The following is a 60,948-nucleotide window of genomic DNA, read 5'->3' as shown; positions in this document are numbered from 1 at the left end:
GGAAGTGGGTTATTTTTAAAGCTGGGGCCCAGGTATGGAACCATATCTCGTGTTTATTCACATGTAAAAAAGAAGGTGAGAAAAGATACCGTGCTGCCTGCCGTCCCCGTGCCCCGTGTCAGGGGTGTTCGCCCTGTGCCCCCAAGCAGCTCAGAGCCGACCCCTATTAATGCAGCGGTATAAATGGGCTTATCCCGGGGAGGGGCGCCGTGCAGCCTCACCTGCAGCCTCCCCCAGCGCGGCCCCATCTCGGCTCAGCCTCAACGCCGAGTCAAAGGTGGGACAGCGTGACAGCGCTGAGCAGTAGCAGAGCTCTGCACCAGGCTCGTGTCAGAGCGGTGACGAATTCCCCCGTGATCCCATCCCATGGGGGGTGTGGGGGGGTCGGGTGTCCTCGCAGCTGGCAGCGGGGGGCTGCGGGGAGCACCGTCCCGCGGCGACGGAGAGCAGAAGCGCGTTGCAGATGCGCTTTGCAGATGCGCACGGCAGGATGCCAGCGCTGGCAGCGGCACAAAACTTGGTGCTGGAGCTGGGAAAGCCGCCCGCTCGGACAGACTCCTCCTTGTCTCTCGTAGCAACATCGGCTGCTCCCAGCACGGGGCAGCCCGGGCGGTGCGGTGCGGTGCCGGAGCGGCTCCGCGGGGCAGGGACGGGGCGGAGAGCGGCGGCTGAGCGCGGCACGGCAGCTTCTCCCTAAGGGGCTTCAGTCTGAAAGAGGAAGTTGTGTCGAAAACAGCCGCCTTCACCCCGCTGCGTGAGGCCGCACCGCTTGCACAGAGAACCCCCGTGACACCTCCGGGTCTCGCCGTGACACGCTGCGCCGGATGAGCCCGCGGGGCGCGCAGGTACGAGCCGGGATGGGCACCGCGGGCACGGAGGGTGGAACTGGGGGAGTCCTGGGGAGGAATGAACGCGGTTCGGTGTGGAGTTTTGACGGGGGTTAGCGAGGGGAGGGGGCACTGGAGGTGCTGCTGGGCACCCAGCGCCCCGTTGCTGCTGCAGGTGGGCTCGCTCCCAGCCTGCCCGCACAAACGATTGCGTGCTCCCCCATCAGCCTGCAGCCGCCCCTTGGGTCATGGAACCAATGACCCCCTTGGGTCATTTTCCGTCCGAAAAGGAAACTGAAAAGTGGAGCGCTGGGGGTTTGTGTTTCATCAAGAGCCGCCGGGTGCGCTGCTCGCGTGGGGCACAGGGCAGCCCTTCCTTCATCCGCACAGCACCGCCTCTCCCGGCGCCTCTCGGCCAAGTCTGAGCAAGGAAACAATCTCCTCTGGGCTTTCAGGGCTGATGGATCAGCTCTGTGCATTACAGTGCCTTTGGTGTGTGTGTGTATTTGATCGTTGCTTTGCACGGTGGGTGCGTGGCTTCCCTGGCTTTCTCCAGCACTTCCTCTGTGGATGATCCAAATCCAAGGATGCCATTCAGCCCTCACAGCTGAGCATCCTACACCTGCAGTGGGGCAAAATAGGGGTCACTGCTGTTGTGCAGCCCGTTGTGGCATAGGGAAGCAAACTGTGGCTTTCCTCGGCCTTATGGGAAGCCCTGATCATGTTGTTGCATCCATCTATCTATCTATCTATCTATCTATCTATCTATCTATCTATCTATCTATCTATCTATCTATCTATCTATCTACCTATATCTTTGTTTTCACCTTTTGCACATAAGAGCTGCAGGGAAGCACCCGGCCCATTGCCAGGCACCAGCCTACCCATCTCTCTGCTGGGGAAGCTCCAATTTCAACATTTCTTTTGGGGTGGTTTCCCACACAGAGTCCTGCATGTGCTCTCAGAGCCGTCCTGCTCCTCGTGTCTGATGCTGTCCCACTTTAATACAACACCCATGCCCCAGCTCTAGGGTGCCCTGAGCTCCCATTGCTCTATGGGATGTGGGGTGGGCGCAGCAGCAGCAGTATCAGTCATTGCTGTGTGGGCTCATGGTTGGGATGCAGCAGCAGCGCTCCTCCCCTGCAGCCCCATGTGCCCATAGCAAGAAGCTCAGATTTTTGCAAGAAATGCAGCTCCTCATCTCCAAGTCCTTATGAAGCAGCTGACACAGGAGCCCCTTGGTATGGCTGCATCCCCTATCCCAGACCTGAGGCCTCCTGGGATTTGCTTCCATGGGGACTTTCTTCCCCATTGCTTTCTTGCTTCTGTGAGCTTTGCCGGTGCCAATGGCTGTGCAGAAGGCAGCTGCTGAGTTGGCTGAGTCACGTTGTTCTATTCTGAGGTGTGACATGCCTTGAAGACAGCGCCGTCCGTCAGCCGCGGTTTGGGCAGGAGCTGCTGGGAGAGCTGTGCTGCGCTGGGTGCTGCTCATGGGGCCCCACTGCTGTTCTTCAGCCCATACCTGCACTGCTGGGGGGGTTTGCTGCACACTGTGAGATGAGAACATGCCCTGAGCTCCCACTTGAGCCCCACATTTCCTAGCGAGGGGTAAGAGATGCACAGCCAACACAAGGCTGCTTTCCCCATGCACAGCCCTGCTGTTTGCACTGCGCACTGTTTCCCCTGGGCACTCTATGTGAGCAATCCTGGCAGAGCTTTTTTTTTCCCCTCTGATTGTTTATCCAAAGTGCACTCCGGGAATGGAAGGAGAGGCTCTAAATTGAAATAGCCGATGTGTCCGGAAAAAAACTCTTTTCTTCCCTTAGAAAAAATGCAAACGTGACGTTGGTGAGGAAGTCTCCAATGAGCCATTGGTGTCCAGGAAGAGCTCCATTTCCACGGCAGCCTTAGGGATGGGATTGGGGCTGTTTGGTGCTGGCAGGCAGATGGATGTGGGCTCTGATGGAGTTTGGTGGCTGAGCCGGGTCCCTCCTGCCCTCCCCATGCTGTGGGTCTGCTGGCAGGGACGTGCCATGATGGAGCAGCCGGTGAGCTGCAGCAAAATGCTACTGGGAAGCAGAGCCTGAGCTGGGGATGCGTTTCATTGGCAGGGAAAGCCTTGGGGAGAGCAGCTGCTTTCCTGCGGGGCAGCCTGGAGCCACCAACCTGGCAGGAGCTGAGGCTGCAAATGGGGCCAGAAAGGACTGGAGATCATAGCTCTGCTGCTTGTCCTGGGGTTGTCTCCCCACGCTGGTAAGAATGAGGATGGGAGTGAGGCTCTCACACGTGCTTTTCAGGTGATTTTTATGTGAGTTTGGCGTAGTTTTCATCTTAACTGGGACACTTGTGCTCAGGGGCTGATCTAAGGGGAGATGGAGCCTGAGTTCTGCATGCATCCCTGTCTGTGGCTTGGGTTCTTGGTAGAGCCTGGAGCAGCTGCTGCCCTGCACAGGGGCTGCATTGGTCCCAGTGTGGCACCCAAGCTGTGCAGCAGGGCTGGAGGTGGGGATCTGGCCAAAGAGAGCAGCCTAGTGCTGGCAGCTCTGCATGGCTAAAGAGAAGTGTTTGATGTGCTGGTGGATCTGACTGTAGCATTGGCTTGTGACATTGGCTCTCAGCACAGCATTCAGGGATTTGGAGATGTTGAGGTCCGTCTGGGTAGTGCCAGCATGTGATACCGAACTGGTGGGTCTGGTTGGGGTCACAGCCCTCAGCTCCTGCAGGGACTAATGGGATATGGGACCCTGTGGTTGTAACCTTGCTTTGAGGGGTGATTTTGGGGGACATTCTTGAAATGTATTCTCAAACTTTCCCAAACTTGCTGTGTGTTTTTGCTGTTTCGAGTGCTGTGTTCATCCGGTGGGTCAGAATACACACCACTATTTGCCATCTCCTGAGAGCACTGCGCAGTGCTGCCCCGTTCCTGTGCAGTACATGGGTTTTTTCCTGGCAAGCATCTGTCACTGAGCTGATAAAGAGCCACAGGAAGCCTCAGACAGAGCCGTGTAACCAAATACAGGGCTGCAGGAGGCGTGGAGGGACTGCCTTTGGAGAGGAACTAAATATAACGCAGGGAGAGTAAAAGTGAGTGCAGCGTGGGCTGCACCTGCCCTGCTCTGTCACCTGTGTCCATGGGAGAGCCTGGGGGAGGGAATGCTGGTGCTCAGCAGGTCTGATGGAGCTGACTGAGCTTCTCTGGGCTCCCTCTGGCTCTGGGCTCTCCCCAATGGCTTTGGGTGCTTCTGATTCGCTCCTCCTTTGGGTGGCATCTCAGCTCCCATCAAGGTTTGTGTGTTCATGTGGGTGGGCATGTCTCCATCCTTCTGCCATAGCACTTCCAATCCCACCCCAGAGCTTAGAAGAGCCATAGATGGGAGCTAAGGGGGGAACTGATACCCCCAGGGCCCCTCAGCCTGTCAGTGAAGCCTTTTGGTGACCTACAGTCTGTCTGTGAAGCCCACATGCACGTAGGGTGGGATGCTGGTGCACTGCTCACACTGCTGCTGGCACCCTGCAGGTTTGGAAGAGGAAGATGAGGCTGCAAAGCCTCTTCAACCATCATCTTATCAGCTTGTTTCTGGGGCAAACCGTGCTTTCACTGCAAAGTTCCTCATTTCTCTCAATGCAGCCAGATGGCTCCTATCGCTACCCCAGCTCCTGGGAGAGGTGGCTTTGGAGTCGTGCAGGTTTCATCTCTAAAAAGCCTCGTAGCTCTTGGAAACTGGAAGGAGGGAGGGATGTGACTTTCCTTCTCACCCTTCCTGCTCGTTTTTTTCTCCCTTCAAATGAACTAAAATGCAGCTGATGCCACGGGTATTTTAAGAACTGCAGAGAGGAAGAGGGGCTCGGCAGCTCTGCAGAGAAGTGGGATGAGCGCGGAGAAGCCACTGGTCTTGCTGAGCTGGCAGACAGCAAAATAACCAGTTACGGGATGAGATGTGTCTCGTGGCTGCTGCAGAGAAGGGAAGAGATGCGTGGGGAGGAGGGGGCAGAGAGAGGAGTGGTGTGACTCGGGGAACCGAGCACTTCTGCAGGGCCGGCGTTTGCACCGCGCTGTCGCATTTCCCCTCGGCTCAGCCGTCTCCGTTCGGCCGTGGCTGCCTGGGGCCCGTCAGCCTTTCCTGTTCTGGGCCAGGCTCGTGGCCCCTGCTCTGCGAGCTCTTACACGTGCACACAGTGCAGAGCTCAGCACCGCTGCTGGCTGCCGGCTCCTGCCTCATCGCATCCTCATCCTCCTCACCATGAGCCCATCCTGCGCCCCACGGTGATGCCGGGAGCTGGGAGGACACAGCGGGAGGTGAGTGCAGCCAAGAGCAAGATACAGGGTAGGGTCTTCCTCCCCTGTGCAGTGGGAGGTGTGGGCAGGGGCGAGATGGGGTCAGTGCTACCAGCCTGCAGGGCAGGGTACCAGGAAAACCTATGGCTGAGTCTGCCAATGGGGCTCTCCATTTGTGGCTGCTGCATCTGGAGAAGGCAGAGGGATGTGGCATGGGTGTTTGGGGCAGATCCTGGAACAGCCTGGCACAACACTGGGGACCTCATTAAAGGGTGCCATGGTGCGGCATCACCCATTGCCCTGACACCAGCACTGGTGTCTCCGTGTCTGCAGTTGCTCACATCTTTTGCTAAAATGCATTTTCACCCAAATCAGCTGCTCTGAGTGTGGTATTGGTGCTTGAGATGGTTTCTGTGGCCCTGCAGGGACACTTGGCTTCTGGTGATGGCCGAGGTTTCCCTCCTACCCAGATGCCAAGTCCAGCATGGACTGGGAACCTCCTTCCCAGGGATGGCACAGATCAGACCAGCTTTGTTAATGCCACTCAGAAGCTGCCTGGGGGAGCCTGCATCTGCATGGGTGACGGACAGGGGAGGCGGCTGTGGCAGCCATAAGCCTCATCTAAAGGGTCTGTGGAGGTTGGTGTCTTCATTTTTCCCTATCAGTTGTCCGGAACCACTCACCTCAGCCCAGGTCCTGTTCTAAATCTGGAAAGTGAGCACTGCATGTTGGGTCCCCTCCCACACATGGGCAGGTGGGATGCGGATGTGGAAAGCCACGGCGCCGCTCACAGCCAACACACGTTTTGCTTCGGCAGGCAGCGAGGAGCACTGCATGCACCTGGCCCCTCATTGGGGCCTTTTTCCTGCAGGAAATAATGTGCTGAGAGCCACGGTGCCAACCTCTACCGTGCTGTGTGGTGCTCGTAGCAATGAGTGGGAGCACCACGGTGGGTGTTGCTGTGGCCAGGAGCTGCCCAGCAGGATGCTCTGCATTCAGTGATGGGTGAATACAGATTCAGGATCTCCACGGGGAGTGAATCCTAAATAGAACAAGGATCTGAGGAAGAGTGTGGGCTGATGGCCTGATGGTGCCTGGAGGGACCTGAAGGACTGAGGGTCCCATGGGTGGGCACAGGGGGACCTTCCTTCCTTCCTCCTTGCTTTATATTTCCTCTTTTGTCGGAGATAACAATGCTTGATGGCAAGAGATGCCTTAGGTGTTGTACTGAGGGACATGGTTTAGTGGGACAATGTTGGCAGCAGGTGGATGGTTGGTGTGGATGATCGTGGAGGTCCTTTTCAATGTTGGTGATTATGTGATTCTGTGATTCTATGCCATCCATAACACCTGGCTTTGGAGCTGCTCTGCTGGGGTTTGTTTCTGTGGGGTGCTGGACAGGGGCCTTATGGCCATTCCGCTTGTCTTTTCCATCTGTTCCTTGTCCTCTTGGACTTTGCATTTTGGACTCAGTTTGACTTGAACTTAAACATTTCTCCTTAACACCTGGGGAGGAGAAGGCTCCCAGTGATGCACTGCGTGGCAATGCTCATCCTCCTTGCTGTGGGCACCAAGTGCTCCTCTGTGTTCAGCTCTGAGCCGAGCCTTTCCCCAGCAAACACCAACCTGGTGCCCTGATGCTAAGTGCCAAGTGCCCTCTGCCCTGGGCTCCCTTTCCCTGCCCTTCCTTTGCTGGTACAGCTGACAGCACCCTGTGCTTTTTGCAGGTGAGACCCCGCACCCAAGGCCATGCCCGTGCACAGTGAGCAGCAGCCGTGCACTCAGCAGCCTTGCAGCCGTGCCCATGCTCTGCTGCAGCCCCGGCCCAGCCATGGAGAGCGCAGGTGGGTGGATCAGATAAGCATTCTGGCACAATCTCACATTTTATCGACAGGATATTGATGCTGAAATTTTTTATCTCGTGTATAAGCCACTCCTGCTGTTGCTGGTAGGTCTGTGAGCATTTATAGATCAAAGTGCCCCTTGTTTGTGTTGGAGCAGTGGTCTCATGCTTCGCTCCCCATGAAGAAATGGTGGCGTACCGCGGGTACAGGCACTTTGATTTAGGAAGAGAGCACACAGTGTTTATAACAGCCTCAGAAAAAGGCTTCCTGTCGTCATGACAAATATACACAAATAAAAAAGAATGGGAAGTTTCCTTCTGTCCCTTCCTATGGTTCCCAGCTCCCCTCTCCTGGTCATTGCACCTTGGGAAGCCCAAGGCCCTGCTCCAACACCCAGCCCAGTCTGCTTTATCCCTTTGAAGAGCCATGCAAGGAGGTGTGGAGGTTGTGGTCCTTGAGCACAGTGCTTCCATAGCATCACTCAGGCTGCCTCTCATTTCCTGTAGGCACAGCACTGCTCTGAGCCATCCCTGATGCTTGGGGAGATGGAGCTGGGGATGAAGAGGGTGTGAGGGTGTGGGCAAATTAGGGAGCAAAATTGGGAAGAAAGGGCAGGGTTGGGGTTAGGGTTAGGGTTAGGGAATCGGTGTTTCTCAGCTGATCCCTCACATGGATTTAGCAGCTGCATTGTGCCAGCACTGACATGCGAGTTCCCTCGTGAGCAGCAGTCCTCACCACAGGAACAAGTCATACCCCAAATCAGCTCTGAGGTTTTTCACATTTATTTTTGGCCACGGGAAGGATGCGGCTCACTGCTGACATGCACAGAGAGCAGGCTGCAGTCAGAGCTCTGTATCTGCCCTTCCCCAGGGTACTCAGGGCCCTGGGTGGGCAGCTGTGGGCCCTTGTCACTGGGATACTCCCATAGGGAGTGTAAGAAAGAAGGGGACAGACTCTTGAGGGAAATGGATTTGGACTTAGATTGGCTATAAAGAAAACATCCCTAGTGTTTGCACTAGAAGGGGTGAGGTGCTGGCACAGGTTGCCCAAAGAGGTGGTGGTTCCCCATCCCTGCAGACAGCCAAGGAGAAGGGATGGGCTCTGAGCACTGATGGAGCTGTGGGTGTCCCTGCTCAGAGCAGGGCTGGGACCAGGTGGCCTTCAGGGGTCCCTTCCAACTCCAACCATTCTGTGGTTCTATGGTGGATGTGGATGAGGCTGAACCCCCTGGGTGCCCAGGCTGCTCATGCCCTCCTTGTCCCCGCAGAGCTGGAGTCAGACATCCTGCGCCGTGTCCGCACGCTGCTGCGTGAGCTGGATGGCCACCATCCCGCCTGCCAGCGTGACCGAGGTGAGCAGATGTTTTGCAGTTAATTAGATCCAATTAGCATGCCCCATCCCTTGCTGAAGGTCACTGGGTGGAGAAGCCATGCTGAGCTGTGAGAGAGATCCCCGTGGGCAGTGGTTGCAGTGCCCAGATCTCCCCATCCATCAGTTCACTGCTCTGCAGGGCAGCCTCACCTCTCCACCTTCTCACCTCTCAGGGATGCTGCGATGGACCCTGCACAAAAAAATTGACCAGAATCCCAGTAACAGCCCCATCCTGGTCCGGATCCTGGTGAAAGAGCTGGAGAGGGTGAGTGCCTCACAGTGCCCTGCAGGTGGGGACCTCATCTCCATGGGGCTTCATCCATCCCAGGCAGGACAAGCCCTGGGGAAGGAGGCTGTAGTGACTGGAGCCTCGTAGTCAGGGGCAGGCGATGTTTGCAGCCCACAGACAGCAAAACAAAAAGAGCTTTTCCAACCACCCCCACGCTGCCCTGCAGTCACAGGTAGTGGGGAAGTTTCTCTCCCTGCCACTCATCTCCTCCGCGTGGTGTCACACCTTGCCCCATAGCCCATCCTGGGTGCATCGCATAGAAACCCGCGGGTGGATTTTGTGTTTCAGTGATGCATCTCTTCATTTTCTGAACTCAGGTGAACCTTCAGCACCCCCTTAGCACCTGCAGTGGTTGGGCACAATGTCACCTTTGAGAGCATACCTCGTTTCATCCAGTGCCCTCATTTGCAGACACCCCTCGGCTGTCACCTCCCTCTGCCCCCCTTTGGGGTTGAGGTTCCCCTGCAAGAGCTGTGTCAGCCCCCCTTCCTCCCACCCATTAGAGCTGTTATTCCTCTGCTGCTCTTATTCTCAGTCCTCCTGGGCTGTAATTCCCTTTGTCTCCCTGAAGCTCTCCCTGGAAATCAGTGTTATGCTTTTTCAGTCCCTTGACACTGCAGCAGCCCTGAGCACTCAGCACCAACCACCGATCATAACTCAGCAATTTCATGCTTGAGTTCCTCCAGAGATCTGCCCAGGGATTAGCTGGACTCAGCAATTCAACCTTACTCATTTTATCGATCATTTCTAAAGCTTTGCTGCCATCAGTTCCATTTAGCTGGGATCCAACAGCGGCGCATCATCCCTCAACAGAGGTGCTGGGGGGAGACCCTGAGTTACCAGCATCACCACGGCAAGGCCCTGCCAGCCCTGCTATGCCCACCAGGCAGGACCTGCCCCCACCCCCAAGGATCCCCTGCCCACCCCAGTGACCCATAGAGAGCTCCCAGAGCTCCCCCAGCCCCAGGAGTATCACCCTGCATCTACTCAGGGCTGTGCTGGGTGCCTCAGTGCTGACTGCACCTTTCGGTCCTGCAGGCAGAGCGAGGTGACTACAGGCATTACATCATCCCTCTGCTGCACACACTGATGTACGCCTTGATTAAGGTAACCTCTCTGGGGCAAGATCCTGGGAAATCAAAAAGCAGGGGAGGGACCACCTATTTCTGTACTGGAATGGCTCATCCACAGATGGACTCATCCACACATTTCCCCGTGTGATGTCCACAATAATGGCACGTTTGGGGTCTGTCATGGAGAGAGCCCATTTGGGATCTCTGCCTGCAGCATCTCGTTTGCTGCCCCTCTCTCACCCCAGGCTCCCTGCATCTCCGACGAGCTCTGCAGCAGAGTGTATGATTTCTGCAAGAAGCTGCTCACCCTGCCCAAGCCTTTCTGCACCATTGGTTTGGACTATGCTGCCAGGCTAAAGATGGAAAGGACAGCACCAGGTACGATGCTCCCCTGCTCTGCCCCTGAGTTTGGGGGGTTTATATACAGAGCTGGCCTTTGCCTAAAGTTGTGGCACCTCCAGACTTTGAATGGTGCTCTTCACATCCCCCATACCCAGCACCATCCCCATGGCCACGGCCAGCAGACAGCCTTTCCTCCTGCTCCAAGCTCTCCTCTGAGCTCATAATCCTCTAAACAAAGGAAGGGAAATACAGGAAATTATCCATGAATAGGAGTTTTCTTTTTCTGTAGCATGGCCTATCTTTGTCCGTGGTTATATTTAACCCAGGGCTGACTACTGGCTCTTACCTCCCCTCTCCCATCAGTGCTGACCCACTTGGAGCCCTTCCCATGAGCCAGGCCAGGTCGTTTTGCCTTGTGCTCCAACCCTTGTGCACTGATTTTCTCCCTTCTGTTAGGAATGCTCTACCAAAGGATGGTGATTTCTGAACAAAGTCTTAGAAGCGAACCCTACCCCTACCAGGAAAAGTGAGTAGTGCCTCTTCAAATGTATCATCACTCTTATTTCTTCCATACCCTTTGAATTTTCTGTCCCTTTCCTGCTCCCTCAGTTGATGCACAGACAACTTGGAGCTAAACTCGTTGGCAGGGTGTGGGCTGAGGGGGGGATGCAATTTGTTGACTGCATTTTGATGTCCCCATCTACCATACCCATGCAGGATTTTCATCTTTGCTGACCCGGAGCTGCTCTCCGAAGCCATCTGCAAAGCTCTGCTCACTGACACAGAGGCAGCTCGAGTCTCCCAGAGCCCGAGGGCATGTATGTGCCATGTGATTACCCACGCCATGCAGGCAGCCCTGGGTGAGGGCTGTGACCTCAGCGCCTTGAGGATGCGGCTCCAGGTAACCAGCAGCACTTGTACGGCCCCAGTATGGTTTCCTAATAGTCCCACTGGACACTGGGGCTGCAATATGGGCTCATCCATGAGCCTGTTCACACAGAATCCATTTGCCCCCTTCCAATGCTCGGAAGCATCTCTTACACGTGGGGGCACTAATGGTGTCTATGTGGCAGGGCATGCCCAGCAGCGAGGTTGAGCACTGGTTCCAGGAGGTGGTGACAACTGTTGAGTGCACAGGGAGCAAAGGAGGTGCAGACCGCAGGCAGCACACGGAGAGACTGCGGAGCATCTACAGTGCCATCCTCAGCTCCTCACCACCAGGTGAGCCCCCTCCATGCTGCCCATCCTCACCATTACCCCTCCACAGCCCATCCACAAAGTGCATGTTATTTGTTCTGCAAGCTCTCTGCTGTCTGCAGCAAAGCAAGGTCCTTTGCTTGCCCGTGCCTCAGTAGCCCCATATCACCTCTCCCTTTCCCAGGATGTGTATGGATGTTCATTTGTGCAGTTTGTGGGATGTGGGGATTGTGATCACAGCCTTGGGTTTGGCCAGAAGTGATGGGATGGGAGATCCCGCAGGGCTCAGGACTATTGGAATAGCAGAGCACCAATGGGTTTTATGCACTACCTGCTCCACGTGCTATAAGCACCCCTGTTCCCACAGGCAATGCTCCCCTGGAAGGGCTGCAGGGCACCCCGCTGCCCAACCCCAACATCAGCTTCCACCTCTGGACAGAAGATGATCAGCTCTGTGAGTGAGGCACCAGGGCTGCACTGGGAGGGAAAGACAAGCAGGGCACACAAAGCACCCGATGAGAGTGGTGCTGTGCTGGGAAATGGGGCTGGCAGGGCGATCCAGAGCTGCTGGTGTCCCTCTGGTTGGTAACTGGGGCAGGATGGAGGCTCAGCCTGAATCTGGCTGTATCTCCCTCCCTGAGCTCCTCCTGCCTGCAGGGAAGGAGCTGGTGCTGTTCATCCGCCCGCTGTCGCAGAGCTGTGAGCCCGATCGCCTGAGTCAGGACCTGGACAACTTTGAGATCCAAGACATCATTTCCGACTGCGAGTGCTGCGAGCAGACCCGCTTCTCCGTGCTCTCCACTGACAGTGGCATCGAACGGGACCTGCCACCGACTGCCGAGGAGCCCTTTGCCCCGTGCAGTGCTGACACAGAGCAATCCCGGCTCCATAGGAAAGGTGGCATTAAAAAAAAACCCTCGCCATTGGAGAGCGTGGCCTTCCTGCAGACCGGCTGCAACAGCCCCGGGGTGAAACCTGCAGCCAAAGTGCAGAAGAGAGTGGGGATCCCCACTGAGCCCACGGCCCCTCTGCTGAGGCTGCACACTGCCCGCATTGTGCTGCTGGGGGACGATCGCATCCTGGGGCGCCTGGCCCAAGCCTACCACTCCCTGCGGTGAGCAGCTGCCGGGGGGAGGGGGGTCAAAGTGGGGGCTTTACTTGGTTGCATGCACCAACCTGATGAACCCTATGGGACATCCCATAAACCCTCCAGTGTGAATTGGGGAATCTGGGAGCATTGCTGCTGCTGTGTTGCATTGGGCACAGGAGGCGAGTGGGGAGGGTTTGTGCTTCTGTTGCAGAGCTGCTGTCATCTCCTGGCACCGTTTTGCTCCCCCTTCACCTTTCAGGCATGGCTATATTTATTTTCTTCCCTTTCAAGGAAGCGAGAGACACGGCGTGTCTTCCTGACCCCAAGGCTAAACCTGCAATTCTACTATGTGCCAGTGACTGGGCAGCCGGGCACATTGGCAGATGCGGTGAGTCTGGGGATCCCAGGGACAGGGGGATCCCAGGGGCTGACCCCTGTGAGTGCATCCCTCTGCCTCCCGGTGAGGTGTGAGCTGTGCCCTGAGCTGTGTTTCTCCATAGAACCCCTCTGCCACCAGCCCCGAGGAGCTCTGTGAGGTGGCTGCCTATCTGAGCAGAGCTGACCCCTGGTATGAGAGCAACATCAACACACTGTGCCACATGATCCCCAAGCTGGCCGCCATGGTATGAGGAACCCTCCCCACCCCCAGCACTGATCCCTTCCCCAAAAACCCATGGGGGTGAGCTCATGCCTGCAAAGCCCTTATGTGCCCCAGATGGAGGCTTATGCCCTGCAGGCAGCCAAGGTTGGTGTTGAGTCCATGAGGCCCATTTTCTACAGTGGGGTTTTTTGGTTTTTTTTTTTGGCCAAGGGACAGGAAATGGCATATTTCAAGAATGCAAATGTAAACGAGGCATTTGCTGTAATACCCCAGCTCTCATTTCCTGGCAGTTTGAGCCAGCACTGACAGCCTTCAAGAAACGTGGGGAGGTGGGGGCAAGCCTGTGCCTCCCCCATTGGCTTTGGCTGGTCATGGCAGAGCAGCTGAGCTCACCACCACTTACTTGGTAGGAAGGCAGTGACCAGGGCTGATCCTTGTTGCTATTTCCCCCCCAGCCTTCCTCTCCAAGCAAGCATTTGGTGACGGATCTCTTCATCACTGATGTGATTGCCTACTATGTCCGTATGGGTGCCCAGCCCATCTGCTTCCAGGTGTACGCAGTGAAGGTGGGTTCTGTGGATGCTGTGCTGTCCTGTGGCACCACCAAGCCCATGGGGTCAGCAGGTTTTGGGCAGCTCTGAGCTGGTCCCTGTGCCCCCAGCCCTTCCCAGGTCAGCAGTTAGAGGTAATGGGTACAGATATGTCAGTGATGCTGGGAAGAGTATTTGGGGATCTTGAAGGTCAGCAAAGCAAATGCTGACATTACCCCCCGCACCCTGCTTTGCTGGACAGGGGTTTGCTCAGCAGCTCTGGCACCTCGTGCTGCTTTAGATGTTGCAATCAAACAAGGGTTCTCCGGGTAGCTTCACCAAAACCTTGCAGAGGCTTTGCAGGGTTTCCTGAAGTGCTAATTTATTTGTTTCCTGCCAGCTTTTCTCTGAACTGGTATCAGGGTGAGCGATTTGATACAAGCACAAAGAACTTCTCTATTTGGTCCTGAAATATCAGCCCTCCATCTGCTCCTCTGGCAGTTTCCCCCTTCAAAGCTCAGGGTGCTATCAGTGCACTTATCTCCTTCTAAGCTGCCCGCAGCCAACATGGTGATCTACTGCAGCCGAAGAGCAGCCGTTGCATTGAGCAAACAGGCACATGGCTTGCAAAGAGCTGGAAGAACTTTGTTGGTTATTGGTGAAGCATCACCAAGACTTGCATTAATAACGTGTAGCTTGCAAAGCAGCTGATCCGCAATGTGGGTTGCTGAGGATTTTGTTTTCCCTCTGAATTTCTCTTCGATGCATTTCTCCTCCAAGACAGAAATTAGGAGCGAGTAAAAGAGTGGTGACTCAAATGGGGGAAGAGGAACTGCCTCCAGGTGTGGTTTTCATATAGAGGCACTCAGACTGCCCTGCTGTCACACAGAGCGTGATCTGGAAGCACAGAGCCTGCTTTGCTGTTTGGGTTAAGATCACACTGTTCTCTTTGGCTGCACAAGAGCTGTGTGGAGGGCGAGCAGAAGCTCCCCAGGACCTTATCTTTTACTCAAAGGGTGCTGCATAGATCTGATGTGAGTGGCTGATTCAGATGCATCAGGAAGAACTGACCGGCCTTGCTATTAAGGCAGTGCCTGTAGTCAGGCTGGAAGCTGCTCCCCAGCACTGAGCATCTGCTGGGAGCAGCCATCTGTGAGCACGCAGTGACACCCAGTGGCAAGGGCCCGTGGCTCAGCTGGCGTTGTGCACTGCGAGGCATGCAGTGATCAGATCTCCCCATCCCATCCGTCCCCCATGGTGAGGTGACAGATTCCCTTTGATGATGTCCCATTGGAGTGCTCAGGAGACCCTTTTGCTGCCACAGTCATTGTAATGTAATGCAATGTAATGGCACAGGGTGACTGTTCTCAAAGTTTTCCCTCTCTTTCAGGTTTTCTTCAGCAGCTCAGCACAGGAACCAGCTGAGGATGTGTTCCTCACGGAGCTGTGTGCCCAGGTGCAGGACAGCATCTCCCCCAGAGGTGTGTTTGGTCCCCATGGAACCCCACAGCCCTCACACCCCAGCAATCAGGAGCTGCCCTGAATTCCTCCATCTTCCTCCTTAGCATGTGATGATAGGCAAGAGGGTGGTCGTTGGGTCCTGGGCTCAGCCAGGTGATGTCATGAGGCACAAGAGGGCCTGAGGGCTGGTCTGTACCCAGAGCCTGATCCAGTGGATTCTTGCCATTGGGCTTGAGCACAGACCCTACAGCGAGTCCATCTCACCGAACCTGTTGGTGGCACAGAGCCTACCTATAGAGTGAATTTTCCCCTAGACTGCTGTCCTCTGCCCTAAGATGGGTGGGATGAGTGACACCTCCATCCTTCTTGGTCCTCCCCTTGCAGAGGTAAACCCAACCAAGAAGAAGACGACCCTGGATGGCCCTGGCATAGATCTGACTGTAACATACAGGAAGGTGAGTGGGGCTCTGGGCACCCAACGTGCCCATGTCCGCAGGCATAGCACAGACCTTCCAAAAGCAGTGATCTGGCCCTCCTTCTTTCCCTGGAATTGCACTCCAGGAGAGGACAGAGGGTTCTCATAGGTTGTCAGCTAACCCTGTACTTGTGAAAAACTGCCCCAAAGCTCCTCAGAGCCACCCCATGACCTGGTTGAATGAACACAGCCTTCCTTCCCAACAGGTTGTGGTGAGTGACCGGGCAAAGGAGGTATCACTATCCCTGCGCTCCACGGGTCTCTCAATGAAGGCCATCCCTGCCAGCTCTGCTGAAGGTGGGTTTCTCTGCTTGAGAGCAAGCTTTGCTGAGATTTCTGATGCTCCATAGGGTGAATCTGACCATAATACTCAGTGTCATTTGTGCCTGTGCTATCCAAGTCTAACATGCTGCTTCTGTTGCAGATCTGGAATGTCTAAATGTGAACATCACTGAAGCTGTTAGGATCAACAACTTGTCAGGACGATCTTTCTCAGTAAGTGGCTGTGGGTGATCCTGACCCTGGGAGGGTTGGCCAGTGAATGGAAAGCCCTTACAACAACAGTGCAGGGGAACTCTCCATGGAAGGGGAAGGCTCTGGGAGTTTCCATGGCTGGGTGTTCCCTGGAAAAGTCTATTTTCTCAAGTCGAACCCCAAATGCTGTCCCTGCTGCTCAACACGCACTGTCTCAGGACACCCTGAAGTACTGAACTGCCATGGTGACTGTGTGATTCAAGGGAAAAAGTGGAGAATTAATGCTTAGTCCTTTAGTCATCATAGCTCTGCTTGGGTGTGGGAGAGGATCTATAGGTTTGGGATCAACTCTGTTATCTCCACACCTCCAGCTGCACTCCTCTCCAGACCACTTGTGTCAATCCATGTATGGCCCACCAGAGTAGGGGCTGTTATAGCAATGCTTTAACAAAGCACAAACAGGAAACAGGAACTTCAATGGATCTAATCAGCCCCTCAGAGAGATGGATGTTCTCTAGGGCTCTTTTGGTATCGCATAAGAGGCCAGGCAGAGGACGTGCTGGAAGTTTGGGTGCAATAAGTATTATCACACTTTGGTTACTTTATATTGCCATGGAGCCTTTAGTCTCTGAGCTGGTGTTTTCAGGTAGACAATATTCTTTTGGTTATTCTGGCTTTTGGAAACACCAAGGTGCTGCAGCCTGTGCTGCCCACCAAAGTCCACCAGGATAGAAGGCCGTGCCCCACATTGGACATCCCAAACCTCCCAACCTGTGCAAACTTGGCCAATTAGCAAAGTCTGCCCTTGCAACCTTAGGCTGTGATCGTGGAAAGAGAGAGAGACCCTTCCACTTTAAAGCAGCCACCTTGCATCACTTCCAAAGTTTAACCTGAATGAGAATGTCATCATAGTTTCCCCTTCATATCTGCCATCTGTCTCCTCCGTATGCCCCACTCATGCCAGGTGTGTGAGGCACTCAATGAGCTCTTCCTCCTCTCCCAACCCAGACGGTGGCAAACAAGTTGAAGACGCGCAACATCAAAATCAGTAGCACAGAGCAAAGGCCCTTCACATTATGTCTGGACAAGGACAGCAGAAGGACCTACAGGAGTGTGATCAGGTGAGGATGCCCTACCTGGGAAAGCAGGGTAGAGTCAAAGAACCATGGAATCAGAGAACTGTCTGAGTTGAAAGGGACCCTTGAAGGCCATCTGGGCAACCTGATCTAGTAAATATGTATGTTTGGTGGCCCTGCTACGCAGGAGGGTTGGAACTACATGATCCTTGAGGTCCCTTCCAGCCCGGGTCATTCTGTGATTCTGTTATTCTGTGGTCCAACTTCCCCATATGTGAAGGTTGGGGCAGAAGAATCAGCCCTGTGAAAAGTCAGGGATTAATGTGGCTGCAGTGGTGATAGTGACATATGAAGTGCTGGAAGGGAACAGACAGGGTTTGTGATTCGTGGAGTACAGGTAAAGTGGGAATTTCTGAGATGCTGAGGCTGAGGCCATTGCTTTTGTGCTTAAATGCTGGTACACATCAGCTCTCAGCCAAAACCACTCTGAAAGCATTAAGCCCAGCTCTGTGTGACAGCCCCCGCTCTGCAGTCAGAGCAGAGAGTTGGGATTTAGTCTGAGATCAGACTCTAGCCATTAAGGGCAGCTTTGCATGAGCAGTAATCACATTCTTGTCCTCCTGCAGCCTGGAAGTGTCTCCTTGCCTAGAGCCCAGCTACTGCCTGCAAAAGTCAAGGACAATGAAATTCAGCCTGCACGAAGCAGAGGATGTGGGAATTGTGAAATACATGCCCAAGTCTCTGCTGCTGCCCATCAACACGTTTGCAGGTGTCATCCAGTGAAGAAAAGGAGAAAAAGCTGATGTGCAAGATGCAGCACCTGGGTCGTGATAGGAGAAATGGAAAGAGGAAGCACACTAAGATAAACTGACAACAGTGGCTTTGCAAGCAGGGTGGTGTTTCTAAAGCTGCAAAGGCAGAGGTGGGCAGGACAACCGTGTGCCAAGGAATGGCTGTGATGGCCACAGCCTGAGCTCCCTGCCAGGGCAAAGCCCTCCTAAAGGACTGGGAGATCTGACCTATTGCACAAGTCATGACAAACCTCCAAGCTTTTCATTTCAGGGAAAGGACTGGGGAAATAGAGCTGAGGTGATGGTGCTTGATGTGCTTGTGGATCAAGAGAGCAGTTGCTAGCACTAATATTTATTGCCGTGGCATCTCCTGGCCTGGCGTGGCATGTGACATGAGTGTAGTTGATGGGACACCCACTGTTGTTTCAGAGGGGCTGTGTAAGTATGATGGGTGGTGTGAAGCAGGGACAAGGGAAATACTGTGCAATATTTGGCAGTGATGAACTCTGGATGCCCAGGCAGCACAGCTTGGCTTTGTTCTGAGAAGCCTGCAGAACCCCTGGGAGACTCCTCCATTCCTTCCCCCTGCTGCTGCCAGGGTGTGGGAGCCCTCCCCTGGTTTGCAGATGGGTTCACACCAAAGCAGCTTTATGGAGGAATGTGTCTGAGGCCCATCTTGGCTGAAGTAATGGAAGAAACACGGTGTACATTTGTTGGCTCTCTGAATACAGTCTGTGATATCTGGGGTGTCTCCAGGGTGTCTCCTGTAAATTCACATTGGAGGGGATGTGGGATCCATGACACCCTTCCATGACACTATCAGCTTTGATTCTTTCAGCTCCCAGCAGCTCAGGGTTCCTGGCTTGGATCCGCTGCACCAAGGAGGAGTCTTCCAGCCTTGTCAATGCACACAGCAGCTCTTCCAGTGTCACCTACAGGGCGTCCCTTGAGCATAGATATCCAAGTCTGGAGATGCTTCCCTCCAAGCCTGTGGGTTGTCCTGGTTGGTTGGACCCTATGAAACATTCTGCTGCTGTCCCTCAATGTTGTCTTGGCAGAGCAGGCAACTTTGGTTCCTGTTCCCAAGCTCAGGGTGTGTGCACTCTCACTTTGAATGCACCACACAGCCCCAAACTAGCACTGGAAAACATTCCAGGGGGCAAAGAACTCTGGAGCTGTTGCTGTGTGATGGGTTATTTAGCAGCATAAAGAGCCTCCAGGTCCCAAAAAGCATTTAACCCCAAAGCAGCACCAACAGCTGATGGGCAACAGCATCACAGCACCTCAACATCCCAGTGCAGGAACCTGGAAGGTCTCAACCATCTTCAGTTCTTCAGTGCACTTTTACATCTCCCCTCAACAAATGACAACCATGAGGCCGTGGGTCAGAGCGTGGTCTGTGGTGTCCAGGGCTGACTTTGTACAGCTGTAAATGGTGTAGATGGATTATAAGTTATTTGTACAGGTGTCGCAGAGGATCTGTATCAGAAGGTGCAATTCTTCTAATGCCAATTATACATATATATATAAAAGAGGGGGAAAAAGCAGAAATAGACCTTTTTTTAAAATAAATTTACTTGCTTGTGGCTGGTGTGAGCGGGGTATGAATTGTGGGAATAGAAGGAGCTGTGGCCCTATAAGTGGAAAACAATTGATGATCTTGTGTTAATAGCTTAGCTCTATCTCCTACCCTGCTCCCTCCTGTGCTCATAGGAGAGACAAGGAAAAGCAATGCTGTTGTAGATGATCTCTGTGTGTATTGATTGCAGTTTATCTGCACCTCAGATGATTTCAGCACTATTAGCTCCCCATTTTCTGGCACAAACACACTATGCCATGCTACAACCTGCTGCAGCGACTATAGATATGCTTGTCCTTGAGCCAAGAATAACTGGAACTCTGTGTTGAGAAGTTGCCTTCTACCTGGAATTCAAACTCAAGTAGAGAACAGTTTTAGTGTCAAGAATCTATCCCAGCCTTATTACCACATCATACCTCAGGAACTCTAATTGCTTGTTAATGGGGTGCATGACAGCAGTCCTGTGCAAGCAGCACACCTGAGAGCCATGTGAATTCCTGCTGATTTCATTGGTGGTGCTGAGGATGTCCTCTGCAGCTGATGCTGTTTGGATCTCACGTGGATTGATGTACTCATGTTCTGTGACGTGCTTCAATGGTTCTCACTGAATCAGCTCCATCAGATGAGGCAGCATTCACCACCAAATGCTGAATGTCTCTGCTTATAATGAAACAGTGCCCAGACCCTGCACGTAATGTATGGCCAACAGAGCTGGACTGGAATTCACACAGCAAATTGAACCCAATACTTTATCTCACCTTTTATTTTCATTCCTACACTGCAAGGAAACAACTAAAATTGCAGGTTCCGCCTTGCCTTTCCTTTTCCCTTTCCCTTTCCCTTTCCCTTTCCCTTTCCCTTTCCCTTTCCCTTTCCCTTTCCCTTTCCCTTTCCCTTCCCCCTTCCCTCCCTCCTCCTTCATTTCCTTCCTTCCCTTCCCTTTCCCATCCCTTCCCCCTTCCCCCCTCCCCCCTCCCTCCCTTCCCTTCCCTTCCCTTCCCTTCCCTTCCCTTCCCTTCCCTTCCCTCCTCCCTTCCTCCTTTCTTTCTTTTTCATCTGCTGACTTCACTTGTACATTGCTCTGGGCACAGACACATTTCTTAGTGCATCACTTCTCCACTGTTTTTGCTGTGATAGGAATTACTTTTCCAACCAAAGGCAATATTTTTCCCCTTGAAATCACATGTGTTGATACCATAACACTGTGAATGCAGACACAGAGCTGAGTAGGAGCTAACTTTAAAATTAAGCTCTGTTTCAACTTTCATATTAAGAAACGCAGCCTGGAGAAATCAAGAACAGAAGAAGGACGATCCCATGTTTTTAGGGTGAGCAAAGCAAACCTCTGGAGTGCTATAAATGCCAGGTGTGGAGCACAGCTGATCTGGGTACTCATCCCTTTGTGGCCATGGTGGACAAGCATTGGGGTGGTGGAATCACCATCCTTAGAGGTTATTGATAATAAGGCAGATGTGGCACATAGGGATAAGGCTTAGTGAGCATGGTGGTTATGGGTTGGTGGTTGGAATAGATGATCTTAGTGGTCGTTTCCAACCTTATTAATACTATGATACTGTGGGCTGCCCAGGGCTCCGGTGAAGTCCCCATCCCTGGAGATGATCCAGAGGTGGCACTGAAGGATGTGACCTTGGGTTGGTGGTTGGTGGTTGGACTTTGTGATCTTCAAGGTCTTTTCCAACTGAGATGATGCTGTGATTCTGCGACCATTAAGAACCCTGCAATGTTTCAGACCCATGCCCAGCCCCTGTGCTCCCAAGGTGCTGCCAGCAAACCTCTGACCCACACCAACAGCTGGCTCCCACCGGGGAACATCATTTCTTTGCCACGCTTTTGTTGCACGGTTTATTTATCTGCAGCAAGCCGTGCCCTGCTGAGAGCACACAAAGGATGAATTGGGCTGAATGGGACCGTGTGTTCATGCTGAAGCTGCTGAAGTCTGTGGCACGGAACTGGAGAATCCGGGGCTGTAGCAGTGCTGGGGGTGCCCTGCAGCACAGGACACCCAGCAGAGCCCCGAACCGCCCCGAGAGAGAAGCGGCCGCGGTGCGGGCGGAGGGCGGGGAGCGGCATCGGGCTGCGGGGCGGCGGAGAACGGCAGAGGGCGCGGTGGGTGAGGAGCGGGGGGAGCCGGGCGGAGGGGCGGGAGCCTCGGGAGCCCCAACCCGCTCCACTCCGAGCGGTGCGGACGGGGAAGAAGCGGCCGCACCGCTCTGCAGCATGGAGGGGAACCGGACCCCTCCCCGGTACGGCTCGCTGGAATCCACCCGGTGGCCGCCCGCCAGCACAGCGCCAGGTGAGCTCCAAACTTTCCCCCCCATCCGGTGTTGCCCCCTTCCACCTCCCCCCAACCCTACGTCGGGTTGCGGAGCATCGCGGTACGTCCCGGAGCGGGGAGAGCGACTGGGGGAGACCCGGAGCCCCCCGCAGGGTGGGGGGAAAGACGGAGAGAAGCGGCTGGAGGGGAGAAGGGATGGCTGGAGGAAACGAAGTGATGGAGGGGGGACGGAACCCTCCACCCGGCTGATGCATCCCGGGGAGGTGTGGAGGCAGCGTGCTGCCGTGCCTGCTGTAGGCATGGCTGTGATGGGCACTCTGGGGTGCCCGTGTGGCCCTTTGTTTCCTTTCCCCACTCCGAGAGATTCCTCCTGTAGGAAGCGGGTGGGCAGGGGGGTCTGACCGTGGGGTCACCAAGCCAAGCCCCTGGGGTGGGAGACAGCATCACATCCCTCCTGCCAGGATATCCCTCCAACATCTCCCCCATCCCCTTCTTTTCCCATCTCTTTCTGGTCTCCACCAGACCTCTGCATGCAGCAGGACAACAGTGAGCAGCCAGAAAGGCAAAAATGGGAGGCAGAGAGCAAACTTCAGCATCCCATTTGATGCAAGTGTGTGGGTGCTGCTCAACTCCGTGGGGAGCATCCTGAAGTTTTTATCCTCCTTTGTGCTTTCTGGCATAGCAGCACTTATCCCCCCCAGCCCCTCCTGCATGGCAAGTGTCTGGGTGGGGGCCTGCAGTGATCTGACCTTGTCCTCCAGGTCTGGAGTTCCTGGCTGTGTGCTGAGAGTGCTGGAGGCACCAGGGGTGTGAGCACCACATCACCTCTGCAAACACTGCCCATAGCTGGGCAGCAATTGCTCTCATTATCAAACGTGCACTGTATCAACAAGGGCTGGTTTTGATGAGCTGGATGCCCCCTGCCCACATTGTTTCATTGGTAGAATAAAACTCACAGCTGAGTTAAAAGCCTCTTGGGATGGAGCCCAGGCAAAGATCTCTGCCCTCCCTCCCCAGGGCACTGGCAATCTATTGCCCAACTTTAATCATGAAAGAAATCACTTGCAACTCAACCCTGCACTGACTGCTGCTGTGACTCATCCTGGGCTTGCTGCTGGCTGTCTAAATGTTTGCACCAAAGCTGTATGGAGTGAAAGTCTCCAGCTATTATACTCCTCATTAACGATACTCTTTTCCCCTGGGCTGTGTGTGACGATCAGAGCGATCCCAAGTTGAAATCAAAGCCTTCTCCTGTTCTTCAGTTTGCCAGGTTGAAGCTGTTGGAGTGCTCTGTGGGCAGTGTGGGGCTAATTCCTGTGCCTGGTTCCATTGGCATGTGCGTCTATGGGAACTGCACATATGTGGGTCATCCTGCATCCCTTAACAGACATCCAGCACCACAGATTAAGGAAACACTTAGAACTGGGTGTTATAGACCCATTCAGTTTTGGTAAAACCATCTCCAGGGAGGTCTTTGCCGAGCTGCCTGCTGTAATGTGCCCAGGTTTAGTCCCTCCTGAGTTCTGAGTGTTCCCACTTGCCACCTGCAGGGGATGCATGGAGCCCTGGCTACCCCAGGCTGCACAGGGAAGCTATGCTCTGGCCCATGCTTGTATGCGGGGCTTCAGGAACTTGGTATCACCCCACATCTGTCTGGAGGAGGCATCTCCTGGACTAGTAGGGAAGATCCATGCAAAGCCCAGCTGGTCTTGATGAAGTAACTTGGATCAGGAGGGAGCTCTGGAGATCTCAAGTGAAAAGCAGGCTCAGTAGTTAGGTGGAGTTGTTCACAGCCTTGTCCAGGAGGTGTCTTGGACCAATGATGAAGACTTCTCAACTTCTTTGGTCCCAGTTCTGGTTTCCTGAATGGTTTCTGCCTTTTGGTCACTTGCACAGACTCGCTGGTTTCTCACAAGGTTTGCTAGATGGGTTTCATGCAGAAGTGTGGCAGTGTGTCCCCTTCCCCAGGTGTTCACATACCCTGTGGTGTCTTTGGCCCCATTTCCAGAGCCCTTGGCAAATCTTGGTGCCAAATACAGCATGAAGGATTGGCTGATGTTGGCCTTACCTAAAAGCACAGCAGCAGCAGCTTGGCATTTATGATCCCGAGGACTTTTTCTATTCCTCACTGAATCAAGAAGGTGTGAAGAGAAGGTGCCCAGGGCAGATTTTAAGGAAGCAGAGGGACGAGCGCACTCCCCCAGGGGTCCATGGGCTTCATTTTGCAGGAGCTCTCACCTGGGGCTGCTCCTTCTCCTTGATTAGAGCTCTGTCAGCCTCTTCCCTGTTGTGCTCAAGGGCACATCTCACCTTAGGGACACAGACTGCCACCCCATCACCAGTGGGAGCCTCCAGCTCAGGTCCTGTAGCTATACCTCTTCTGTGAGATACCCACCTGGCCCTGGTTCACAGTACACTCCTCTGCTGCTGGAAGTGACCGTGGGCAGAATTCACCCAGCACTGCCTCCTCCTCCCTTTGGTACACAGGTGAGGATTTACCTCTCCCAGATGGGCTGACTGCTGCTAATGAGGCTCTGGGATGAGAAGGGAGAAGGAGTGATGCTGACACCTGTTCCAAGCCATTGTGCTCGCCCACTGGGAAGCAGCTGGCTGATGACCTGAGCCAAGTACTTCTGCCATCAATGATCAAAGGCTTTCTGGGCTATTCCCTCACCCACCCAGACCAGCAGTGACAGCCTCCCTCCCCCAGACCCACCTCTGTGCTCCAAGATTTGTTCCTGACTAATGAGAGCTGCAGCAAGCTCATTTCTTTGTTTACTGGAGAACCTATAAAATAATCAGCCTTGTCATTTCAGTCTGGTCGCAGAAGTGACGCTGAGCAATGCAGCTTTTTCTGACAGATATAGAGCCAGACTGAACTACAGCCGAGCCCCAGGGAGCCTACAAGCACACGGCGGCTGTTCTATCTGCAACCTCGTGTGTTGTTACCTGCTTGTCCCTGTCAGCTGCAGGGAGATGTGACCAGGTCCCTTAGCAACAGCAGTCCGGTCCTGCAGAAACCACATCCTTGGTCCCATAGCAACCACAGTCCAGTCTCCTAGCAGCCCCATTCAGGCCAGTAGAAAGCAGGCTAAGGGAGGGTTTCCAGCACTGGTTTGCAGCAGGGACAAGAACTGCTGGAGGGCAGCACATCCCACCTCATTTTGTGCTCAGCTTACATATCCAGTGGTCCATCAGGGAGGGGCTCCTGAGAGCATCCCAGCAGCTTGGGGGTGGGAATGGTTAAGGATTCCATGTGAAGGTGTTGGGAGAAAGTGCCTGTGTGGCTGGAGGAGAGGGAGATGCGCTACAATTAATCCTCATGAGTTTCTAAGTGAGAAAGGGTGGAAAACTATTCCCCAAACCAGTCACACCAACCTGAACTACGTGCATTTCTGCTATTCAGCCTTCTCCTCCAGCAGCCTCAGAAACGTGCCTCACTGGAGACAGTTTCTCCAGCAGTTCTATGTGATGGGTAGAGAACAACTGTGCGGGGTGTTCTGCCTTGTGCCTGCACAGCGATCCCTCCCTGCCCTACTGGGCCAATCCCAGGGCTGCAGAAACTCTCCCAGCAGAGTTGTGCCTTGTGGGGATGCAAAGAAAGCTCAGTTTTTCCCTGTTGTATGTGACTGTTAGTGTTTCTCATAGCCTGGCTTTGCTGTAGCTGCTGAGCTCTCCACCCCCCCAGCCTGTGCTGCCTGTACATCACAGGAGAGCTGCATTAGCCACTGTGTGATGAGCACACTGCTGTGCGTCAGTGATAACGAGCTGGGTGATGTGATGCTGGGAGCTGGGCTGGCAGGGAGGTGGCAGCTGGCCTGGGAGCAGAACCTCAGCTGTCATCCCATAGAGCAGGCTGGGAGCTGCGGGACCTCAGTGTGACTTTGGCAGAGACAGAGCTAGTGGGGAATGCAGGGCTCTGCTTCTGGGCTCTCATCCTGCCTGCCCCCAAACTTGCCACCAAAATACAACAGCCTCTTTTTCCCATGTTTTGCTTCTGATCTGGAGCAAGTGGCATCCCTTTTTCCTGACTCAATTTCCCCCAATGGGTTGCAGAACTCCAGGGGATAAGGAAACCGAACTGCCCTGCTGGGTACCATGGGAGGATTCACTCACCCTGCAATGGAAAGGGAGCTGCAGTGGGACCTTCACCTCCGTGACTCCTTGAGGATTCTGAGTTATATGAGCCCAGGTTTGGCCCTGGCATGTCCTGCAGGAAGATGCAGATACAGGCTTGTGTCTCTGGGGGTGCTCAGCGGGGGGGTCTGATGCTGCTGAGTGGTGCTCAGCCTTGTGTGGAGCACAAATAAAGGCTAAACACATCTGCCAGTAGCTCAGTGCCCTTGTGTCTGGTGGTGACTTCCCATGTCGGGCTGTCTCCTGTTGCAGCACCCAGCGGGTAGCCTGGAAAAGAGGTTCAAGCTGTATGTGTAGCCTGGTGATGCTGCTTGGTGTTGTCCTCAGCACCCAGTTAATGTCTGCTGCTGGCTAACGCGGCTCCTGCTTCCTTTGCAGAGGATGAGATCATTTCCATGGCTGACTCCACCACCACCATCGATGACATCGAAGGGGAACTCTTCAAAATCGAGAGGATCAGGGAGATCCTGGTGAGGAGGGAGTCAGAGCTGCGTTACATGTGAGTGCTGAGAGCCAACCTATGACTGAGCTAAAACATGCCCATGGAGCTCTCCGAGCACCACATCTGCTCTGCAGGTTGATACTCTTGGGTTGGGCTTGGGAAGGGACCCAAGGTTTGGGGGTTCATTGCTGCTCCCTGACATGGGCAGCCACAGGACCTGAATTTATCATTGAATCATAGCACATCATGGTTGGGTTGGAGGAGACCTTATGGCCTCCCAGCCTTACCTGCCCTTTTGGAGCTTCAGCATAGAGGATTTGTGCCCACAGAGTGCCAGAATCAATGTAGCCCTGCCTAAGAGACAGAAATGAAGCCACTGTAATGCAGAGGGATGGTGACAAGAGAAAAGTCCATGTGATAAAGCTGCACAGCCCCTTTGGAGCCATTGGTGCATGCAATCCTATCACTGGCCTAACACGCAGGGAGGGAGCTGAGAAAAAGCAAAGGCCAAAGGGGCTGCAAGGCTCATTTGCAGCATGGGATAAACAGTGCTCTCAGCATCAGGTCCTGAGCCGGAGCCATGGAGACGTGGCTGCCAGCACTGCCCCGGTCTGACTCCAGAAGTGCTGGGGTGGGCACAGGGGGAGCACACCACACGCATGGAGCTGAGGTGTTGATGTTGGAGATTGCAGAGGATTTCTGGGAGTCACAAAGAGTGAAGTAAGTGTTTGAATGTTTTCCATGGCAACTGGCACCTAAATCTCACAGGTGCTGTCAAAACTCACAGCTCGTGTTTCTTACCTCGTTGTTTGTTTTCTTTCTTGGCTTGCACTTGGGAATCACCTACAGAAAACACATGCTGGGGTGGGTACAGCTGCAGCATTCATTGCTTGAGTGTTCTGGGGAACAGCAGGACGGCACGTCAGAGCTTGAGCAGCAGACCTGTGAAGTGAAGCCATCAGCTTTGGTGGGCAGGAGGAGCTGGGGCTGCCCTGAGAGCTGGGGACACGGGAACCTTCTGCACACCAAGGCTATAAGAGATAGGGGCTGGGGGTTGGAGTGGGGCTTTTAATACAGTGAGGGATATAAAAGTCATATTTAGGGTCAGGTGGGGGCTCAGGGAGATGAACACCTCCATTGAAGTGCCACCATATAGTGATGTGAGTCACCTGGTCAGTCGATAGCAATCAGTGTTTTCTTCTTGTTGAAAATGTCAAACCAACGCATTCCTACGTTGTTGAGATGTCCGTGCTTGGAAGATAATGAAACCTGCTGCAATGAGATGTCTCAGGTGGCAGAGATAACCCCAGCTCCAGCAGCAACCACCCGGCAGCTTGTCTTTGCTATCTCTCATATTGTATTAAAATGACAACTTTTATTATTGCCAATTCATTACCTCTGCCAAGAGGGAAGGCTTCCTCCGTCTGGGATGTTCACCTCCTACAGTGGTATCACACAGGGTTCCTCTCTGTCGCTCTGTTGGTTTCCCTCTCTCTAATTAATATTTCTGGTGCCCCAGCTCCAGTGTGACTCATCTCAATGGGGTGACTCAGCGAAGGGCTGCGGGATTACAGGAGAAGCAGACAGGGCTCTTAACAATGCACACCTCACAGGGAACCAGGGGCACATCTGTGGCAGCAGCTCGTGGGTCCAACTATGTGTTATCTGCAGACAGGGAGCATGAATAAGGGCTTTTGCACTGCTCAAAGACGTGGAGCTCGTGAGAAATCTGAGCTGCATGATGCCAGGTTGGATGCTCTGCCACAGTGCACTGCTGCACTGGAGGCTTGGGAAGGTCGTGCTTCATGTTGGGTACTTGGTAGGGCTTGGGGCGACCAATGGAGTCGCCCCAAGTTGAAGAACAGGTCACAGTTCCTTGATTTCAATGAGCCAACAGCCTGTACCCCATTCCCATGCTATCCATCCTATCGCCTGGTGCACGTGCCAGGTTTTACTAAGGTGTTGTTGTCATTGGGGTGATGAGACTTCTGCTTCACTAACCGCTGTGGTCTCATTTGTGTCTCTGCAGGATGGATGACATTCAGCTCTGCAAAGAGATCAGCCGGCTGAAAAAGGAGCTTCAAAAGCTCCTTGCCCTTCCTGGTAAGGTTCTGTAGAGCTGCACCCTGCCATGTGCTCAGCAGAAAGATCTCCATGAAGCCCAGGAAGCTCTTGGCCAGCTCCCACATTGGGATGCTCCCAGAGATGCTGCTGCTGAAGGCAGCAATGAGAAGCTTGAGCTTAAAGTGCCTTTAGTAGTTCAGAGGGGTGGTGCTGATGGAACTGTGACACCAGCAATATGGAAAAAAGCAGTGTTTTTTATGAACACTGATGTGAACTCCGATGTGCTGTAACCCAGGAGTGCATATCATTAACTAACTCCATGTAGCTGGTTTGTGCCCAACCTGATGTTTCTGGTGGCATCTGTGTGCCCTATTCCCACCAACATATCACAGTGTATTATTTGATGGGGATCTTTCCAACAACACAACTGTTGTGAGAAGTTCCTCCTACCCAGACCCCTGCATCAACACCTCCCATCAATACAAAGCAGACTTGAAGCCTCAGATCAATACACAGCTTAGGTAGTTGCTGAGACCCTGCCTGTGGGCTGGCTCCATGCTGTGAATTCTACTGCATTTTTATATAGCTGAAGGAAGGCAGGAGATTGATCCATCCTGAGCTGGATTGATTTTGGAGTTGGCTGCTGAATTCAGAAATGGCATTAAATAGCTGCTACGCAGGCAATTACCATTTCCGCCCAAGCTAGCTGTCCATACTTAACACTCCCTAGCGCTAGCTCTATCATCTTATAGAATCACAGAGTGCTTTGAGCTAGAGAGAACCTGTGAAGATCCTCTAGTTGAGTCCCCAAGGATTTTTATGTATTCTCTTTGCTACTCTATACTAATTTGTATAGAATATGAGTTAGCAGTGATGTGTTTCTCAGGGCTTCACTAACTCTCTGCACAAGGAGGTGGTGGTGCCCCATCCATGCAGACACCCAAGGTCAGGGGATGAGGCTCTGAGCACTGATGGAGCTGTGGGTGTCCCTGTTCAGAGCAGGGGAGTAGGACCAGATGGGCTTTGAAGGTACCATCGGCTCAAATGATTCTGTGATTATATGTGATGCAATTGGGTCGCATGGTGCTCAGAAGCAGCCAGGTGGGGTCCCTGGAGCCCTCTGTGGCTCAGCACCATGCTGGCACTGTGGCTTGGTGTGCTGGTATAGGAAACATGGGTTCAGCATATCTCAGCAGGAGGATGACACCTGAATCTGACATTTCTGAGCACCTGGGGGTCAGTAGTGCAGGGTGGAGACCCCCAGGGAAGCAGAGGAGGGGTCTCTAAGCAATGTAGCCGCACTGGTGGGACCTCACCTTGCTTAGGGACCCCGCTGCCTAGTGAAGCTCACAGTTACGTCTCACTGTGCTCATCCCTGCGGAAATTTCTGGGGTAGAACTTAAAAATCTGACTTTGGTGACACTGGGTGGGTTGAGATGAGATTTGTTGCTTATTTAGCAGCCTGTATGTGGATCCAGGTGCCTGCTTTGGGTTGGCTTTTACCCCTGCTCTCATAGCCATTCCCAGGTGGAATAGAAGCAGAGCAAGCTTGGCTTGGCTCAACTTGGCATGGGAGGGATGCAGAGGAGCTAAATACACTTCCTGTGCTGCAGAGACCGAGAAGTCCAATGAGGAGAAGCAGAAGGAAGAGGAACTGGTGCAGCAGATCCACAAGCTGGTAGAAACACGGGATTTCCTGGTGGACGATGTGGAGTTTGAGAGGCTCAGGTAGCTGGGAACAATTTATTCTTTGAAGTGAAGACACTGCAAGCTTTCCTCAGATCTGTATTATGCTTTGACAGATGTTTCTGGATGCCTCGTTGCTCCCTTCCCATGTGCTAAACAATCTCTTTATTGCAGGGAGAGAGAAGAAGACAAGGAAATGGCAGAATTCCTGCAAAGTAAGCTCTCCAAAAGCTACCTCCAGAAAGCAAGTAGGTGGTCAATGAGTTATATACCTTACACTGAACCTCCCTGGTAGTTTCTTCCCTTCACTAAGCAGTCTGGTCCCAAGATTGCATTGCTCTGTGTAGAACTAACTCAGCGTGGGGAGGTGCTGGTGGTGGAGACATCACCCATCAGTAGAGATGCAGTGCTTCCATACATTTCTCAGCCAGCATGTCCCAGGACACCTGGGATGAGCAGGTGTCATTTTGTGGTTCATGTACTTCATTGGACCCTTCCTGTGGGAGATGGAGAGGTCAAACCTTTCTAACCAGCTCCTTCCATTTCATCATGCACTGACTAAAGTGACAAGTCATGCCATCCACCCAGCCTTCCTCTGGGAACAGCAATGCTGCCCTGACCCATCAGAAGTGATGAGCTTTCTGTCCTTGTCTCCAAAAAGACACCAGAATCTTACAGTGCCTCTTTCTATAGCTCCTGTCAGAGAGAAGAAAATGACTTCGAGGGGGCAGCAAACCTCTGCACCATACATGACCAAAACAGGCCTCACCCTGCTCAAGGAGTGCTGTGGCTTCACCTGCTCCATCATGTAGCCAGCTCCCCTGCATGGGATGTGACCATGGTAATGTGCTGGGCTTTGTGACAAGGACTTCTTGGAAGTACTGGAGCTGCCAAGTGTGGGGTGGGTTGGTTGGTGCTGATATGTGGGGCACACAGAATCCTGGCACAGTTGAAGCAGGGTGTGAGGGACCACCAGCCCTGCTCTATGGGATGGTGGCTGAGGAAAAGTGTCAGAGCCCCACTGAGTCCTGAGAGAGGGTATGGAAGGGAAGCAGTGGTCACTACTGGGATGAGGATATGGAAGGAAGCACTAAGGGAATCACATGGTTGCAACCCACGGTCTCCTATTTCTTTCCTTTCCTGCCCAGGTCTCCAGCCAGAGTCCACAACCTGCTCTCTTCTGAGAGTTCCAACCTCCCGTCATTATTCACGCTTCCTACTGCAGCACCACTACTGATGAGGCTTTCCATGCAGGCTGGTGCAAGCTTGAATGATGGCATGTTTCCTTGGTGCCACATCAATGGCCAAACCTCCATGACATCAACAAGCACTGAATTCTACCTTAGCTCAGCTTGGAAGAGACGTGTGCAGCAAGCAAGTCCATGGCAGAGATATTCTTCACCTGGACAGGGTAACTAAAGAAGCATTGGAGCTAAAATTTGGGGAGCATCCGCCATCCAGTGTTGCTGGACACGTCATTGCCACAGATCTCATCCTTGGCCTCGTACCACTTTGTGAGTCTCTGTGGGCTGATTCCAAAAGACTCTTTGTGGGGGTGTCTCTGGTCCAGGTTTTGTTGTGTTTGCATTAGTTTTATGGCTCTGGTGGGGCTGTGGGAAGGGAAGGGAGGCAACCAAATGAAGGGCTGATCTCTGAGCAATTCAAGATGGCACAACTGGAGCTGCTAATGCCTGTCATGACAGCACAAGGGGTTTTGTTCATAAGATGTGAAGGGCTTTCACATCCATCCCTGCCTGCCCTGTAGGATGGGATGGCTCTGCTGGGTGGTATGGGATGAGGGTGGGGGACATTTGGTGGCTTCCCAAGAGCTTTGTTGCCCTGTAGCCAAGCTGCTGAGGCCTTCAGCTCAGTGATGCTGAGATGGTGTTCCTACTTGGGTCCTGCATGCCCAGGTCAGTGAGATCACCACCATCTGTCTCTTTTCCTTGCACCTGACAGCACATTCATCCTGATAAAACACAACAAAGGTGGGACCCCGCTTTTGGTATCCTCTTGAGGTCTCAGTGTGTGAAGCCTCCTTACACGTTGTGCTGTTGTTTGTGACCTCCTGCATCGCACAGTACCTGCCTGCTCGTCCCCGTTTCCCTTTGCTTTGGGGACATGGAACCCTGGAGGAAGCACTGTAGGTCTCAGAGTGCTTCCCTCTGCTCCGCCAGCCCTGTGGAGCAGCACGAGGTGCCTCCACACTGCAATAAGGTGCTGTGCCTGTTGCTCAAGCAGACGGACCATCATCAATAGCATCCAGCCTGGAGCTGGTGGGGCAGATGGGGCCTCTCTTACTCCCTGCTCTTCCATTCCCTGCCCTGTGGCTGCTTGGCTTCATCACTCTGCAGCCACACATGTGGTGCAAAGTGGGCACTGGCTGTGGACAACAGACCAGCCCCTTAAGACCTAGAAACCCCCTCCCTGTGCTGGCCTTCCCCAGGCCTTCTTTGGAAGGGGAAATAGGAGAGCCAAATTGCTTGGGCTGACAGGGAGGCAAAGGCAAGGAAGAGCTCTTGATTCACAGTTTGACCCCCAAATTAATCCCTGCTTCCACCCTGTGAGGCCCCACTGTTTGTAGGGCAGGGAGGATGGCCAGGAAGGAGGTGCAGAGGATCTTGACTCACTTTGCTATGTGTTTATGGTTGTGTTTGTCATGGAGAAAGGCTGCTGTCCTGGCTGTATGATTCCAGTTGGCCTGTATTGATCTGATGGCAAAGGTGTGCAGCACTCCTTCACGTGCATTGATTTCAACCCAAACTAATAAATGTCTGTTGGAAGCTTGGTTTGTAAACATCATTTCCTGCTTGGGATCTTCACAGAGGTGTGTCAGGTGGTGTCACAGCAGGGTGGCTGGAGCAGAACATGAACCAAGTCCCCTAAAGCCAGGCTGCATTTTGGGATCCCATGGTGTTGCAGGAGTGCAGACAAAAGGGTTGAGACTCCTGACCCTTCTCTTTCTGGCTGATGATCTAACACTAAACTCCTGGATCAGGCTGAAAAGTCTTTGGGAAAGCAGGAGATGCCCTTTCAGGTTCATAAGCACCTCATGGTGGCCATAATGAGGAGGAGAGAGGCAGCTTGTGGGTAGAGAGGCAGGACAGGCTTTGTACAGATGTGCGGGACCAAGGAGCTCACAGTGACTCACAGACACGATGTGTTTTTATGCCAGTGACTGCTGAGAGGGAACCAGGCAGTTCTATTCTCTTGAATAGAAACTACATATTCAGAAACAATGCTCTAATTTGAGTCTAATGACTCTCATGTCTGCCATCTGGCATCCAGTGATGTTTGGCATGCCAAGTCCTGGCTAAGTGCTAATGATGAGGTTAACAAGCCAGCGATGTTTTCTGAAGTCACTACTGAGGACAGCAGTCGGTGCTGGCATGGGGTTGTCCTCCTAGGTCCTTGCAGAGCACCTAAGAGAGAAAAGCATGTCTCCAGGTGATGTCCCCAGGGTACAGCAGCATGGAGTGACCCTCCACACCTCTGTATCAGAGCCTGTCCCATCACTTGGGTGTGCAGTGACACCGGGCACCACCTGGCTGCTCTGGGGCACAAGTCCTTCCATGGAAATACCACTATCAGTGGTAGGACCTGAGCAGTGGGGGTCTTTATTTCCATCTCCTGCCCACACTGATGGAACAATGGGCTGCTCCAGAGGAAATGTGAACAGGGTCCAGATTAAACCGGTGACAACATTTCAATGTGATGGGGATTTTCTATCAACAGTCTGTGGATTTAACCAACACTTAAATCATTCCTGTGCCAACAGAAAGAAATCTCAACAAATATCAAAAAAGAAAACAAAAACAAACCAACACCCTGACACTCAAAATCAAACGACACAATGCAAACAAACCCAAACCCTGCAATTCTGCAAGGAAAAGACAGGCAATTAGCACACACACACACACACACACAGTTGGTTATATGCAACATCACTGAGCTTAAACCCTGACACCTAATCAGGTAATCTTAGTTTCTGCTTCCATTTCCCACAGCAGTGTGAGTCACATTGCTTTTGCTTCACCCACCGTAACAAGGCAGATGGGGCCGGTAGGCAGCATTGCAGTCATTGTGATGCTCAGGGAAACACCTTGCCCTCACACCTTCCCACCTGGGACACCTCCCATGTCACAACCCCTGTCCTTACAGTTTGGTTGGCATTAGGCTCAGCTCCATCCCCCCACCTGCTCATGCCAAAGCCTAAAGTGCTCTTGGAATGACTCCATGGCCACAGGTGGGAGAAGAGAGGACAGCTGAGTCACCTCTCAGGGTGGGTATAAATGCTCCTGGTCACTCTGGATATATCCCTGCAGAGAGGAGATGCAAGGACACAAACACACCACCTCATCTCTGCCAGGATGAGTCATGAGTTGACTTTTCCAGCAGCATTTGTGATCGTCACAAGTGCCTCTACAAAACATTTACCAACATCTGATATCCCTGAGGACCTCACCGAGATGCACCCCCTCCTGTTTGTTTTTCCCTCTCCCTTTTGCTGCCAATGTTTGGTCTCACCAAGGAACAAGGGAGGACAGGATGCAAGGCAGTGCAAGATGGGAAGATGCCCTGGGGGAATGGCTCCTGCCCTGGCATGGAGAGATGCTGCCCAAGGAGTTTCCAGCAGAGACCCATGAGACTCAGCTTGGGGGGTTTTGGTCTTTGCCTTGCAGGAAAGCCAGCACACGGCCTTATAACTGATTCTCATCTTGATTTGATGGCTGGACTTGGACCTTGATCTTGGACCAGCCTCATCACTGCAGATAGCCTGGCCATCGCCAGACCTCAGCCTTGAACCTCTCCTGCTATTGCTGGCATAACATGGGGTACCCACCTACAAGTGAGGCTGTCCTCCTGCCTGCCTCGCTCCCCTCGAGGCACAGCCCACTCTTGCTCCTCCTTGACAGTCACAATCCCCATTTTACAGAAGGAACATAATGAAATCATTAAAGTGTGGGCACACGGTGGCTGCATAAAGTTGCAACATCTTTTACTTTCCCTTGCCAGCCGGAATGCAGAATGCCACTCACCTCCCACTGCTCTGGTGATCTATTCAGAAGAACACAGGGCCTGTCTTGGCCCACACAGCATTAATGTGTCAAGGTTTTGGAAAGAAATGAGCTCTCTCTTCACATACAGCAGCAATTACTGCCCTTGGCTCTGCAACTGAGTTCTTCACTGTTGTGTTTTCTTCCACATTTGCATCGGCACTGAGATGCTGCACAGGGCAACGTTCTGCTGCTGTGTGGCCTGAAATCCACCATGTCAAAGTAAGCAGTCCCCTGGTTCTGTATCCATCACATTAGGACTCACAGTGAACAAGCAAATGCTCGCTGCGATTCATTCGCTTGGTTCATCCTTCACCTGTCAACATTGGTTCCAACCACCCCAAGAAATAGATGCATCTTAAAACATACTGTTTTTAATAGTGTGAGAAGGTGTGAGTGACAGTGCAGGAGGGAAGGGTGAGAAAGGTATGAAACTTCACTGACGTAACCTATAGTAAAGCCTACAACACCTGTAGGGCTCTGTCCTCTCACTCTTCCCATCTTGCTGGGCCTTTGCTGGCAGACCAGGTCAAGTTGGCATCTTCCTCACAGTCCCATAGGCATAGCTGCTTGCTAACGGTACTGTATGCCCTTTCTTCTCACCTCCATTAAGATGTCCATGAGGTCCTGGATAAACTGCTGAATCTAAGATAGGAAAGAGAGATGGTAGAACCCAGTGCTGGATAAGGTGTCTTGCAGTAGGGATGGGAGCATGAGGCAGGGGGGAGCTTATTGGCCCTTTAGGAAGACAAATGTCACTGATCAAACTGGAGGATAAAACCTTGGTGGATCTGCATCACCAGAATGGTCTTAAGCTGGCAAGTCTGAGTTCAGGGCAGGAGTAAATGGATCCAGACCTTGGCAATGGGTTGACCTGCACATCCTGGCCTGCCCTGCCAGGCTCCCACTCCTTGTCACCCTGCAGCAGGGACCCACACCCAGGTTTTCCTGATGTCTTCTGTCCAATAGAGGGCACAGGTGATAACGTAGGTATCTGCTGGGCATCTTGCTTTCCCTGGGCTCTTCCCACCCTTTGGGCAGCTGAGGGTCATTACTGCTCCTCTATCTGGGCACGGAGAAGGGGTCTGGCTTCCCTACCACATTCAGCTGTGTGTAGCTGTCATCCACTGGCACATTCAGGCTTCCTTTCACCTGCTCGCTCACGTGCTGGAAGAGGCTGAAGATGGCCATCTTGATGGCCCCCAGCTCCTGGGTTTTCTTGGCAGTTGTTTTCTGTATGTCAGCCCAGCGAGTCTCCTGAGAGGAGAGGAGACAGGCAGCATGTGAACAAGACCCAGCAAAGATGCTGCTTCAGCACTGGAGATCCTAATCAGGAGACCCTAATTTTTACAGTCATCTGTTTTGCTGTGAGGACCACGTGCTTGCTGGAGGTGGTCCAGCTTGGTGTGATATAAGCTGATCCAGATACCACCATAGTTGTTTGTTACCCCCAGAAGATTCTCCATCTCTCCGCTGGCTCCTGCAGCCCTCGCTCTGATGGGTCTCACCCCATCTGTGCTCCCTGGGAGCTGGGAATCCCACTGCTACCCTCCCACCCTCCATCTCTGCCTGATAAGACTCAACTCATTCCAGGCCTGGGAGATCTTCCCCTGCTTGTCCCATCTTTCCTCACCCAGGTGAGAATATCCTTGGTAGCCTGCTGATAACGCAGTTCAAGCTGATCCAGGTCGTCCTTGTACTGCAGGCTCCCATCTTCAGCACACTGGCTGAATTCCTCAGCTTGCTCTTTTGCCTCCCTGAGCCCACGTTCTGCTTGCAGAAGGGCTTTGCGCATCCTCACCAACATCCTGTAGCGCCACATGATGGCCTGGATCTCCTCAAACTGCAGCACAGCGGGGTTAGTAATCCCACCCCCCCCATTATAATGGAAAGTCTTGCACTGTTCATGAGGTGCAGCACCTGCCCCAGCTGGAGTGTCTTCCCTTGTTGATGGACTGCCAGCCAAGTTGGGATGAGAGCAATGCCCCATCCCTGGTAATTTCCAGTTGGGCTGTTCCCAGAGGTGCCATAAGCAAGGTGAGACATCACACCTCTACTACAAAGGAGCAGCACTCCAATAAAACAAAGCACAAATGCAACTGCCTGCACTGATCTACCTGGAGCTGGGAAGGGGCCAGCTGGCATCCCAGGAGAATGAGTGATGCATGGAATGATGCCCGGGCTTCCTTGAAAGGATACAGCTTGGGTTCCCATCCCTAGACAACACTCCTCCCACACCATCAATGTGACACGAAACAGTGACTCAAAGTTTTCCCCATTCCACTCATCTCTGTGCCTTTACCCCCTTTAAATAGTTTTCCTTTAGTTTTCCCAAGTCTTCCCCTCCTTTTCTGGTTCTCTTCCTTTAACTCTGGTCCCTTTGGTTCACCCTACTTACAGGGAACCTCTTCCCATCCCATCTGAGGTCTCTGGGCTTGACCAAATGCTATGATTTTCCTGAATATATCTTTTCTTTTCCATGTTTAATGCCCATGTAAGGCCCTCCCTGTGGCCATGAACTGCTTCCCACACTCACCTGTGAGATCTTCACCACATCCTCCAGGTATGTTCCAAAGATGGAGTAATTCTGCACCCCAACACTGAGTTTCTGGTGCTTATTTTTCAGCTCTTCCAGTTCCTTCCTAGCACTCAGCAGCTCATTCTCTTTCTGTATCATCAACTCCCTTTCTTTGCCAGCTTTCTTTAGAGCTTGGATTCGCATTTTATCATTGTCCTAGCAGTGTTCCCCATAAATACATGCACATAAACATGCACACAGGGAAAGGAAAGCGAGAGAAGAAGGAGTTATGTCATTCAGCAACGCTGTAAGGAGTTATCTTTCCCTGGGAACACATTCCATCCCTGCTTAATGGGACCATCTCATTAACACCAACACTCTGGTCTTGGAGACGAGACCCTGGGAGGCACTTTGCTTTTCAGACCTACTGCTATCAATCAGTGGGGACAGTATGAGCCCCTCCTGGGGGTTGCCTGGGGCCCTCAGGGGTCACAGTGGTGCAGGATGAGCTGCGTGCTGCACAAGCCCTGCCAGGGCTTTGCATATCTGGCACAAAGTCCCGAGCTGCCCTTAGGGCTTAAAGGGGATCCATGCAGAGAGGGGTGCCCACAGTCCTTCTTCCCAGGGAAGGGGAGGAATTGGCTTTGTATCTCAGTGTTGTGCTGGATGGATGGAGGAGGGGCAGCTGTACCTTTAGGGTCCTCTCAGATTTCTTCATGTGAGCCTTCAGCTTGGCCTCCTTAGCCCACAACTCCTTCCACCTGCAGGTGAGGTTCTCAATCCTCACCCTGAAGTCCTGGCAGCACACAGGGGACACAGCTCAGCTGTCTGTGATGCAGCCAGCCACAAATGCACTGCCACCCTCCAAAAAGCCACCCCAGCAGTGACCAGTGCCCTTCCACCCTTCTCACCTCTTCCTTCTCCTCCAGAATCCTTTGCATCTCTTGGGCTTCTTTCTTCTTCTCCTGGAGGCGAATAAATGGAGACAGAGAGTCCTCCTCGGTCAGTTTGAGTTTCCTGCCACAGAAGCATTCATTGTGGTGACCGACTGGGCTCAGCACCTTGGCAGGGTGTTGGTTTGCTGTGCCCCATTGCCCACTCAGGACCTGTCTCAGAGCTGGTCCAACAGCAAAGAGTCTCCGAGAACCAGGGTGGATTGCTCCCCAGAGGGGATCCCATGGAGACAGCAAGGAGGGATTGCAGGGCTGAGGAGGGGAGATGAAAGGAGAGGTTGGAGTGGTGGAGGTAAGGAGATGAGTGGGGGAGATAAGGGATGTGAGCTTGCAGGGGTGGGGGAAACAGAAGTGGATGGACGGGCTGGAGGAACTCCCTACTTGAGCAAGGGCAGCAGATTCTGCCTGTACTGCATGCTGAAATAGTCTGACAGGTCCTCATTGTCCACGGTGGCCATTGCTTCAGCCATCAGCACGGCCCAGAGAGCTCAAATCCTGGTGCAGCTGCTGCCCCTTCACCCCAGGAGCTGCCCTGTAAGCCCACGGGCTCAGCAGTGCATAGGAGAAACACTCAGCAAGGATAGGAGCCCTGAGAGCCTCCTGCTTCTGCTTTCTTAGGGCATTCTGTGCCCTGGCTGTGCCTGTTGCTGCTGACTGTTGGTGGTTGGTTGGCATGGAACAGGTTCCAAGGCAGTTGGAGGACGTTCAGGCAGTTATATGGAGACCAAAGCAGTGTGATACCCCACATCCTCATGGAAGGGACTGCAGAGTGCATGTGTGCCCTGCCTGCTCCGCACCCCATGCTGTGTCTTGGGCTGCCAGAAGGGTTCTGCTGCCCTATGGGCTGGGGTGGTGCCTTGTGATGAACCCTTTACTCCCAAAGGTCCCCCACCCACAGCTGGCAGTGACCTCCAGGTCTGGACATTTCACCCTCTATGTTTGCCAAGGGCAACCTCCACCTTCCTCAGCCCTTACATGCAAGATCCATCTGCAGGCTACTGCATGTGAAATGCCCCTGCCTCAGTGGTGAGACTCTGCAGGTAGAAGTCTTCATTTTGGTTACAGCCCTGACTTGTATCAGGGAAATTACTTTCAGGCAAACATCACCCTGTGCTCATTATGAACCAGCAAGCTGGGGAGAGGCTGCCAGCTCTGTCTGTTTTAAGCAGGAGGAAGATATATAGTACAGGTGGGGACCATTAGTGGTGTGAGAGATGCTTCATTGAGAAACAAATGACCAAGGCAAAGCCAGGGATGCACTTGGCTTTTATTATGGAGGTTAAAATCAGCCACAGGTGACTTCCCTATGGACAGCACTGAGCTGCTCCATCCCAGTGGGTCAGGCAGACTCCATCTGGGCTTCTGGGGGCGTGCAATCATGTGGGGGGAGAGCAGAGCAGCCTGAGGTGGCTGCTGGGTGCTGCGATCAGCAGCTCAGGCAGTTAAAGTTCATTACCACTATGAATAATTGGAGGCAGGCATTTCCAAGGGGAAACACTGGCTGGTTTCCCAGCCTCACTGAGAATTCCCCGTTACATGACACTGCCCTACCAATGACAGGCAGCTCTGGGGAGCAGGCGGCGCCATCAGCTGCTTGTCTGCTCATGTCTACCATCAGGGCTTCTCCTCTGCCTTTGCCTCCAGGGTGTTTCATCACTCAGGGGGGGCTGTAACACCCACCCGTTGGGTTTTTGCTCACCACGCTCTGTTGTTTAAGAGGAAGCACACAGATCCCATTCAGAAGATGCTGGTCCAAGAGCTGTGACAGTCAACGCCATGCCCTGTCCTGGTGGGTCTTCCCCAAACCTGGATCCATTTCACGGCTGCTGTGGAAATGCCCTCAGACGGCTTTTTTTCCTTCTCTTTCTTAATGTTCCTAATCACTGTTTGCTGCTTTTATCCTCTCACCAAGGTTTTATCTTTGACAAATGCTTTCCTCCTCAATAGACTATGCATTAAAAAAGAGTTTCTTCCTATCGTGCTCTCCATAGCAACTGCATCAGCTTGCCATGAATAAATTACCTATGATTTGACATCTCTTATTAGAATATAGAAAATGCCATTTCTGAGTCACAGCAGCCCAACAGAAACCTTTTCATCCTTCAGGTTCATCCCCCATCTTTCCACTCTTTGAAGGAAACTACTTCTTTTCCTTTCAAATCCCCTGTGCTCCCAAGGACCCTGGAGCTGAAAGCGGATGGAAAGCTGATGCAGCCTTTCCCTTCTGGTCTGCAGAATCCCCAGGTAGAAAACACTGCTGCTCAATCCCCCGTGGACCTGGAGCTGTGGGGAGGTCCCAGTGTTGCTCTGCAGGCAGCTCAGCCTGAAGTACCCCCAATTGCCTAAAATATTTGGGTTTTCCCTGGGACGGTGTGGCCACAGCCCAGGAGAGGGAGCACTTAGGAAACAAGTGTGCAGTCGCTGTGCAGCCCCAGTGCTGCCCTAGCAGAACTCCAAGCAGCATTCCTGTGCATGCAGCAGACATGGGAGGAATCTGCTGACCTATGATGGGAGGGGTGAGGGACCTCGAGTCACCACCCGGTGCTGCTCCACACTGTGCTCCTCTGCCACCTCCTCTGCATTGCCCGGCACTGCATTAACCCCAGGAGATGAGGCCGTTGGAGGTGCCCATCAGTGCCTCCTCCACTCTGCAGGGCAGTTCTCCATCTCCAAGGTTCCCCAGTGCTGGTTTGTCCCAATCCCTCTGCACCCCAACCTGGAGGTAGCTGGGGGCTGCCACAAGGAGTGGGCAGAGCTGAGAGGTGGTTCCCTCTCCCCCTGTTACCTCTCTGTATGTTTCTATCTGTTGTTTCTCCCTGCTTTTCCCACTTGTGTCCATCTCAGCTTTTGCCTTCCCTGCATGTCACACCACTGAGATGTCATGATGGGTTTCTGCACATACCAGGTGTCGGTGACTCACCCAGCTTCTCCCTTGCAATGTTATCTCTATCCTCATTGAGCTGGCTTGCCAGAATTGCCCAGGTATGAAACTGCATCTGGGTGTGTAGGCTTTGTTGCAGAGGGCTGCCCTGCACCTCCCTGCCATGCCTGCTACCCAGCTGCTCCTTCCCATCCTGCTGTTTAGCAGAAGGGTGTCTGCAGATGGCAGTGATGCCTGGAGATGGGGAGGATTTGCTGCTAAAGAGCAGCAGCCCTGGTGTTTGGATGAAGAAGGCAAAAAGGGAATGCGTTTTCCTATTGCAGAAGTTGAATTCAACACAGGTGTCTGGGGAGGTTTCCATTTTAAGACCTCATTTGCTGAGCACATCTTTATAGCGGGCAAAAGAGACCAGAAAGGACAGCTTGCTCTTTGTGCACAGAGAGGTTCATGAATCAAAAACATAAGGATGATTCGTCATGAACAAGGAGCAAACCATGACTCAGTGCTTGGACATGCCTGCAGCAGCGGCAGCACAGATCCTCGAGATGTTCAGCACAGGTACATTGACGCTAACCTGATCCCAAAGGGTCCTTCCCCCACACTTAGTAGGTTTCCAGCATGTCAGGTTGTTCCCTTCCCTTCCCTTCCCTTCCCTTCCCTTCCCTTCCCTTCCCTTCCCTTCCCCATCAAAGGTTTGATCACGGTTCCACAGGAGCTGCAATGCACAGCAGGGTCAGTGCAAAGCTGGAGCTTCTGGGGTTTCCTGGGCAGGATGCAGCTCTCTGGTAACCAAGAGAAGCCCAAAGCCCTTTCCCAAGAGCTCTATACTGGGTCAGTTCTTTCCATTGGCTTTGAAATCCCTTCTGGTGGCAGGCAGGTGGCACTTCACTGAGCTCATCAGAGATCTGGACAGAGATGGGATAGTGGAGGGATCACTGAATGCCCTTCAGAGGGCAGAGGAGGAGGAGCAGGATCCCAATGCAGGCAGAGCCCAGGGACAACCATGGAAGGATGCATGTATCTCTACTATGGTCATAGCTGCAGCAGGGGAGCAGAGCTGAGCTGTGTGAAGCGCCCCTGGGGATGCTCAGAGCAATGAGGTTGATGGGATGGGTGACATGTAGGGCTGCTGAATCACACCAGCTAAACACAGATGTGCAGGGCAGGGTATTTCAGTAAGCCACCAGGCTCCCTCGCTGCTCCCAGCTGCTGAGGAGGGCACATTTTTGTGTGCAGCATTTTTCTGAGTGCTGACAAAGCAAGCAACACGATCAGCCAGCAAAGCCATTCCCACTGTATTGCCTCACCCTTGGTTGCAGAGCAATGGTCTGATGCCATCCCAGCATGCCAGACACAGAGCCAGGGGATGCAGAGGTGATGTGGGAGCTACATGCAGCCTGGGATCCCCTCTGGGAAGGGGATGCTGAGGGTTTGGTACACACCAGCAGGCTGTGCTCATCCCACAGGGCTGTGCAATTGTGCTGATCCCCAGCAGCCTCCCCAGGCCATCCCTGCAGCCAGGCTGGCTGGGTTCTGATGGATGTGTTAAGCTGCCATAATCCGGCTGTGATGCAGCGGGTCCCCTCGCCCTCAGCTGCTCATTCCCAGCCCTTCACACCCCCGTGCTGGCAGAAGTGTTGGGTAGCCCTGACCTGGAACCATCTGCCTGGAAAACATAGTGGCAGGAAGGACAGAGCAGCTCAGGAGGCTGTTAGCACATGCATGGGTGGAAGCTTGTGCTCAGCAGTGGGGAAGTGCTTGGAGAGGGGCAGGAGGTGACTCATGTCCCACTGGCCATGCTGATGCCTCCAGCATGGAGATCTTCCCAAGCAGGGCTGATGTTGGGATCCCCTTGAGCACTTTGGACACGTCTAGCAGCCCAGTGCACTGATGCACAACATCACAGCTTCCCTTCTTCCTTGCCACCAGCCCTGCAACATGAGGGCACGAGGCTCATCTGGTGTGAATGGATCATGTTAGCATGTAGAAACCATTTAATAATTCACCTTGATTTGGTCCAGCATCACCGTGATGATGGGTTCATAGTCCCTCTCCTTATTTCTGGCCAGGTTTGCTGCTCTCCACCTTGTCATCTCCCCTGAAGCATCCCCCCGACCTCATAAAATGGACACTCCCCATACATCTATGTCTTCATTCACCCAGCCTCTACTCCTCTGGTCTATCTTCTCTCCTCCCCTCTCATTAGCTATCTGGTCACGTCTGGATGTCTATGAAGCTTATAGCTAAAAAAGGAAACCACCGAACTCTTCTGTATTCCCTGCATCCTCCCCTGTTAGTTCCTCTTCCCCACTGAGCAGCGAGCTGAAGCTCTTCTTCATCTTCCTCCCTGCAGGTGATCTTCCTTCTGCCTGCACAGCCTCTGCAAGCAGCAGCCTCTGCTCTTCCACCCCCATCCCACTCCCTCATGCCATCCCTTCAGGGTCAGATTTGCTTGTGTGCAGTTCTTCTGAGGGTTCATCCAGCCCTCCTGCCCTCACATTTCAGCTGAAACTCGCCCTTTAACTTTTCCTTTCTCAGCCTTTGCTTGAAGCTGAAAACGATGAGTGAAGAGCTCTGACTGAAACGTGGCACCTTTGTGTTTTCTGCCCAGATCAGCCCCATCCATCCATCCTGCCTCCCCCTCCGTGCTGTGCAGAGGACACAGGAAAGCTGAGTGCATCCAGCTGCTCACCACAGAGCCAGAAAAATGAGGAGGTGATGCCATCCCCAGGCTCTGGGAAAAATAGCAGGAGATGGGCACCAAGGGACATCAGCAGCACATGGTCCCTGGGTGTCTGCCCCTGGGGCAGAGAGGGAAACTGTGCAAGTCATGGGTAGCTCCATGTAGTCCCATCTGTTGCATCAGGGCATGAGCTGATGTTGCAGAGCTGTCTCAGGCTCTGTGCTTTGTGCTCCATGCTGAGCTCCAGCAGCCTCAGTGCTGGGGTCTCACAGGGCTGTGAGGATGCTGAGCCCTTGCTGGTGGCTGCCTCTACATTTCAGATCTCTGCACTCGACAAATAAATCAAGGGCCATGCTGGAAGCCATCACCAGGCCCTCAGCCAGGGGCTCCCCACAACTCCCAGCTCCTGCCCTCCTCAGCCACGCTCTGCTGGGATGGACGTGCCGGGGAGATGCTAGTACTTGAAATCCTGCCCAAAAACAGAGTGTTTCCCATGCTAGGGAGCCAGAAGAGATGACACAGCCAGTGCTGAATGCTGACCCTCAGCCTGATAGAAAGGGCAAGGTTGGGAGAACCCATCCTGCTCAGCACTCCGGTACCCAGTCCATGCCCAGCACCACATCCCATAGGCACATCCTCGCAGCCCATTGCTGTGAGCAGCACTATGGGCACCAGCACTGGAAGTTCTGTGCTGCCTGGAGAAGCCTCAGGGAGCAAAAGGAGGAGCTGTCCCACAGAGTTTGGCACATCCTGATTCACAGCAAGGAAATGCAAACTATGCACAGGGTAGAAGAGTTCAGAACAAGCCCAAGTCTCCAGCCAGTCATAAAAGTCTGGCCAGGATGAAGCATGAGGAGCTGTGTGCTGCTCAACGCTGCTCCAGGATGGGCTGAGGCCAAGGGAAGAGCTGGGGCCTGACCCTGCTCTGCAGAGCTCTGTAGAAGCCAGACACAGAGGTGCAGCCAGCATTTCCCTTCCAGCTTTTGCCAGGAGCAGGGCAAGTGAGGAGCCCTGGACTGATGCTGCCTGGAAGATGCATATGATTCCAGTCCATGGAGATGCTGGAAGGGCTATAGGGCACTTAGCCCTGGCACACTCTGATCTTAGCAAAGGCTCTCAGGAGGAGCAAGAGGTGATGCAAAGAAGTTAGCAGACCACTGTTTTCAAGCTGAGGAGCAGAGCACCAAGGCTCAGCAACCCAGTGTGCAATACCCCCAGCCCCCTGAATCCTTAAAGCAAGCTACAAAGCTGGTCAGGAAGGAACTTGCCTAGGAACAAAGTGCAGATGAGCATGGTTCATGTCTCACCCTGCCTTTAAATGGAGAAGCAAGACCTGCCCGGTGCTGCAGAGCAGCCTTTGGCCACCCTGGGAGGCTGTGCACACACCAGGGTGGGACTTTTGCAAGCAGAGAGGCTGAAGGAAAGCACGCCAACCCATGCTGCCAGGGCCTGTCCAGGAGGTCAGGGGCAGAAGGCGGCCAGGAATTCAAGAGAAGAATGTGTTTGCTGTTTGCTTTTTTGGTAATATGTTCTAGGCTATGGCTTAAATCTGATTCCAAAGTGCTGAGCCTGTTGTGAGAGCTGGGAGTGACCCATGGATGGAAGCAGTCACCTCCATAGCAGAAGCCTGAAGAGCTGTGAAGCCTCTGTTTAGGAAGAGGATTGTTTAAAGTGCTCATCCCAACCATGAACACGACGTGGCTGATGCACCCTGCTTGGTGGCTTTCTTCCAGCAGATGTCCCTTGGCCATTGCGGGATGGAACAGCATCAGTACAACCCCTACTAACCATACTCATGCTGGAGCAACCACGGGCACATGCATGGCACCTCATGCCCCTCAGTGGTGTCCCATTGGGACAGCTGGATGCAGTAGGTCAGCCCTGAGGTTCCCACACCACCCATCCCCACCTTCCCATCCCATAGAAATGTGTCTGAGGAAGGGGCTCACAGAGCAGCCACTTCCTAAAATGCAGCTCATGGCTGGTCTCCCTGCTTGCCTTGAGCTGCCAAACCTCTTGCAATAAATCAGAGGCTTTTCCCAGCACAGCACTCTCACTGCCAGACCTCAGCTTGTGCCTTTGTCTCTCCCTCCTGACCCCCTCCCTCCTGCTCACTTTGCCTTCGCTCTGGAGTTGACCCCCCCTTTGTGTTAGGAGGGCTCTGGCAGAGCCCTGACCCATCACAACGTGTTTGTTTGCATGGCCTTGGGTGGGAAATGAAGGTGGAGGCCAAATCCGTGCCCACCAGCATGGAGAGCTGGCTCTGAGCTGGCTCCAGCAACAGTGGCTAAATTGTCCAGTTTTGGCTTCCATCCCCTTGAATTTTTCACCTCCTTTGAATTTAAGGCATTTTAGGGTATCCTCTGTGTCCAGCATGGTGTGTCAGGGGAGGGTGCTGAGTGCCTCCTCCTGCTGCAAGGGCAGATGGATGGACAGACAAACAGCAGGGAGGGGTGGGGACCACAGAGGCTGTCCCACATCTTGGGTGGTAGAAGTGAATTAGGGTGCAATCCTGAAGGCAAAGGAGCATCTGATCAGGGTTTGCAATTCCAACTGCCCAGCACAACCCCACATCAGTCCTGGAGCCAGTGGTGTCACCATGGATGGAAGGACCCGATGGTGGGGATGTCACCTGGGATAGGAAGGGAAAGAGACAGGCCTGCATCTCTGCCCAGGCCCCTGGTGCCCTGCAGAGACAGAGGAACTGGGATCTGGGGTATAGAATGAAGGGCAAGTTTCTCTGAGCTCAACCATGGCTTGAAACACCCAACACATCTCCTGTGGCACTGCTGAAGGGGTTCCCTGCTCTCAGTACCTGTCCCTGTACCCTCCTGGGGTCCAGGCATGGAGCAACGTGGTAGACATGTCCATCAAGGACACACCAGCCTCTCCTCAGCTGAGTGGTTACAAAGGACTCATGGTGCTGCACAGGGTGAGATGGCATTGCTGCTCCAAGGAGTAGGGAGTGAATTTCCATGATGGCAGGAAGGGAGTTCATCATGAAAGTAGAAATCAGGTAGAAATTCTCCCTGGGTTCCATGCTCAGAACTTGCCCCAGCATTGCAGTGCATGAACCACCAGAGGAAATATTTGCTCCTGGCACAGTGAGTTGTGGAAAGTGCACAGGTCAGCCCTGCGAGGTCATGCCCAGACACAGCCTGCTGCAGGGCTTCATAAATGGGAGAGGATCCAGAGCCATCCCATCCCATCCCATCCCATCCCATCCCATCCCATTCCACCCCATCCCATCCCATCCCATCCCATCCCATCCCATCCCATCCCATCCCATCCCATCCCATCCCATCNCATCCCATCCCATCCCATCCCATCCTATCCCATCCCATCCCATCCCATCCCATCCCAACCTATTCCATCCCATTCCATCCCACCCTATCTCATTGCACTCAATCACATCCCCTCTCCTTCCCTCCCATCCCATTCCATCCCATTCCCAGAGGATCCCATCCCCTCTCATCCCCTCCTATCCCAACCGATCCCAAACCATCCCATCCCATCTCATCCCAGAAGGGCTCTGCTTTGCTGCAGCTCTGCAATTTGCACAAAGAGACCTTGGGAAGAGGCAACGTGAGGGGCCCACGTGATGAGTTGGGTGGAGGAGGTGGTGAAAACCTTCAGCAGAGGGGAAAATCCATCACAGGCTCCAAAACTGCTTCAGACTTCTGGAACGCTGGCAGAATGGGGAAGGAACAGGAGCAAAAGGAAAGCTCTGGGTTTTTTTGCTATTAAACTGCAAAGCAAAGCAGAGCAGTCAGTGTTTCCACTCCACTTGGAGTCCTGCTCATTTGGCACTGCAAACTGGGATGAAAATAGGACATTTTTGCTGCAAGGCTTCTCAAATGTTTCTCCTCAGAGGAAATTGATGATATTGCACCGTTTAAAAGCAAACCTCTCCAGTGCCCTTCCTCAGAGGAGATGGCTTCTGTGTGGCCTGTGCTATGGTCCCATCCCTGTGCCCTGCACTCCTGTGGTCCCCATGAGGCTCCATGCATGTCACTGAGGAAGATTGGAGAGCAGCAAGGTCCTTGTTCTGGTCCTGAGACTGGAGAACTGGTTGAATCTGTTCATGTGACTCATTGGGGAGGAAAGGAGCAGCTCCCAGGAGCCCCATTTAGCACAGCCTCAGTTTCCCAATAGCACTGAATTGTGCCTGTACAGCCTCCTGGTGTCTGCTGCATCCAGGCTTGCTCAGACAAAGAAAAGAAGTTATCACCCAGCCATGTCCGCAGGCTGTCCTCAGACAGCAGAGGAGCCAAACCTGACCACTGTCTGCTTCTGAACTAAAAGAGACATCAACAGCAGACTCCAGGGGTCCAGCAGGAAGGAAAAATCAGAGACTCAACAGGGGTGGGCAGTGAGCAGAGCTGCATCCTCCCATCCTGCCCCCACCTGGGCTGTCCCTGCCTCCCTGCAGAGCACCACATCCTGCACAGCCCCATCCCAGCACTGGGCCCAGCTTCGCCCCTGAACCTGCCTGCAGATGGACACCAACCCCACAGGGCTGGGCCCACAGGGACCCACTCACATCCCATATGCTGGAGGTCTGCCACCGCCTCGGGCTGCAGAACTGAAGCCCAGATGCACAGCTTCGTGCTGGGAACCACTTTTAACCAGCAAATGGCTGTTTGCAGATGAGGAGAGACAGGAAACATCTGGATTGTCATGGCTGGCGGGTTCTCCATAAACACAGGATCCATTCATTAAACAGCCCGTTTCCCTTCCCTGCCTGTGGTGAGTGCTGGCAGCCCTTGCTCAGGTGCAATGAGCCCCAGCACGAGCTCCACCCCAGCACTGCACATCTCCCTGGTCACAGCTCAGGTCTGTCAGTGCTGGAGCTTGGGGTGCCTCCAATGCTCCAAAACTCAGCCCCAGGATTTGGCTCTTGGGCTCTCAGAAATCATCTTCCAGAGGGGACAAAGCAAAGCCACAGCACACGTTAAGCACAGTGCTTTGGTACCACCACCTGGCATCCTCTGGGCTGGGTTTCCCCATGGCAGATTCTTCTTAGTGCTCCCTGAGGATGCTCCGGATGCACCCACAGCCTGGGGGAAACACAGCAGAGGAGTGGCTGCCTGATGTGTGCAATTCACCTTCTTTGGCCGCAAATGGAGGATTCCTGACGCCTCTAAATTAACCTTGAAAAATTCACATCACAACCGACTGCAGCAATTAGCTGCTTTTAATGAGCTGCTTCACCCAGGTTGATGCGAGGCGGCCCAGGAGGAAATCAGCATCATCAGCTGCACTTGTCCCACTGATGGGTGGCTGATAGGAACCGGCAGCCCCTCCTGCCTCCCCACCAGGAATTCCTACATCTCAGCACTGCTCGCAGCTTTCCAACCCCAAGCACTGAGATGAGGGCGTTGCTGGCGTGTCCTTTCTTTGTGAGGGAATGGGGAAGACAGATGTTAGGGAAGGATAAAGCAGAACGGCACTTCTGTCAGCTACAGCTGTGAGAATGGAACAGTCTCCAGGGATTCCTTTGAATGCGGTGTAAAGCAAATCCTAATAAATCTGATAGGGATCTCTTTTAAGTGTAACCTCACCCGCTGCCTGCCCTCCGCTTAACACTAAGCCTCCTCATTTTCTCTTTCGAAAGCTCTAACCCCATCAAATACCTTCCGTACCAAAAATTCACAGCAGATAAATATTTACTCATTGACTGCTGGAAGAACACCAGTGTTTTTCTTGCTCGGTGCATTGAAGCCCGTTCTCAGCGCTTGTACTTAGGACAGTAGGTACAAAAAGATCTGGAACTCACCCCAAAGTCATGCAGCAGATTTCACTGCCTGCCAGGACTGAAGAAATAGAGGGGATGTGTGTGAGTTCAGCTGCAGAAGAAAGCTTTACACTATGGAGATCACCGCAGCCCATGGGCAAAAGGACCGAGTTCTGGAGGGAGCTCCTTTCTAAAGCCAGCAGGCTGTCACTTAATAAACTTGGCTGTCACTTAATGAACTTGGAAGCAATGGCATCAAAACCAGCATGGGGCAAACCTGGCTATAACTGAGCCTTGGCATCTGCTGCAGTGGCAAACGGTGGTGGCAGAAGTGTTTGGAGAGCCATGCTGGGATGTTGTGGGGTTTTTCTGTGAGTCAGCAATGCTGCAGGAAACAAATCCGTGCAACAAGTCGAGGTTCAGCAAGCCAAGATCCAACACGCTGGTTTTGCAAAAGCTTTCTCATTTCCTGGATGGTGTCATCAGACAGGGACTGAAGCATTCAAGACTCACTCTGAGTGTAGAGGATGTTGCAATGCGTCCCACACTTCTGTCTAAGAATGTGTGTGCTTTGCAGTAGAGCGCTCTGAACAAGTTTGGCACTCTTTGTTCAGGCCCACTGAGCACAACCTGGGACCCCACGTCCCATCCCCACATGGACCATCACAACCCTGGACTTGGAAGGGACACTTAAAGGTCACCTGGTCCCACCCAATGCACTGAGCAGGGACACACAGAGCTCCATCACTGCTCAGATCCCCATCCCCTCTCCTGGCTTCATGGCTGCCTGTTTTTCTCTTGGTGGTACCGTAGGGCTCTCTCCTTTCCCAGGTTTTCTTGCCAGAATAAAACACTTTTGACATTTTAATATCTCTGTTAAGACCAGAAGGAAGTGGTCAGGATATTCCAGCTGATAGGACAGCAAACAGGCGGGCAGAAAGGCAGCAGAACAGTTTCATATCTTCAGCCTCTTGATAAGAGCCATTACAAATATTCCCAAGGCACTTCTCCATTGCTCAAGTTCTTTTTCTGGATTATATGTCTTATTGCAAGGAAATAACAGCCTTTTGGGGGTTGTTTCTATTTATTTTCTTTCATTTCCATGTTAAAAAACCCAGGATTTTTTCCAGTTTAACTCACCTCCCCCCTCACACGGCCAGAGCCCCTTCCTAATCTTACCAGTTTCTTCCTGCTAACAATGATTAACAGCAAGTGACAGAAACAGCCTTTCCTGTGTGATCTGGGGGAGGAAGTACTTCGAAATTGCTCGCATTGTCAAAACCAGACTAATTGAACCCAAATGGAAGTGAGACGTAACTGCGGTGAGGAAAGTCCTACAGGAATCAGATAAAAGATGAGCTCTGCTTTCAAGGCCAGGTTTGCAGCCCCCACGTGCGCCCCAAAGGATCAGTGATGGTGTTGGTGTGTGACCGCCTGCAGCAGATTTGTGCAGCCCCCTCGTTCCTGGGGTCCCCTCCACATCCAAACCCTCTTGTTTGACCTCCTGCACACTCTGCACACTTTGGTTTAGGTCCACTACCCCTTTGGAATGGGGCATCTGCCCCTCCTCTGGTCAGCACTGAGTGGCTTTGGCCACCAAATCCCATGTTTTGAGGCATCTGCCAGGGCTTCAGCTCTGCCCCACGACCTGGGGACAGGCCATGCACCGAAGCATCCTCCGTGGGCTCCTCATTAGCAAGGCATTGCGTGCTCTCAGCAGGGCCAGCCCAGCAAGAAGTATGAGGAGCATCCTGCTGGAATGGGAGCAGCCCCATTGGGTGGGCGTCTGCTGCCTTGCAACACCTCCACTGGTACAACCAAGAAGACAAAATGTGAATTCCTCCCATAGCACATTTGCACTGAGATGGAGACCTGCTGGCTCCATCCCGCTGGAGTGGCTCCCTCCTAAGCAGATTCCTCTTGCTTCACCCCAGGCTCTCCCACCCATGTTCAGGTTGGAGTAGCCCTCACCCAGGCACCTGAGGACATCTACCAGTATATGTACAAAGACACAAGGACCTCATCTGCTTGGTGTGTCCAGCCCAGATCCCACTTTCCAGAGTGGGTTCCTACTCTGCTCATATCACTACAGAGAGTAGAGCTGTGGGGAGTGGGATGGGATGGGATGGGATGGGATGGGATGGGATGGGATGGGATGGGATGGGATGGGATGGGATGGCACAGGAGGAAACCTGTAAGATCAGCAAGGGACTCTGGCCATGTGAGAGAGGAGAGAAAGAGGAGAGGAGAGGAGAGGAGGGGGGAGAGGAGAGGAAGAGAAGGAGAGGAGCGAGGAGAGGAGAGGAGAGGAGAGCACTGACAGAGAGGAAGGACGAGCAGGAGAGGAGAACGGTGAGCAGACCGAGCAGCGGCTCGAGACATTGAGCAAAAAAAAACCATGAAACTGTGACTACCCGAGGAGATGGCAGGAGGAGACGGGAGCTCGGTAGAAACCAGATCTAGGAGCAGTGAATGAGTCACCGAACTCTAATTGAGAGAGGAGAGGAGAGGAGAGGAGAGGAGAGGAGAGGAGGAGGAGAGGAGAGGAGGACTTCTTTAGGAGCAGAGGATCCAAGCTCTTTTACGCACTCTGCATGGCTCTGGTTGGGTTATTTATAAGGTCTGAGGTCAGGATCTCTGGATCAGGATGCATTCATTTCTGCTGCATGTGCTAAGGGCTCTACAGCTCCAGAGCTCTGAGATAAGCTTCCAAATACAGCCCGCTCCCTGCAGTCACCAAGCCACCCTGCCAGCCCTGCTTGCATCCCACTGCTCCCCAGTTTATACAGGAGAGGCAGGTGTGGGGTGAGGTGAAGCAGAGCACAAACAAGCCCTGATGCTGACTGGTGCTAATAAGAAGCTGATGTTGCACAGCCTGGACAGCAAACATTGCTGGGGATCTGTGGGAAAAATGGGAGCTGCACCACAACTCACGCTCCAGCTGCTGCCTTATCTGCTGGAAACATTATCTCGTGCAAACTGGAGCTGGAGATATTTTATGTTCAGCTGAGTAAAAATGTGTCAGTTTTATATTTATATATTAAGGCTGCAATCTCATGGGAAGTCAATTTGCTCAACGGCAGAAATTCTGTCATCGTGGACATCAGTCAGTCTGGGAATGGGGATCTCCAGACCAGGCCCTGAAACTGGGGGAACAGCTTACAATAAAAACCATGGGAGAATGCAGGGCTGTGAGCAGATGATGAGTTCCTTCCCAAATCTAAGTGCATTCAGGGGATGCTTTGTCCCCATGCCACTTTGTTTGCCCACAGCAAAGAGGGAACCTCCCCAGGGATGCCCTTGGTTGCACATCTCTGGGCACACCCCTGCAGGACAGGGTACAACAGCCATGCAACTTCAATTGCTCTCTCCATCCACCTCTTCCCATTTCACCCATCCCTAAATCCAAAATACTCTCCCAGGGGTACAACCTATCCCACCCTTCCTCAGGGCTCCAAGTCTCAGCCCAGTCGGGTCTGAGAGCTGCTGGGATCAGCTGGTGAATAGCAATGGGATCCTTTCCCTTTGGATGCCTTTGCTGCCATGCACCACTTTATGCTTTGCAAATAAATGGCATTTCTTGCTTCCAACCCACAGCCTTTAAGCCTGCAAACGTTACTGGAAGTTTTTCTCCTTCCCACCCTGCTCTGACCCACAAAATGAGAATGTATTTACAGCCCTCCCCACCGTTGTGCAGAGCACACGGGCTGGGCTCGGGCACTATCATCTTGCCAGTTCGTAACGTAACCAAATCCCTGAGGTTTAATGAATAAATCCGGGCTGTTTTCTCAGGGAGACACTCCCACCATTGAAAGTACCCGAAGTGAGTTGGCGGCAGCCTGATTTACAGCCAAAAGCACCACGGCCACGCCAAGCGCTGCTTCTTCCTTCGTGTTGGCTTTTTGTTTGTCTGTTTTATTTGACGAGGGTTAACTATACTGGGGGGTTGGCACACAGGGAGATGCTCCTGCAAGTAATGGGGCTCGGGTGGGCTCAGAAGTTCCAGTTTCACACGGTAAAGGGAGAGATGCAGCAGTGAGATCCTGAGCAGCTCCAAGGCTGACGTAAGAGCAGCCCCAGAGCTGGCTTGCTCACCACATACCTAATTTTCCCATATAAGGCCAAGGAGAGCAATAAGTCTCCTGGCAAGCAGATCAATAAAAACAGATGGTGGGCTTACAATTAGAGATTAAGCACATACCAATCCAGAACAAACAGGCCATAAATCATACGTGAAGGAGAGTATTTATAGTTTAGATCACATTCCTTAATTAATTCAAAATGGCCCAGAAAAAGAAAAGAAAAATAATACAAAACTGCTCTTTTCTGCTTTGTTCTCTCCTTGGTTTTGCTAAGCTGCATTCTTGTCTTGGTAGGGGGGAACAGGGCCAGGGCAGCAGTGGGAGGAACACTGTCTGATGGGGCTTTTCCCATTTGTGGGGGCTGCCGTGGGTCACTATGATGTGAACAATAGCTTTGCAGATTGGGCTGGCACCAAGATATGTGCTTTCGTGTCACAGCTCTGCATTCCCTTGGTTCTGTGGGGGTTGTGGATCAAGAGGTGTGATCCCAACCATGGCGTAGCTGTGATAGTCATCGCCCAGGCACTGGCTGACAAGCGTGCTTAATCAGCATGCAGAGCAGCTTGTTAGCTGCTTGCTATCAGAACCAACCTGTTGACAGGCAGGGCTGGTGTCATAAATCAGGACTTCAGATCAGGAGACTGAGACAGGGCCCTGCTTGTGGGCTGTGCATTCCCAGACCTGTGGGACACAGAGGGCTGGGGGACAGGTTCATTATGGCCCATTGGAGCTGACACTTTTTGGTCATGCAGCTGGCAGTGCAGGTGGGCTCCATCATGGAGCATCACTGCAGCCATGAAGACAAGGAGCAGGATCTCCACCAGTCGTTGATTAATTTACCAGCCATCAGAGAATCACAGAATACCCCAAGTGGATCATGTTTTAACAGTGTCACAGTCTGAAACTGACCCAGGTCTACAAAGAGCCAACAGAAACCTTCAGCCCATAGCATCCAGCAGGGGTGGTAGCCAACACAGCTTCTGATATACAGAGGATGCTCTCAGTAGTGCCATAGTCCTACAGCAGATAGAGACAGCTTATACTGAGGCAAATCCACACTGCGGTGGGGAAACCAGGTGTCCAGAGCTGTTGTTTTTCCCCTTAACTCCTGCCATTTCACTCATCCCATAGGCACACAATGTCCATGAGACCTCAGTACATCCACAGCCCCAGCAGTGAGATCCATTCTTTCCCGGGGAGCAGCAGCTCCTACCTGGCTGCTTTCATCTGCTATTAGATCACTCCAGGAATCCTCCTTCAGCAGTTAGGCAGCCTCCTCTTCCCTCCTGGAAAACAAACAGGCAAAAAAAAAAAAGAGCTGTTTTGTCAGTAAATGTGATAAAAATCTCCCCTTCATCTAGATTCAAGGAGAAGCTCATCACAATATTTGCACAATCCTCACGATACTGCACTCGTCAGGGCTTTTGTGGTGTCCTGGTTGTAGCAGGTTGAACATCATCCCAGCCTAGAGGAAAAGATGGGATGGGTGCTGCAGGTCCTGGAGCCCAGAGGCATCTCCTATTGTCCCTGTGGCCAAGTCCCCAGACTGTCAAGCAGCTCCAACCCCTGCCCATCCACATGTGCAGGGCTGGGGACTGTGTTCACTGGCCTATCTTGCTGAGTAATGAAAAGAAAGGAATTCTGATGTCTGCCATTCTGCAGTGTCTCAGGTGAACCCCAGCCATGGACTCCCCAGTCCCATGCTGCCCATCCAGCTGTGGGACAGCTCTTGCACATCCCTCACTCTGCTGAGCCCATCTTGCTCAGGGCATGTGGGTACCAGCAGCCAGCACTGCCTGGGTGCGTGTTGCAATGGTGAATTGCAGCATCCCTTGGGTTGGTGCCTGGGTGTTTCTTCCCCCTCTGTTCACATGGTGAGATTCAGAGTGATGAAAAGAGGCACATCTTGGCCAGTGCCAGTGGAAGTTGAGGTTCCCCCTGTCCCAGTTTGTGAACATGCTCATGTAGCAGATCCACAGCTGTAGCAAAGTCCAGACGACTGCAGTGTCAAACCTTGGCTTGCCTCTGTTTTTCAGCTCACATCCCTCCGTGCCCCCAAAGCATCAGGATCTGGTACCGTCCACCAGCAGATGGATGCTGGTTTGTTTTTCTAGGTAGCACAAATAAATCCATGCTACTTTGCTCCTGCAGATAATGGCTCTATTTCTGGCACAAGCAACAAGCCCTCACATCCTCCCCTATCTATGGAGCCCAGTTTAAAATGTTTCAGCCCTTTATCTTCTCTTTTCTAGCCTGGAAGTGATACCATACATCCTTTACATTTATTTTTGCCTTATGAATCACAAACCTTTAAACAACACCCTGCTGGGTACAAAGAGCCCCTGCTCAACACCAGGGCCACACGGCCATGGCTCCCTGCTGTCCACATCCAGCAGTAGCTCTGGCACGCAGTCCATGTCCTGCTGGAGCCCAGACATGGCTTTTTGATCCCACAGAGAAGGATTAGTTTACTTTGCTCCCACACATCTTTATCAGATGCTTTGGAGGCACACTGGAAGCCTTCAGCCATCTCCTGTTGACAGCCCATTCGCAGATGGAAAGGGTTATTTTGCTGTCTTGCAGGGGCAGTTTGTCAGGGCAGCTTTCATTAATGTTTTCTGTAAATGAAGGTGGGAAATAGTTGTGCCAGTTTCTCCTGCTCGGCTGCTCCAGCAGCACAAGGAGCTCTCGGTTCAGCCACAACAGGTATTGGTGTGCAGGGACTGGTGGAGAAAATAAAGGCGTTCTTGCTCTGACTTGCAAAAGACCTTTGGAGATGTAAACAAGTTCAGGGAGAAATATTGTAACTATTTGTGCCAGACAGACCCTCTGGATGTGATCACGAGACATCCAGCTCCTACACCTGGCAGGGCAGAGAGCAGACGCTATAAAAGCCATTGGAAAGCCCTGCTGAGCCTGAGATGGCTGATGGAGGTGAGTGGTAAGGAGTCAGCGGTCCATGTGTGGGCCCCTGGTCTCTGCTCTGCCCTTGTGAGGCCCCGTCTGGAGTAATGTGACCTGACACTTCAGGTCTGTAAAACAAGAGAGCAATTGGCAGAGAGGAGGCTGTTTGTAAAGCTGTCCCCATGATGGTACTGCGTGCCCATAGGGGAAGATGCTGTGGGAGTCGTGTTGTTTTCAGTCTCTGCACCACAACTGAGAGCAAGAGCTGGTGTTGCGTCTGCTGGGAGCAACACACCTGGATGTTGTAGCATGGCAGGAGAGGCCCATCTCAAAGGTCAGATTCAGATGCCTCATTAAAGCAGCTCCTGCTTGTGCAGCTTCTGCTGGTAGGGTTTGGCAGCCCAAGAGCTGCTGTGCAAAGTGGGCTCAGAGAGCTCCATGACATTCCTTGGTACTGTGACCATACCTTGGGTATTTTCGGTGTCAGAGGGGTCATGCACTGCCAGGAATGACTCTTTCTCCTCCCCTGCACTTCCAGATGGTTTGTTTTACATCTGCCCGATGGTTCCTCTCACTCAGCACATTATTGCAGATGAGGGTCATGTTGGAAGCTCCCCTCTTTGCCTGTGCTCAGACTGTCTGTCTAGCATCTTTCTGTAGTTCCCTGCTGTTCATCAGCCAGACTCGGGGCAGGAGCACAGCTTGGCTGGGTCAGCTTTTTCCCATTTGCATTGGTGGATGTAAGGTTTCTTGGGTGCTGAGGCACTGGGAATTCATCTGCAGTTCTCATCTGGGCTGCTGTGGTTTTGCTTTCTCCCACCACAGTGCTTGCACTTCCTATCCAGAGCTGGATGTGGACTGATACCTTTTGCTGGCCAGTCTGCTGTTATTTTGTATACAGAACATCTCTTTAAATAGCATTTCTCTTTTGAGTGATCTTTTCCCCCTGGAGTTTCAAGGAAGTGATCCTGGTTGCTTTCCTTGCTAGCCAAGTTACTTCTGCCATTGCTGTTCTGTTTTGAAATGGCATCTTCCTGAGCAACAGTCCTTAGCTTCTTTTTACTGCTTTCACAGCCTGCCTGGCTGAACCTGCAGTGCTGGGAGCTGAAATGTAGCTGGGAGCTACTGAACGCAGATGTTTGAACGGGTCACATACAGAATCAACAGTGTTCACACTTTGTCTCACCAGTTCAAATGGCTTGGGTTTCAATGCTTTCTGGCTGGCAGAGCCGGTGGTTTTGGGTCCATCTTTGAGCTATTGCTATCCTGACTGCTCCTGGCTTTTCTAGCTGGACTAAGAGGCAACCGTAACTGTAGGTTGGTATCTCCTAGCCCACCTCTGTTAGACAGGAGGCTGATGATTTCCTTGGTAAAATCCCTTCACTTTAATTATAGTTATTCTCCGGTCATCCAGACTTCGGTAGCTGCAATGTGAAGTCCCTGCTTCCAGTCCATCCTCTTATTACAGCTGCCTTTCTATGCTTTCGTGTCATATTTTCATTGATAGAGAAGAAGGACAGCTGGTGGATAGGCCACAAGGAGCTTGCGGGGGATGGATGCTTCCATCACTGTGCTCTACCATGGGTGCTGTCCTGCATGTATGTAGAGGGGGAATGTTCCAGTGCTTCCTTTTTTTGGACACACTCTCCCTTTCTTAAAACAGCAACAACAAAGTAGAGTATCATCTACAAACTTAATCATAGGCCTCAGACAACATTAGGAATTACCACCATCTTATCCATTCCACTCTAAATTCCCAATGATCTACAAGTCCTTTGAGGCTTCTTAATCCTGACCTGAGATTGCTCTGGGTGTCTGCCCAGCAAAAGAACAGTCAGTTTACATTTCCTTCCACGAAATACCAAGTTCAATACATGCTGTGAATCCCACTGAATCAGCATTGTATCCCTTCTGAGTCACCCTTGGGTGGCTGCCCCAGAGGTGCAGGTGTTCAAGGCCAGTTTGGATGGGGCCCTGGGCAGCCTGGTCCAGTATTAGATACGGAGGTTGGTGGCCCTGCGTGCAGGAGGGGGGTTGATGATCCTTAAAGTCCCTTCCAACCCAGGCCATTCTGTGAGTCTGTGATGCTATGAATTGTTCCTGCACAGCTGGGAGGATGAAACCAAACCTGTCGCTTGGCCCTGGCTCAGAGCTGGGCAGCGGAGCAAACACGTGTTGCTGGTTAGCAGGCAGAGATCCACCTCCTGCAGGGACTTCCGAGGCCAGAGGCAGAACCTGCTTGGCAGAATGCTGAACATACCTGAAACAGGAGGTAGTGGAGGGAAGGGGCAGGATAAGGGAGGGAGAGGAATTTATGGGCAGTGGTGGGGTAGGATGGCCAGGAAGTTGCAGAGCACAGGGAGATGGAGTGGAGAAAGACAAAAGCAGAGGGTGAAGAAGTTATGAGGTTTGACCCTCTGGTACTTGGCCATCCCCTGCTGAATGCTGCCTGTGCCTGGTGCCTTTCAAAGGAAGAAGTGCACCCAGGGATGCTTCTTCCCTGTGAGAATGGGGCTGCTCACCATTCATCCTGTGCTGCCTGTTTGAGGGAGAGTTCTGGCTCCTGGAAGACACGACTCTGTTCCTTCCTGAAGTATCACAGCCTGACAAGCTTGGACACAGTGCTCCAGATTTCCCCCGGCAGCGTTCAGCAAAAGCTGTGATTTATCACGTTCTGCATGTAGCACCTCCCCAGGCTGAGTGTCAGCCCCAAAACCATGCTGAAAATGTTCCTCCTGCCTGCTTCCTGACCTGAGTGTGACAGCAGGGGGGCACAGCAAGGATTGTATCCATTCAGGAGCCCTAAAGCCCTTTGTGAACATTTGTCATCCCCCAGAGGCACTGGAACACTGCTGCCACTTCGGAGAAGGAGAAAGTGAGTCAAGGATGATAAAGTGACTTTTGTGTGTTCACATTGGAGTGGACCCCGGGCTGCCTCTATGAATTTGGGGTCCCCACTTCTGAAGCAGAAGATGAGTTCTGAGGATTTTGCCCCAATTCCCAAAGTTCTTGCAGTAACAGAACCCCCAGCAAAGGCACAGAGCAGTAATCCAGCTGTGCCTGCAAACCAGAGAGCTGTCAGATCCTGTAGTTGTTTCAGAGCTCCCACTATGCACCTACGATGCTCAGTGAATTGTGCTAATTACTAACCTGGATCTGGTTATGTTTAGGAGCATGAATTTGTGCTGCAGGGTCCTTTGCAAGTTGACTGTAACAGCCTCAATTTATCCTTTATTTCCAGAGTCACAGGACAGTCATAGGATCATTAAGGTTGGAAAAGACCACTCAGATAATCAACTGCAGCTGCTGACCATCACCACCGTGCCCACTAAGCCATGTTTGTAAATAGAATCACAGAATCATTACAGTTGGAAAAGTTCTCTAAGATCATCCAGTCCAACCATCAACCCATTGCCACCATGCAATGAAGTAGAGGAGAGCAGAAGTTGGGACTCTGGGCTCAGTTCCTGACTCTGTAGCTGTGTCACAGACCTGACGCAGAGCTTGGCAGAATGCAGGCCTGATGGTGGAGGGATGAAACTGGGATTTAGGAGATCTGAAGGCAGATTCTTTCCAAGTTGCCATCCCAGTCCCAGGGCTAGCAGTGGTAGCAGATAAATACCTGCAGCATTTCCAGGATTGGAATGGCGTCTCCTTTGCATCCCTGGTGCAGAACTTAGGCCCTGCCAAGGAGCTCACTGATGAGTCCCCAGCACAGATCTCATTTGGTTGAACATCCCATGTCACAGCCATGGAAGCTGCTGGAACTCTCTCAGTGTTAACACAAGCAGGAGGGAATGTGGATTTATGGGTGCCTGTACAGCATGTTCCCAGTGACATGCAGTGACTGGGGCCGGTGAGAAAGTCTAAGCTATCTCCAGCTGCACTATTGTAGTTCTGTGTGTTCTCCCTCAATCCCAGCCCATGCTGGACCTACAGTGTGCAAGCAGATCAGCCAGCAGGCTCATCCCACATGAAAAGCTGCTGCAGGTAAAACTAGAAAATACAGTTGTCTTGCCAGCAACCAGCAAGGCAACAAGCAAACCCGCTGAGCGGGATGGAAACCGGTCAGGTAGCACCGCTCAGCTCAGGGAGGTTGGGCTGGGAGCAAGGAAACGGGAAAGTTCAGAAATCACTCACCAACCTCCTTCCAGATGTGTGTTTGCATGTCCAAAAAGTCAGTTTGGAAGGCATTGGAGGAATGCGTGTGAC

At 52.8% G+C, this 60,948-nt stretch overlaps 3 protein-coding genes and 2 long non-coding RNA genes across 7 annotated transcripts; 2 read left to right on the top strand and 3 right to left on the bottom strand.

Moving 5' to 3' along the window:
* The first annotated feature begins 534 nt into the window (after positions 1 to 534).
* Positions 535 to 19,306, top strand: PIK3R6 (phosphoinositide-3-kinase regulatory subunit 6). Of its 3 annotated transcripts, none has more exons than XM_015880166.2 (20): positions 535 to 845; positions 6,831 to 6,947; positions 8,215 to 8,298; positions 8,492 to 8,583; positions 9,646 to 9,714; positions 9,926 to 10,058; positions 10,479 to 10,548; positions 10,740 to 10,923; positions 11,096 to 11,243; positions 11,587 to 11,673; positions 11,877 to 12,333; positions 12,601 to 12,697; positions 12,810 to 12,932; positions 13,366 to 13,476; positions 14,831 to 14,921; positions 15,286 to 15,356; positions 15,583 to 15,673; positions 15,801 to 15,871; positions 16,859 to 16,971; positions 17,553 to 19,306. In XM_015880166.2, exons 2-20 carry the CDS (start codon positions 6,908 to 6,910, stop codon positions 17,707 to 17,709), a joined length of 2,289 nt encoding a protein of 762 aa, XP_015735652.1. In that variant the 5' UTR covers positions 535 to 845; positions 6,831 to 6,907; the 3' UTR covers positions 17,710 to 19,306. The 3 variants fall into 3 exon arrangements, with proteins under 3 accessions (XP_015735652.1, XP_015735654.1, XP_015735653.1); XM_015880168.2 differs by lacking the exon at positions 535 to 845 and adding an exon at positions 2,778 to 3,080; XM_015880167.2 differs by lacking the exon at positions 535 to 845 and adding an exon at positions 4,365 to 5,124.
* Positions 19,307 to 21,189: 1,883 nt separating this feature from the next.
* Positions 21,190 to 32,708, top strand: LOC107322286 (bMERB domain-containing protein 1-like). The gene is made up of 7 exons (XM_015880187.2): positions 21,190 to 21,610; positions 26,108 to 26,228; positions 28,201 to 28,274; positions 29,849 to 29,963; positions 30,096 to 30,169; positions 30,615 to 30,762; positions 31,070 to 32,708. Exons 1-6 carry the CDS (start codon positions 21,205 to 21,207, stop codon positions 30,731 to 30,733), a joined length of 909 nt encoding a protein of 302 aa, XP_015735673.1. The 5' UTR covers positions 21,190 to 21,204; the 3' UTR covers positions 30,734 to 30,762; positions 31,070 to 32,708.
* Positions 22,800 to 24,886, bottom strand: LOC107322287. The gene is made up of 3 exons (XR_004309246.1): positions 24,542 to 24,886; positions 24,309 to 24,379; positions 22,800 to 24,126 (listed from the first exon to the last, which is right to left on the bottom strand). It is a non-coding gene; the product is annotated as an uncharacterized LOC107322287 (long non-coding RNA).
* Positions 32,709 to 35,330: 2,622 nt separating the features above from the next.
* Positions 35,331 to 39,135, bottom strand: CCDC42 (coiled-coil domain containing 42). The gene is made up of 7 exons (XM_015879516.2): positions 38,831 to 39,135; positions 38,408 to 38,513; positions 38,188 to 38,292; positions 37,515 to 37,712; positions 36,612 to 36,821; positions 36,077 to 36,235; positions 35,331 to 35,623 (listed from the first exon to the last, which is right to left on the bottom strand). The coding sequence occupies exons 1-7, from the start codon at positions 38,917 to 38,919 to the stop codon at positions 35,552 to 35,554; spliced, it is 939 nt and encodes a 312-aa protein (XP_015735002.1). The 5' UTR covers positions 38,920 to 39,135; the 3' UTR covers positions 35,331 to 35,551.
* Positions 39,136 to 53,978: 14,843 nt separating this feature from the next.
* On the bottom strand, positions 53,979 to 60,085 carry LOC116654215. The gene is made up of 2 exons (XR_004309254.1): positions 59,259 to 60,085; positions 53,979 to 55,118 (listed from the first exon to the last, which is right to left on the bottom strand). It is a non-coding gene; the product is annotated as an uncharacterized LOC116654215 (long non-coding RNA).
* Between the last annotated feature and the right edge of the window lie 863 nt (positions 60,086 to 60,948).

Source organism: Coturnix japonica, chromosome 18 (assembly GCF_001577835.2).
Source record: "Coturnix japonica isolate 7356 chromosome 18, Coturnix japonica 2.1, whole genome shotgun sequence".
NCBI classification, from domain to species: domain Eukaryota; kingdom Metazoa; phylum Chordata; class Aves; order Galliformes; family Phasianidae; genus Coturnix; species Coturnix japonica.
Note: the sequence above shows the minus strand (reverse complement) of the source record. Positions and strands in the feature narration are given on the sequence as shown.

Coding starts and splice junctions, on each gene's coding strand:
- CCDC42 (XM_015879516.2), bottom strand. CDS start 38,919: ATGGCTGAAGCAATGGCCACCGTGGACAATGAGGACCTGTCAGACTAT. Junction 38,293..38,407: donor TTCTGGAGGAGAAGGAAGAG/GTGAGAAGGGTG, acceptor GTGTGCTGCCAG/GACTTCAGGGTGAGGATTGA. Junction 35,624..36,076: donor GCTACACACAGCTGAATGTG/GTAGGGAAGCCA, acceptor TTCCTATCTTAG/ATTCAGCAGTTTATCCAGGA.
- LOC107322286 (XM_015880187.2), top strand. CDS start 21,205: ATGAATTGGGCTGAATGGGACCGTGTGTTCATGCTGAAGCTGCTGAAG. Junction 26,229..28,200: donor GAGTCAGAGCTGCGTTACAT/GTGAGTGCTGAG, acceptor GTGTCTCTGCAG/GATGGATGACATTCAGCTCT. Junction 28,275..29,848: donor AAAGCTCCTTGCCCTTCCTG/GTAAGGTTCTGT, acceptor CCTGTGCTGCAG/AGACCGAGAAGTCCAATGAG.
- PIK3R6 (XM_015880166.2), top strand. CDS start 6,908: ATGCTCTGCTGCAGCCCCGGCCCAGCCATGGAGAGCGCAG. Junction 6,948..8,214: donor CCCAGCCATGGAGAGCGCAG/GTGGGTGGATCA, acceptor TTGTCCCCGCAG/AGCTGGAGTCAGACATCCTG. Junction 15,872..16,858: donor TGTCAGGACGATCTTTCTCA/GTAAGTGGCTGT, acceptor CTCCCAACCCAG/ACGGTGGCAAACAAGTTGAA.